Source organism: Chiloscyllium plagiosum, unplaced genomic scaffold (assembly GCF_037043375.1).
Source record: "Chiloscyllium plagiosum isolate Xiang-an unplaced genomic scaffold, Cpla_swu_hap1 HiC_scaffold_5, whole genome shotgun sequence".
NCBI classification, from domain to species: Eukaryota; Metazoa; Chordata; class Chondrichthyes; order Orectolobiformes; family Hemiscylliidae; genus Chiloscyllium; species Chiloscyllium plagiosum.
In genome coordinates, this window is record NW_028270143.1 from 51,465,592 (window position 1) to 51,537,680 (window position 72,089).

Below are 72,089 nucleotides of genomic sequence, written 5' to 3' on the forward strand. Positions count from 1 at the left end.
CATTGGATGAGAAATCTCTGATTGGCCAGTATTTATTGCCCTTTCCAGATGGTCTTGAGATGGTGGTGATGAACTGCCTCTTGAATTGCAGCAGTCCAATATACTTTAGGTAAACCCACAATGGCCTTCAGTTCACCACCACCTTCTCTAGGGCAACTAGGGACAGAAAATAAATGCTAGCTGTTCTAGCAACACCAACATCCCATGAGTGAATTAAAAAAAAGTACTCATACCTGTTGCTCAAGGTCAAGATCTGAGGCTCCTCCAATGCTAAATTCAGAATCTCTTGATCTGCCTCACTTACAGTCACATCCTCCTGTCCCTGATCTTCGGCCAAATTTGAAGTACTTACCTACAGGGTATGGCTGTCCTGAAATACAGCATCCAGGTAATTATCCCCCTCCCTGAAGTGCCACAGACTTCCAGCTCATCACTTCTGATCTCATATCCTTAAGCAACCAACACTTGTTACAGATGTGGTCACTCTGAACCACAATGAGGTCCACCAGCTCACACATCATGCAGGTACAACACATCACCTGGCCCTGCATATCTTAAGTAATTTTTTAGTTTTTATTGTATATTTACATTTCCTACCAGTCTTTAATTTTTTAATCTAAAATATTTCTCAAACTTATTTTAAATTCCTTTCGGATTAAAGGTAAGTATTGAAATTTGCAGCTACAGTGGCTTACAACTTTTCCTGTAATGTCACTTTTTCTCCCTCCACTGTTTCTGATCCCTAAGTGTCCTCCCTCATTGGTTCCGCTCTCTCTCTCTTTCCGGGCTTGCACTGCTAAGTGAGTAGGCCTGGAGCCTCAACCTCAATTTTTTACTTCCTGCTCAGTCCCTGCATCCACCCCAGCTGGCTCCTCTTTCCTCTGATGTCCCAAATTCACTAAAGACCCGATTTGGATATTAAAGAGAAAAAGTACTCAGCAATGATTAAAAAAGATGGACTGACCAACACCCCCCCCCCCCCCCCCCCCCACCCCCCCCACCCAACTCCATGTTTCATCAAACTCCAGTTACACTCTGCTGCAATGAAGTAGCATTCCAGTACAGGCAAGGCAGCCCTGAAGGAACCCTCTTTTCATAGCCCCTAACTCTGAAACTTCTGGAACTGGATAAAACCAGTTGTCTAATTAACTAGCTTCAGTGCTGTACAGTACCTGTAAATTCTTGTTTTAAAGCTGCACCCAATCAATAGTACAATCTTTAGTTAATTGCTAAATTGAAGGACAGACTAGACTTTAGATTGAAACTAGCCCTTAAATTAAATAATTCAACACGATATAAATGTATCAATAAAAACCTATTTCATTCTTTAAAACAGGAAGAGAAAATGCTCAAAATACTCAGCAGGTATGCCAACATCTGTGCATGAAAACAGATTTGCAGCATCCAAGGCATTTTGCTTTGGTATTCAGCACAAAAACAAATTTTAAAAAAATAATAATTTATTTATATATAATTCTAAAAAGACAGTAGTTTATTTCATGCATTTCTTATATCCACACAAGTTTTCCATCCCTTTGTTCCTGCATTATAAGCGCTTTAACAATCATTTATCCCTTATACAGTTTCTATTTTAAAATAGCATTTGTTTTAAACTGCATTTCACAAGCAAAAATTTTACATCTAAAATTTCTCCTCACATTCTGAAACCATGAATTGTTTCATTTTGTCTCGATTGAAGCCTGCAATCTTTTTTCCCTTTTAAAAATAACAGAAAAGTAAACTATGCAAGACTGTACAAATCACAAAGCAACAGGGACCCATTCAAGTCCAAAAAGCAGTTTGATTAGTTTTAGTTATCTGATACAGTGATCAAGGAAGGGCAAAGAAACCAAATATCCAGACAGAGAGCCATGAATAAATCATCATGAACAAAGACCTCATAATGTCTGGCATTCAAAAATGGACAAAAATCTACATTCACTCAAGCTATCCCCTCCACCTCACCCACCCCTTGATGCTTTCCATCAATGTTTTAGGCACCATGGTGATACAAATTGCACTTTGCTTCAATGCATTAAATTTTAACTTCACTTAGCATTGATTTCTCTTTGACAATTACTTAAGTCAAAGCATTACTGTTTACTCTGGAAAATTGTGAATAGCCCTATTCAAAATGCCAGATTTGATTATTGTCCTGTGAATTGCAAATTCTCATTTCAACATCCATCCGTCCTTCAGCTGTATAATAGGAAGTAATGCACTTGTTCGATTTTGGATGGAAAATCATTCCGTTCTGTAAATAAACAATGCAGTTATTACATATAATATACATACAAGTTTCACCATACCAACATTGTTCAGCTTTACCATGGGACATTAAGGCTGGAACTAAACACTTTTCCAGTTCTACCAACATCAATATGAAATTCTGCCAGTTAAGGAGAAGCACAAAGTAAAACTCCATTAGTGTACGTCAAAAATCTGAAGACAAGTAAGGTGTTAATATGTGATATGTATTAATATATCACGAAACATTGTCATTTTCTATGCAGGCCAGGCCACAGGTAGAATATGGATCTTAGAACAAATTCAGAAGAAAATGATGAGTTTAAATGATTGAGAGGTATCCTAATGGAGTTATTGAAAGTGATGCAAGTATTTAATAGGAGGAGAAACCTGTTCCTCTGGTGGGGCGATCCAAAACAGGAGGATTCAATCTTAAAATGAGAGCAACGGTATTCAGAAGGGAAATCAGAAAAACACTTTTTCCCCCACGCAAAGTAGTTAAATTAAGACTCATTACGTAAGGAGTCATTGTTTGATCAACTGAAATTTCCAAAACCACATTTGGGTAATTGAAGCCCCACTTTATAATTACTCTATGATGCTGATATTTTTCTGTAATTTCCCTACAGGCTTGTTCCTCTACAGCTTTTCCACTAGTTGTTGTTCTATAGACTAAACTGAACAAAGTGTTCAGTGAGAAAGGGTGAACCATCTTCCCTCTTTTCAGCCTCTTCAGTTGGTATAACAAAGTTTTTTGAGATTTAAAGAAAGAGCAAATTTATTACCGCCAAACCCCAAGAAAAATAAAAAGAAGAACAAGCATACACCTGCATGCAGTCACTCAGGCACGTACACACTCAAGTACAAATTTGAAAAGGAATAGGGATGAATACAAATGAATGTATAAAGAATATGTTTGGTTCAGAATCCTTTGAATGTCCTCAAGAATCAAGATTTCAATCTGAGACTTAAGGTTGGTTAGTTGGTTTTTTTAGATGCAGTCAGTATTAGTGAATTTTACTTTTTTTTTAAGAGGTCTTAGTTTTCTGATCTTCCTTTCAATCAGTGCTGTCAAACAGGCACTTTTCTTATTGGAGGAAGAGAGATCAGTTGTCCATTCCGAATCTCATTTCTCTTGATCTGTCAAAAAAGCTCGTCAAAATATTAGCTGTTTGTACATTCCACGCCTATGGAGGTAGGCGATAACAGATGTTTCAGCTCCAATATGCAAACATTCCCATATAGTGCAAATCAAATAGGAGATGTTGACCTTCTCATGCTCCCCATGGAGGGTGACTGACCAATTTAATTGTCCTCAGAGAAAATGTTAATTTCAGTTTAGCCTATATTTGGTCTAATCTGTGTGAGTTTCATAAAACTCAGCCAACATTTATGGGTCAGGCAATCGATGAAGCCTTTTAACTTCATCTTTCAGTTTTTTTTGTAAAAACTGTTTCCATCCATGCAAGTCCTGGTATTAAATGAGCAGACAGAATTCCGAAACCAATATTCTGTAATTTCTATTATCATAAATAATTCAACAGCCTTGTGAGTTGAATGCCTTACTCAGGTTCTTGTATATGTAGCTTAACTGCACTAAGGTTCTTGCTGGAGCTTAGGAAGCTGAAATAGCAATGGCTTGAGAAGATATGATTAATGTATTCAAAATAGGAGAGGGATTAGACTCTGATTATAATGGATAAGCGATTCAAACTAAGTAGAACAGGAAGGTACCTCAAAACAATGAAAAACAGCAAGCAATTCTTCTGATGAACTGACCAGTACTCCTTTCTCAACCAATAATAAAAAGCCATTGTTTCCAATACTATTTAAATATCTGCATACATAAGTCATTGCACTTCCACCAAGGTGAGGAGAGATATGTGGATAATGTACAAAATAAATGCAAGTTTGTCCTTTCCTGTTTCACCTCTACAGCCCCATATTTTTGCACAAGAATTTTGAAAGCTTACATTATGTTTGAATGCCATCCAAAAGTAGGACAAAGATTTTTTCAAAACATAGCCAAACATTCTTGGCCAACTTTCACAAATAGCCTTTCAGATTTGGTGGAATGCCTTAACAGAGAGATGCAGTTCTTCATTCATCTTCATCTTCATCTTGAAGCAAAGCATCTCAAATTTTAGGGAAAATGAATGAAACATAGACACAAAATTTTCATTGATCAAATAATCTGGCATTAGTTAAGCCATTTTTTCTGACTCACAAAGCACAATAAACTGATTCACTGAATCGCTTTGCAAGACAAACTAATTTGTGCCACATCTGTATGGTATTTTGCAGTGTGTTCATGTACGAAGTTGCCTTGCAACTCAGCTTCCAGGAATATTACATTATTCAAAGACCTCCTGGATGGAACTATATCTTGAAATTCATAAACTGACTGAAAGAAAAATACTTCATCCCATGATTTGTCTGTTTGTCTGGTGATTCCATCTGCAGTCAGCCTCCTCTTCAGATTCCCAAGATTCATGGATGCCAGTCATAAGTCATATCAATCCGTTTCACATGATATCATAAAATGGCTGAAGGTACTGGATCAATCAAAGCTCTACACCCTGCCAACATCCTGACTGGTATATTGAAAACAATTTCTTCTTCACAGCTAACCATGCACATTGCCAAAGTGTTCCCGCACAATTACAACACCAGTAACTATATGATATTATGAGAAATAGCCCAAATAGGTCCTGACCGCAAAAAAAGCAGGATAAACCAATTATAGCAATTACCATTCCATTACTCTACTCTCAATCAACAGCAAGGTGAGGAAGATATCATTACCAGTGTTACCATGTGGCACTTCCAACTGTGACCATGTGGAAAATTACACAGGTACTTCCCGTAATCAAAATGCAGGACAAGTCAAACCCGGTCAATTACTACCCATCTGAAGTGATGGAAGGTGTCCTAAACAGTGCTATCAAGCAGGATATTCCGAGCAATAACTTTCTAACTGACACTCAGTTTGGGTACCGCCAGGACCACTCAGCTCCTGACCTCATTACAACCTTGGTTCAATTCCAGAGATCATAGAATCATAGAATCCCAACTGTGTAGAAACAAGCCATTCGGCCCAACACGTCCACACCAACCTTGTGTTGAGAGTCATTGCCTTTGATATCAAGGCTACGTTTAACCAAGTGTAGCACCAAGGATTTCTAGCAAAGCTAGAATCAATGCATATCAGTGTGCAAACTCTCACTGGTTGGAGCCATTACTGGCTCAAAGGAAGGTGGTTGTCGTTGTTGGAGGTCAGTCATTTCAGCTACAGGACATCTCTGCAGAAGCACCTCAGGGTAGTGTCCTAGGCCCAACCATCTTCAGCTGCTTCATCAATGACCATCCCTCCGTCATAAGATCAGAAGTGGGGATGTTAGGTGATGACTGCACAATGTTCAGCACATTCATGACTCCTCATATACTGAAACAGTCAATGTCCAAATGCAAGTGCTGGATAATAACCAGGTTTGGTCTGACAAGTGAGAGTAACATTTGTGCTACACAAGTGACAGATAATGACTGACTATCTCCAACAACAGACAATCTAACCATTGCCCCTTTGCAATCAATAGTATCACCAATCACTCAATCCCCATAATTAACATCAAGCATACTACCATTGAGCAGAAACTCAATGGGACTAGCCAAATAAGTACTGGCTACAAAAACATATCAGATGCTAGGAATACTGCAGCAAGTAACTCATCTCCTCACTCCCGAAAGCCTGTATACAATCTATAAGGCACAAGTCAGGAGTGTGATGGAATACTTCCCATTTCCCTGGATAATTGCATTTCCAATAATACATAAGCCTGACACCATCAGGGGAAAGCAGTTTTCTTGAGTGACACCACATCCACAAACATTCAGGCCCTCCAACATTGATACTCAGTAGCATCAGAGTGGACTATCTACAAGAGGCACTGCAGAATTTCACCAACAGTCCTTGGAAAGCACCTTCCAAACCCACAGCCACTACCACATGGAAAGCCAAGGCTAACAGATACATGGGATCATCACCAGGTAGAAGATTCCATTTTCAGCCAGTAAGCATTCACATGTGAAAATATATCACCATTTCTTCAGTATCACTGGAATAAAACCCTGCAACCCCCTCCCTCATGGCTTTGTGGGTGTAACTACACCAAATGGACTTCAGAAATTTAAGAAGGCAGTTCATCACAACTCCAGAACAGCATGTCAATGCCACAATTGGTGAGCAGACATCTATCACCAGGCATGGAACCTCACTTAGCTGCACATGTGCACAGCTTAGAGGGAATGTTGATCACCACCTTTCAAAGGAACTGTAAATGCTGGCCCAACATCCTGCGGCTGAACATAGCTGCAGGAGCATCTCAGAGCAGTGTGTGGGTTCTAACCATCTTCATCAATGACTTGTCTTCCATTGTAAGGTTCGAAGCCGAAGTGTCTTTCAATAATTGCACAGAGTATTCAGTACTGTTTGCAATTTTTTCAATAATAAAGCAGTCTGCCAACTAGGAACAGGAACTAAGAAACATCCCAGGGCTTGTGAGATGTCACCAACCAGCCCAAGTGGCAAGCAATAACTATCTTTAAGAACAGAAGAGAGCTTAACCAGTACCATTAACATTTAATAGCTTTACTATCGTTAGATTCACCAACATCTGAGGGATTCCCATTGACCAGAACTTTAACTGGATCAGCCATGTTAAACAAGCAGGTTAGAGGCTGAGAAATCTGGGACAAGTAATTCCTTTTTAACTTTCCAAAACCTATCAACCATATTCAAAATGCAAGGCCAGGAGTGTATTAGAATACTCACCACTTGCCTGAACAATGGCAGCTTCAACAACACTATAGAAGCTGAATACCATTAAGGACGAAGCAACCCATTTAACTGGCATCCATCGACCACCTTAAATATTCATTTACCCCACTTGCGCACAGTGGCAGAAATATGTACCAACTAGAAGATCCACAACAGCAATAGCAAAATAGTTAAGCCTCCTCTGGAGTACCTTCCAAACCTGCAACCACCAACACCTAGAAGAACAAAGACTACAACTGTAGAGGAACACCACTGACTTAAAGCACCCAAGTCCCATAGGATCTTAAGTTGGAACAATATCACCATATCAAACTTCTGGACCTTTCTCCATAACAGCACTGTAAATACACCTAGACCTGGACTGCAGGAGTTCACAAAATTGCTTTACCACAAGCTACTCAGAAGCAAATAGGGATGGGACAATAAACGCTGGCCTTGTCAGCAAATCTCACAATTCATGAACAAATAAATAAAAAATTAGAAAATAATTATGCTGTCTCCTACATATGTGCACATGTGCAGAAATGTGCTCTCTTTCAATCAAACTGGCAGCGGGGACCATAAAGAACAAAAAATACAACCAATAAGAGTGACATATAGAGATACATAGATTAGAGAAATATTACAGAAAGGGGCACATGATTTTCCTCTCGACTTGTTTTGTTTTATAGTCATGTTTCAGTTACGTACCTGCTTAAATTCCCATGTAATAGACTCTGGTACAGGGGAGCCGTCTAATGGGCAGTATTTCATTCCAATGGAATTCTGTCCATCATTCACTTCTGCACACAGTTCAGTCACAGAATTAAATCGAATTTCCCCTTTAGATGTATATTCAAAATACTGTTTTTAAATAAGAAAATGTTATGTATCAAATGTGTTCTGAAAGTAATAAAATCAATTGCTTTAGTAAAATAACACTCACCAGAAATCCTTTATATAAATCAGTAGAATTATTAAAAATGTAATACTGAAATTGCAGTATCTGACCTAGGCTCTTAACATTTAGACTTAATTTTGGTTTACAGTGGTTAATGATATCTATCATTCTGCAGTGAACAGTATCACCATGTAAAACATACATGACTATTTCACAACGCTCAGTTAATCTCCATTAACTTTGTTGGAACGTGGCACATTTGAACAGCGATTTGAAGATCCCAGTCAAATTTCCAATGTGCACGTTCAAAAGGGAGCTTGACAAGATTCTGAAACACTTCCTTAAAGCAGCCAACTTCACACTTGAAAGATAGCTACTAAAGGATACTTTCCTGTCACATCAACCTAAAAATTAGTTTGAAGTTCTCCCTCTTTCATACTTGACATACTTGACAGATAGGATTAATTAATGATCTGAGGGAAGGTGCTCATAACTAACAGCAACCGCAATATGACTAAATTTTACATACATCATGGGGGGCCATTATGGAGGACATGAAAGCAGAGTAAATGGCAAATTAGATTAAAAGGAAAATCCAGTAATTTTAGGATATATATCAGAACACATCGTATTCCAGCAAATAAGAAATTCCAGCAGGGATTAGACAAGTTAATGTATAGTAATACTTCGATTCCAGTGGTTATTAATTTCATCGGTGGGTCTTTGGGAAGCTGTCAACTAGCTGACATTGCATGAGCTAATCTCACCAATAGAAATCTTACCCACTCAAACTTTAGTTGTTGTCAAACTAAAGAGTGATTTTCAGGTAATATTTTAGCTCAACATGATGGTAAAACAAACCATGTAAATAGCAATGTACAATCATTCAAGGTTATCAAAGAAAATGTTGCATTTTGTCTTTAGGATCAGTTGAAGAATTAATCCAACTTAATCAATTTGAAACTCCAGCTTATATCGAGTCCCAAATATAGTCTTTGATCTCATTGCCCCAAAATTGTAGAAAAGCACTGTAGAGTGCTTTCATGATTGAACATTGCTACTCTATTCAAAACTCTACACAGTAACAGTTAAATTCGATCAATATGCTCAATGGAATGCTTTCCCTGTAGGCAATCTAGCCAACCATAGGTGCAAAGGACATCTCAGCAAAAGTAATTGATATTGGTTCATGGTGCAAAGTAGCAAAGTACTTTTATTGATCATGCCTTTTAAAAACATGATTACAGCTCATCAATTTATCAATACTCCTTCATTTCTCCCAAAGTACTATCAAATCGCATTTTTACTGAAGTTGCATCACGTCCCCTATTACTGCCAGTATTATCTCAAATTAAAGCTGCAACATTTATTTTTATTTTACATCCTGTGTTTGCCTGTACTGTGGATCACCGTTATTTTAAAAGGCCACAAAACTAAACAATTTAAAACGTACGCGACATAGTTTGCTCTACCAAACGAAACTGAAAAAAAGTCCCAAAAAACTAGAGCACTCACCTGATTACCTCCCTGACCATGGCAACCAAACAAAGATAACTGTGCTCCAACAGGACTATGTTCTGGTGCATTGTAATCCAGACATTCAGAAGGAATTCCAACACTGCGAATCTGGAAAAAATAGTATTAAAAACAATCCAGTAAAAGAAACATTAGATCCATTTACAGATTTGATTGTAAGTGGATGGTAGCAATCCAATGATACAGCACAGTAAATATTAAAAGTTTTAAATCAGATGTCCTTTCAACAATATAAAACTAAAGCTGGTGCAGCATTGACATTTTACAATGATGCAATGCTTTGTAACAGAGGTGGAAGTTGGAGAACTTTGGGATGGTGAGGATATAGATTGAAAGTTCAATGTAGGAACCAAACAAGACACCATGTTGTAAACAGTTTGGTTCAGACTGAGAAGTTAAGGAGTTGCTCGAAATAAAGAATACTAAAGAGTGCAGGGAAAGAACAAGTAAGTAAGTCTGTCAGTGAAGTATGCGAGTGAGTGAGGTACGCGAGTGAGTATGTGCATCACTCAAATTGTTTCCAAGTTAAGTTTTATGCTCTTCGCCAAGTTCCTGATATTTTTAAAACTAAAACTCCTCCTTTTACAGCAAGACAGGTGAGTCAGCGCATCATGCTTGCATTAGATCGGTGAGTGAGCTGTACTCAGTCCCATTCCCAGCCTTTTTATGGATCACTTAAAACTTTTGTTACCAAGAAGTAGAAACTGCCCTTCAGCTGAGAAAGTTAATTTTCTCTTCAAATAATGCAGTAACTGTGTTTTTGGAGTGGGGTGGGGGGGATTGTGAGGGGACAGAGAGAGAATTGACACATCTGCTTACTGCTCCATGCCAATTAGGACGATCCTCAGGTACATGCAATTCGGGGTATACGTTCTTCAAATACCAGCTGAAATTGTTGCACTGTAAACGATCTCGGAGTAGCTTTCTTTCAGAAATATCTCCATACTTTTCCTGGAATAAACGAAACCCTTTATAGTGAGCCATTCATAATCTCAGCCTGATTGTTTACTTCTGCTTCACTCAGCATTCAAACACTCAGCGGTTACACCCAAGGATAAATGATGAAGGAGTCTGGAATGTTGGGTGATAAAGTTGTACTTAGTGGTATGTCTGCCAGATTAGAAAGCATTTTTAAATTTTGGTGGAGCAAAGAGAACTTTACAAGGTTGACTGGTCTGAAATAACCTCACAGTTTTCGAACCTGATCCAAATCATTCCCTCGTTACTGCCACTATGATTGTGACTATGTATGATTCTTTAACTTGTTCAACCAGTTCAAAGTATTAAGGGTGCAACGCTGTGGCTAGATGCAGATATTGTCCAAATTCATCCTCTAAGCATGAGGCTCCTCAGCCATCCTGCTGTACAACCCCACAATAAATCAAGAACTAATTCAGTGTCACATTCCTGGTTGCATAGCACATAGATTAGGTAAAGGTATAATTGCCATAGTCTTACCAGACCATAGGGCTGTTCTCTCATTCAGTCACAGCTGGTCACAGCTTACCCTGAGGGTCACAACACCTCAGACAAAGTGAGAGTTTGAGAAGTATAGTCCTTTATGGTAACCTTATCTGATGCAGGAATTGAACCCACACTATTGGCATCACCCTGCACAGCAAACCTGATGTCAACTGAGCTAAATGGATGAGTTATCAATTCAACAGCAGTTCAGTTGAATGGTGCCAATTTTAGAACAAAATTACTGAACATGGAAATATTACCAACCGCCAAAAAACACAAGTAATTCTAATCTGCCTTCAGCATCCTGTTCTTTACAGCGGCCATGAAGGATTGAACTGGAAAGAACTATCTCCTTCCATTAGTCTGTCAAACATGATTGTAATTTTCAAAGTCATGATTTCTGTAACTTAAGAAACCTTCATAAATACATCCTCATAAACTATGTAAGATCTGACATTCAACTTTACTATTTTAAAGCAAGGATAATTATATCTGCTTAAATATAATGGAACCTTCATTATTCACCTACGATTAACAGGTATAATGTATTGGAACAAAATCTCAACCTTACTTGGTGAATGAACAGACATTGTTTTTGTTATCTATATTCCACTTGCCTCTGTTCCTATGTCTGTGAAGGCAGATAAAGCAGATTCTATTGTAAGTTAAAGATGCAAAACACAAACCTCATCACCCAGTACCTTTTTCGCTGGAGGATTCCGGTAATAAAAGTGTACTTTGTATTCATCCATCCACACCTCAGCTGCTCGCACAGTGTTCTGGAGGAAATTTGGCCGTGCATAAGGTGCACGCTTTGGAAAAACGTGGCCTACATGTGAACAGGGATCAATTTCCAACGTGCCTCTACATTGCCATATCTTTTGAAGTAATTTCAAAACAAATTAACACAAGAGAGTCCACCACAAAATACTACTACAACAGCTTCGAATACAGTCATACAGTTATATAGCATAAAAGGAGACATTATCAGCACATCAAATCTCTTTATTAACACATAATTATACACCAACTTTAACATACAAAAGCATCCCAAGGCTTGCCACAGAGTTCTAATCAGAGAAAAGAAAACAATCAATGGGTGGTGGGGAAGAAGAAAAATATTGCAGGGTTAGGGAAGAAGGGTTCAGGAAGACCTGGTTAAATGAAGGTACAGCTACCAATTGAAACGTAATGCAGAGGCTGCAAACAAGACTGGGTCAAAAAAGAGAAAGTTTGACAAGGTGTGGATTCTGTAGGTTTGCCAACTCTGTGTGGACTTCAAATCACTCAACATCCTCAGAAATATGGCCCAAGACATAAATAAGAGCGACACCAGTAAATCAGTGATATTCTGATATCTAAAATATGTTTTCATGTATCGCTGAACAACATCAGAAGGAAGGGCCCAAAGATAGATATTTGGCAAATTCCAAGGGTAAAACAGCCACCTTCCCTTTTCGGTACTGGGAGGGGTGCAGTGACAGTGCCACTGGACTGGTAATGCAGAACCCCAAGTCAATGTTCTACTGACATGGGTTTGAATCCTACCATGCCAGCTGATGAGGTACGTATTCAATAAAAAGGGAAAATAAAAAGCTGGCCGAAGGGTGAGAAGGAAACCTGCCATCCTTACAGGTCTGGCCTACACGTAACTCCAAACTTCATAACAATGTGATTGATTCTTAACTGCCTTCTGGGCAATTAGGGATGAGTGATAAATGCTGGCCTAGCCAGCGACACACTTATTCCATAAAGGAATAATTTTTAAAAAAAGACAATTTATTCCAGGTGATTGTCTGCCTATGGTAAGACAGATAAGAATAGAACCATATCAAGGCAGTTCCACAACTTTGAAGGTGAAAGAGAGGCTTTGGAGAAGGACAGTGCAGCCAATTATTATGCAAATTGCAGACAGATGCAGATGGGTGAGGTAGTTATCACAATCACAGTCTTCAGGGAGGATTGTTTCTGTAATGTGGATAGTTGGAGACCTGATTGGAGTTGTGGAAAGTACATGCACAGATTTGGCATGTAACAACACGTTCAAGGAGAGGGAAGAGAGGTTGGAAATAAGTGTCAATTTGCAGGTACAGTACAGGGAAGAGTAGGTTTACTTTCAGCAAGATGGGAATAGAAGATTTGAGGGAGATGTGTCAGTCCCAGAGGAAGGGGAACCATAAAATAAAATGAACCAACCTGAGACAACGTAAGGGAAACTGAGTAGTTAAGAGATTTGGTTGTTATTTGAACAGAACAGGAATTGGGTCTAATGGAAAGTTGAAAAGGGTCTTGCAGAAAATGGAATGGAATCTAAAGAAAATGAAGTTCAGGGCTAAGGCAGCTAAGAATATTTGGGCAAGTTTGTCCTTAAGGGTAAGTGGAAGGCATTGAAGCAGCAGGAGAAGCTAACCAGATTATTTTCAGCTTTCTAATGAAAAAAGCCATAAGCTCCTCACACTCACTGCCAGTGGTGAGATGGAAGAGATTAAGTTGGATTGTAAACGCGAAGTTGAATTGTAAGAAAAACAGAAATTGACAGAGTTCTGCAAGCAAATTTAATAACAACATTCCAAAGGAATTGTGTACGTACTTAGATTAGATTCCCTACAGTATGGAAACAGGCCCTTCAGCCCAACAAGTCCACATTGACCCTCCGAAGTGCAATCCACCCAGACCCATTCCCCTACATTTACCCCTGAGTAATGCACCTAACACCATGGGCAATTTAGCATGGCCAATTCACCTAGCCTGTACATCTTTGGACTATGGGAGGAAGCCAGAGCACCCGGAGGAAACCCAGACAGACACAGGGAGAACGTGCAAACTCCACACAGACAGTCGCCCAAAGCAGGATTCAAACCTGAGTCCCTGGCGCTGTGAGGCAGCAGTGATAATCACTGAGCCACCGTGCCACGGAGACCTGAAAATTTTGGTCGTTGTCACATTATATACACATTGGTACCATGGTATTGATGAAGACATGGCAGACTTGGAAAATGAAAAAAATCGCAAGCGTGTAGGGAACAAATGGATAGCCATTACAAAAGAACCACCACAAGCCTGATGCTTGCAATCTGTGATAACACCAGTACAAGCTATGATTTTATTCCTGGATGAAGTTTGAACAGTATGTTTGGGAGACAGAAGATGAATACAAAAGAAGTTACCATAGCCAGAGGAGTAACAAGGTCACATGAGATGACAATCTTCAGGGGATGTTGACATATACATACATGTAAACTTTTACCCAGAAGGACAGAGTTAGGAGGACTGAGGGCAGTTAAATACAGCAGAAAGAGAACAAGAATGGAGGTGGGAGTCAAAATCAGCAGGGAAGGAAGTTGTTCAGTGCACAGGATGAGAAAGTGTTCCAGAAATAACAGTCAGCATGACAGTTTGAGTGTTAATACCCTTCTGCCACGTCTTCATCAATACCATAATACCAATGTGTATATAATGTGACAATGACCAAAATGTTCAGGTTTCCGCGCCATTAGAGATTGGATATACTATGGGAGATGAACAGAGGTATCCTGCAGAAGTCCAAAAGTTAAAAAATATCACACAACACCAGGTTATAACGATTTTTAACGTAGTGATTTTTAACTTTGTACATCCCAGTCCAACACCGGCATCTCCAGATTATGACTGCAGAAGTCCAGATGTGTGGACCATTGAGAATTGCTTGTGAAACTGTGAAGCACCCAGGACCATCTGACTGGAGTGCCACCTGGCAACTTGGGAGAGAGATCAGTGGTACTCATGTGGATAATTACCCAGGCAATGTTTGACAGATGAAAACTTGATTGAAAACCTGGATAACTCCACATTACCGCAATCAACACCACCCACACCCCACTACAAATCAACCATACCCTCCCCCAACTCAATAATCCTGCCCAGCCTAGCTGAGCCAAATCAGCAAATCCCCACAATCCAATCTCTCTGACAACCCAACTACCAAATTCACCCAACTGCTGACATGCATCAAAAGGCTGGCCCTTCCAATTCACCAGGTAGACTGCAACAGCTGGTATCATAAAAGGCTGGTGTCTCTTGCACGCCCTGTCACCCCACTCCAATCTTGGCAGATACTGCACTATGCATTTCTTTGATATCTAGGATCAGACAATCCCAAAATAAAGTGCCCAGTGGCAACAGGTTGGAAGAATCATCATTTGTTGTGGAAACATTGTGCATACCCAGAATAAGCTCATGGATGGGAAATGTTTTATTTGCAAGCCAATGTCCTTTTAAAGGGAGATGTGGAGGGCAGTAGTGGATAGAGGAGAGGGCTGGAAAGCAGGATTGGTAAGGTTATCCTCTAGCAGGATCACAGGTCAGGAAAAGCAAGGATGAGACAATTAAGGTTACAGCTCTCTAGGAGGCAGTGATAAATGGGTACGCAGGCTTTCTAACATGACAAAATAGAGGCTAGTGGATTATTAAAAAAGGAAATTATGCCAGAGATAGCAGCTTTACAATTAAAAAGACATTGAGTAGCAAAGAATGAGGTTAGATTACTAGAGTGGGGAGAAAGGGAAGGAGACAGGTGTCGAAAGCAGTAAAGGGACAAAAAGGAGAGGAAAGGAAAAAGGGGTTCAGGTCCAGAATGGCAACCAAAACATTCATAAATAGACTCACGGAAAGCAAGCTACATGGGCATCAAGGTTACTCGTTAATTTGAAATAGTAGCCATGGTGAATGGAGTGATCAGGATAGATAGAAAATTGCTGAGATTAGTCCCAGCAAACAAATAGGTTGCTTCTCATAATGAGGCAACAATAGCCATGTCAATTCATCTGACAGGAAATGCTGAGAAAAGCAACTGTGGAGCTGTGTTCTCAAATAAATACAATGGCACACACAACACTTACCCTGAAGGATAGCTCTAGATTCTCTCCTCCCCATACTTCCATCCCTGTGTCATAGGTGCCCAGGTATTCAAAATACTTCTTACTGACAGCAAACAGCCCCCCTGCCATTGTAGGTGATCTGATGAGAGATGCATTTTTTTCAATTGTGCATATTTAGCTTTGTTAAAAAAACTCAAGAAGAATACAGCAATTGAATTGATTATATTTGTTTTAATAGGATACAGAACTCAGGACCTACCTATAATTCAGCAAATAACTTTACTGTTTAGTTGTGATAGGAGACCAAGAATCTTTGATCCTGTGTGGAACTACTTATTATTAACTAATTCAGAAACTGGGCCATCAAAATTTGTTTCTGTTACATTGGACTGGGGAGAAAAGAATGAACAACTCAGCTAGCAGTTCTATTCCCACACTTTGTCATCATAGAGGGAAGAACAAAACTCGAGCTCAAATGTAATGAAAACAGAAAATGCTGGAAATATTCAGTATGTCAATCAATACTACTATCAGGGAAAGAAAGGGTTAACTGGTCATTGAACCAAAAAGGAGATAGTGAGGACTGCAGCTGCTGGCAATCCTGATGAAGGGTTTATGCTAGAAACGTCGACTCTTCTGCTCCTTGGATGCTGCTTGACCTGCTGTGCTTTTCCAGTTCCGCACGTTTTGACATTGAACCAAAAAGGTTAGTTTTACTTCTCTCTACACAGATGTCATCAAATCTGTGAGTACTCTGGTATTTTCTGTTTTGTTTCAGACTTATAATATTTTGTTTTCCTCAGACTCAGCTGTGATGCCATGGCTAATTAAGCCTGGTAACATTCCCATTCTCATCTCACCCAATAGCAGCAGGTTGAATAATGCCCAAATATCCAGAAAAAAAGGGACAATAATAAGTAACAGTACAGCAATAGGATACATACAGTTATTCTAAAACAATTTACAGCATAGATCTTGTACCCAAAAACAATTAGAAAAGGGATGCTTATTTCTTGCTTATGTTCACACAATGGCTCTCAATTATTAGTTGCCACTAACATACTTCACAAAATGCGTTACAGCTTCTGCACACTCTGTTCTTGCTGGAGTCTGATCACAAAAACATTTCATTTATGACCCAGTCCACGTGTAATATATCATACCTGTTATTTATTATCTTCAATTTAAACTAATTTTAATTATAGATCAACATGTTCTACATAAAAGTACCAAATGCGTGATATTCTGCTGCATTTTTAAGCAATTAGATTATTGTATTTCAAGTGTTTCAACCTCCTTTCTAAATGATTTTTTTTTAAAGAGTAGCTCTGCACTGAATATATTCTATTCCGATTGTGAGCAAAATATACTTACCTAATTGGGTCTACTCTTGATTTCCTTCGTTTTCTTTCACCATCGGGGACAACATGCCACTGAAATGTAAGACGCCAGTCAAATCCACCAATCATCGGCTCCCCTGTCTGCATGTAGAATGCAAAAGTGTTCCAATCGATAGTGTCAATAACTGGGCATACAACAGCAGTCTCATTCTCACTAATCCTAAAAATAAAAAGATTTCCATGAACAATACGCAAGGGAAAGTATAAATATCCTTGGGTGAGTTGCAGATGGATTTTTCTCAGTTCTGGCCTACTCTGCTGTGATGAGAGTAGCTGGGAATTGTACAGCGATGGGATTTGAGATATAGTATTGCATATTACAGTCAGTGCACCAGCGGTGAATGAAGTTATCTTTCACAACTCCCACAGCTGGCAGCATTGCTCGACAGCCAGCATTTTAAAGTGGTAAGGGTGAAGGGTCAAGAGCAAAGTATACCTGGGGGTGAAGACAACACAATGCTCTAAAGCAATTTGTGGAAATTAGATGAAGTGGGTCCTGGATAACAGGTACCAATGCTAAAAGCACATTATAGCAAAGATATACATAATTTTAGGCCCTTGTGGCACAGTAGTAACATCCCTACCTTTGAGTCAGGACTTCCGCGTTCAAGTCCCACCTGACCCATTGATTTGTAATAGCAACGCCTGAACAGTTTGATTAAAATAGCTGCACATAATCTTACCTCGCCAACAATGGCTCCAACCATCCAGGAACACACTCGCAATGACAATCCAGAAATGTAAGTACATCTCCAGTAGAAAAGGTTGCACCAATCAAACGGGCACGGACCAGCCCCTCCCTCTTATTGGTTCGAATGAGACGAACTCGCTGAAGGTTACTGATATACTGCTCCAGTTGAGACTTCAGATAAACTAAAATAATCAACATTTAAATGCAGTATCATATACATATTGATTGCTTTCAGGTCAATGTAGAGCAAAGTATCATACAACGTTGTAACAGTAAAACACATTTCTAAATACCTACATTTATTACTAGGGCACTGATGACCAAGAAATTGCTGTATTGTTACTCAAAATATTGGTAACTTTTGTTCATGTTGGGATATTAGCATTAAATTGTGCAGCTCTTGGTCATAATTACAAGCATTAAAATGTTAAGTAATTTTTACAGAGCTAAATAATTCACAGATATGTTTTCTCCAACGTTGGAAGTGAGGCAAGACCAGAATTTATTACCAATCACTAATTGCCAATAAGCAATATGTGATGAACTACTGCTGTCTGTGTCATGTGTATCCTATACTGTTGGTATATAGGGATTTCTAGGATTTTGATGCAATGACAATGAAGCAATGTCCAGATTTTTACCTATTGAGGAAGAGAACTTCAAGGCATGTTGTTCCAAAACACTGGCTTTCTCAGTGGTACATATCACAAGATTGGGAGGTGCTGTTGAAGAAGCATATGCCGCAATCTTTTAAATGGTACACAATGCAGTCATCGCCTAACGGGATAGTAGTTTCTCTGGTAAGGCTGGAATTTACTGCTTTAGGATAATTAGTTGGGATTCTCATTCTTGAATCACTACTGTCTATATGGTGTAGGGTTTTACCCCCACTGACAATGAAGGAATGGCAATCTCTTTCAAGTAAGGATGCTCTGTGGCTGAGAGGGAAATGCAATTGATGGAGTTTCCAGGCTTCTGCTGTTCAATGGCAGTGTTGTGATATAGGCAGTGGCAGCAAATCCTGATTGTGATAGGCCTAGAGCCAGGGGGCTCCTGTTTATCAGTGAAGGACAGTGGCAGTGGTAGCAGCAGTAGTGCCAGGGGCTCCTAGTTTCAGGGCAAATGAGAGCCCAGCATGGGCGCATGAACAGTGGCAACGCCGATGTTGGTGGGTCCAGCGCAGATGATGACGAAGTGCAAGTGTCACTGGTGAGCCAGCTCAGTGCTCATGTCGGATGTGGCTGAATGAAGAGGGACTCTCATTTGGCTATATCCTTTTATTCTTAAACTATTAAAAATGGCATCATTTTGTGGCAACAGTCAAAGCTTTTCAGTGCATTTTACTATATTATTCACTGTAAAATACAAATGACAATAAATCATTCAATTCAATTCAACTGTTCTTCTACCTGGTAAAGATCATGGGTTTGAAGATACTGTCAAAACAGTCTCGGTGAGTTGCTGCAGTACACCTTGTAGGTGGCATACATTGGTTGTACTGTGCATCAGTGGTGGGAAATGGTTGTTGAAGGTGGTGGACTGAATGCTGATCAAGTGGACTGCTGTATCTTGGGTAAGATCAAGCTTCTCGAATGTTGTTGGAGCTGCATTCATCCAGTCATGTGCAAAGTATTTCACCACACTCTTGACATGTGTCTTGTCGGTTGTAGACAGGACATTTTGACCTGGCTATGCAACCACAGTATTTATATAACAGGTCTAGTTCAGCTTCTGCTCAATGGTAACCCCCAGGATGTTGGTGGGGGATTCAGTGGTGGCAATGCCATTGAATGTCAAGCGGAGAAGTTTAGATTGCCTCTCATTTGAGATGGTCATTGATGAAGCAGCTGAAGATGTTGAGTGTAGGACACTAACTTAAGGAAATCCTGAAGTAATGTCATAATGCCAAGGTGACTGCTACAAATGATAATTATCTCCCGGCTAAGTATTACTCTGAACAGCCAAACATTTTCCTTGACTCCGGTGACTTTAATTTTTCCTGATGTTTCTTAAACGCTGCTTTGATATCAAAAGCACTCATTATCTTCCCACCTTTGAAATTTAGTTGTTTTGCCCATGTTTGTACTCAAACTGTCCAGGAGTCGAGTGGCCCAAGCTGAGTGACAGTGAGCAGGTTTTAGTTGAGAGCTGCTTGATAACACTATCAAATGACACCTTCCATCATTATGTTGATGACTTAGATCAAATTGACAGGACAGATATTTGCTGAATTGTATTTGTCCTAGGAAACTTTCCACATCATCAGCTCAATATCACTGTAGCTGCATTGGATGAGCTTGGCTGGGGGAGTGGCAAGAGGTTATTTTAATGGCACAAAAGGATACCATTTGGCCCATTAAGTTGAACAATCAAGTCAATCTCTCAGTTCCTCAACATGCTTCTATAGCCTTGTTAATATATTTTCCTCAAGTGTCTATCCAGTCACTTTGAAATCACTAGTAGTTTCTTCTTCCACCAAGCTTGTAGATGCCAAGTTCAAAGCCATTAACAATCAATGCACAAAAAAATTCTTCCTCCTCCTCCCTTCATTTCATTCTCAAAACCATAAACTTGTGTCCACTTTGCCTTATACTTTCAGCTACTGGGAACAGACTGTCTTTGGCTACTTAATATTATAATGCCTGTAAACACTGTTTACATTCAAGTGAAATTCAAGCTCCACAGAAGTTAATGAAAAGAACCATGTCTCAAGATTTCACATTTTTAAATATAAAAATACAAAATGAATGCAAAAGTAAGTAGTACTAACATCATAACTGGTCAAGATGAAATGTTGGCCTTTGTCACGAAGGGGTTGGAGTGCTAGAATTCAGAAGTCTTGCTACAATTGTACGTATGTACATCTGGTGTGCAGTTTTCTATTTATTCTCTATTTTAAGCACGATTCACTTGCAATACATGCAGTACATCGAAAGTTCTCTAACTGATCCCTGAGATGTCTGATAATAAGTGGCTAATAAATTGATTGCATATTCTCTGCAGTTTATGAGAGGCGATCTTTTTGGAACATTAAAGAGTCTGAAGGGACCAATAGGGCAGAGATTATTTCCACTGATAGTGGATTCTAAAGCAGGGGAGCAAAATGTCTTGGGATAAGAGGCCAATCATTTTGAGCCAAGGAGAAATTCCTTCACTGAAAAGATATTAATTTTTTGGAATTCTGAGGGTTGTAGATGCTCCACTGTTTAACACACTTAAAGTGGAGACTGACAGGCTTACTATCTCGGGAAATCAAAGGCCTATGTAGCTGTATTGGGAATGGGCAAGAAATTTGAGCCATAACTGTATTGAATGATACAGCAAGCTTGAACTGCCTGACCATTTTCTCCTATTTCTTGTAAGAGCTAAGAATATATAAATCCGATTTTCTTTTTACTTTCATCCCCCAAGAGTTCCCTTATCAAACAAAAGTTTGAAGGATTGTTCACTATTGTTGGTACTAACACCAAACTTTCCCATGGTTACCTTTTATAGCTCAGGACTCAGTTCAAACCCGAATTTCACCTGCAGTTGCTGCAATGATTTTGACAGTAACCAAGAGTCATATTTTTCTAATAACTCTATTTTCCTGGTCAACAGCTTTTGATAAATACCTAACTTCTGTTTTCTGAACTCAGGGCTTATATACAATAATTAGCTGCTTTCACATTTGACCTCAAAGACATTCTAACTTCTTCCAGGTGAACGGTCCATGACCGATTTTTCTCTCTCTCTCTGCCTGATTCCAAGAACAACCCTTTTGGTTTTGTGATCCATGTGCCTAACTTAAAACTCTAACGGGTTAATGGCCCTCTCCTCCAAACAACCATCTCAACATATGAATGACGAACAGGAACAGGCTGTTCGGCTCTTGGACAAAATCTTTATATGGGCCTGAGTAGCATCAGCCATGGGGAAAATCACTACTTCAACTTGGTGCATCTTCTAACTGAGTTTCAGATGTCAAGGTAAGATCATCAGTAGAGAGCAGTGAGTTTTCTGTTTAGGAGGATTATTGCTTGTTAACAATCTTACTAACTGCAGACATTGCCTCTTAGACGCGCTAAACCCACTTCCTAAATATTGTAATTCATGTGCAAGAACGCACAGATCATTTTAAACTACAGATATCTTTGATCTCACCATTTACAATATGTGCTGCTTTTCCAATCTTGCCATTCCTATTTTAGCACCATCTGTCCTTACCTGCTGCCACTCCTAAGTTGTCTGTCTTTTCTTGTATGCCTCAATTATTATTACCTAAATTGCTCACTTGCTTATCTGCCCAACCTTCTCCTTTAGATTAACCACATCTTCCCTTATCCTCACCATTTAAGTTAAAAGCCATCTCTATTACCCTTCTATATAACTCACCAGACCACAAGTCCGAACTCGATTCTGGTGAATACTGTCTGAAACCTTGCTTTTTATGTATAATAGCTAGACATCCAGGTTTGCTGGGACAGTTCCAGATTTTCACTAACTTGACAAGGAATGCTGAGATGGGACTGGAGGCAGATAGTCCCTGGACCTGATGAACCGTGGACCTACTGCATGATGTAGCAGGCACTGTGGACTAAATGGCTTAATCTCCTCCCTATTTATGACCTTATGTCTATCTGCCTCTGCACACTCTTTATAACTGTGACATTACATTTACATTGTACTGCCTCTCCCTATCCCTCCACAAGAGTATCTCCCCTCACATGTGGGTATTTTAAACTCCATGTGCCAATTGTCTGTCCATTCTCACACACAGTCCCAGAAACGGTGTTGCAAACAGACTGCCTCTAGGCCCAGCGTTTTGTTGGTTTCCTCAAGAAATGTGTTTAACAATGATTACCTCTTTCTCTCATATATTTCCCAAACAAAGATTATACATTTTCCATCTTTCAATCTGCTGCTGGAAACAAAAATTCCCTTAGACAATTTTTAAGTTTGTAATGAATTGTTTCACCACACTGCAAACTGCAACATTTGGTTCTTCCATATAGATTAGAATTAATCTATTTTCAGTTGTTTCTGTCGCTCACTTGCAAACTTGTCTCCATACACTCTTAATAAGGGAGATACCTCAATGAAGAGAGATCTCCAGATCCTTGCTATACCCAGAATATTAGAGGCTAATTTGAAGAGGCTAGAGTGAGCATTAATGCTCTGAGTGCTCTTTCCTTTTGTGGGAAATAGATACATCAGTGCTTCAGACCCATTCAGCATCTTTGGGATCTGTCTTCCTTAGTTTGAAGTTAACAAGTGTCAACTGAGAGAAATATGTCGAATCCCCGAGAGTCCCAAAAAGAGATCAGGCATATACTCCATCAAACTACACATGAAACACGATCTGAAAATATTGCAACGGCATAAATACGTTCAACATAATTACTTCCTTACTTCGATCACTATAGTCATCAACGAGAATGAGTTCTTTAAGGAGAACAGCAGGAGATGTTTCCAACACACTGTGAATTGTGCGGAGAAGTGTAGACCAGGCCTCATTATAAAACGCAATAACGACAGAAGTGGTAGGAAGATTCCTATAATTGAACTTCCTTGCCCTACACCTGAAATGAAGCAGAATTTCAATAGGATCAAGAATATCCCAAAACTTTAACACAAAATACCTTTAAAACAAAGCTCACAAGAGGAGGCTATGCATGCACTAATTTAGTTCTGATTTGCGCAGTCCAAATTAAAGAGTAACTGTACTGCAATACACCAGTTGCCAGAATTCTCAAAGTTTTCAAATGATAAATAATAAAAATAACACAGAATCAAAAAACACAGGAAATTCAATCATTAACCTCACGCTTAACAACTGTGCAATAAAATTGCCTTAATTTCACAGGTGAAGAAGGGAACAAGGAATTAAATAACGAGAGAACACGCGGCTACTGTAGCAAATTTGTCAACACACTGCAATACAAAACACAGTAAAAACAGGTTCGGGACATGCATTCCACTCTTAGTCTCAAATATATAATGAAGTGGTGACACTCAACCACAAGGAGGAGGATAAGTAAAGAAAACTAAAAGAGGTCATTACATCAGATGCCTTGGATTGCTCATACGTGCTTCCGGTCAAACCATTACCAAGCAACACCCCCAAATCAAAGTTGTTAACTTGCCTGCTTGCTGAGAGAATAGAGTGAGTGGCAAAAGGGAATGAGAAAGAAATATTTTTTTCAAACTTTACACAAAAAAAAGTATGCAGTTGAGGCTCATCACATTTATTTGCAAATACTATTTGACAATGTGCTTCTGAATCGTAAACTATTTAATAGTTACATTCCTTAATACTGATTTGAAGGCTCTAGATCAATGGCTATATTACATTCAATGTCTTTAGATTATTGAATTGTAACCTCGGATAAATCCACTTGTCACAGAAAAAGATGTTCTATCTACTCTCTAGGGCAGCCCGGTGGCACAGTGGTTAGCACAGCTGCCTCACAGCACCAGAATCCCAACTTTGGGCAACTTGTCTGTGTGGAGTTTGCACATTCTCACTGTGTCTGCGTGGGTCTCCTCCGGGTGCTCTGGTTTCCTCCCACAATCCAAAGATGTGCAGGTCAGGTGAATTGGCCATGCTAAATTGCCCATTGTGTTAGGTGCATTAGTCAGAGGGAAATGGGTCTGGGTGGGTTACTCTTCAGAGAGTCGGTGTGGACTGGTTGGGCCGAAGGGCCTGATTCCACACTGTAGGGGATCTAATCTAAAATTCAGTGATTCTTAAAATAAATTCTAGAACAAAAGTACGTTGCAAGATTTTTGACAAGATCACACATGATAGACTGGTCAGAAAATTAAGTGATATTAGAAGGATGAGTGGGATCTGATTGAACATTACATAATACCAAGAGGCCTGGATACAGTGGACATGGAGAGGTGTTTCCACTTACTGGAAAGGGTAGGACCTGAGGGCACCTCAGGGTGAAGGGTCAACCCTTTAGAACTGAGATGAGGAGGAATTACTTCAAACAGAGCGTGGTTAATTTGTGGAACTCACTCAGGCTCTGTAGCCCCAGTCATAGGGTCCTAACTAGCCCCACTTGCCTGTGTTTGGCCATGTCCCCCAAACCTTTCCTATTCATGTACCTGTCTAAACCTATGCCGTCTAGTTCTGGACTTCCCCGCCCCAGAGATAGAGAGGTAAGGGAATTAAGAGTTATCGGGAGAAAGCAATAGAATGGGAAATAAGAGACAAATCAGCCACAATTGAATGGTGGATCTGACTTGATGGGCCGACTGGCCTATGCTGTTCCGATACCTTATGATCTTAAATCTAAAGGAAAGTAGGCTGTTGAATCCAAAACACGCTCGAGTTGGAGAGGTTGAGCAAAGGGAGAGGCTGAATAGGCTGTGGCTGTGGCTGTATTCTCTGGATCATCAAAGGCTGAGGGATGACCTTATAGAGGTTTATAAAATCATGAAGGGTATGGATAGGATAAATAGACAAGGACTTCTCCCTGGGGTGGGGGAGTCCAGAACTAAATGGCATAGGTTTAGGGTGAGAGGGGAAAGATATAAAAGGGACATAAGGGGCAAGGTTTTCACACAGAAGGTGATATGTGTATGGAATGAGCTGCTAGAGGAAGTGGTGGAGGTTGGTGCAATGACAACATTATAAAGACATCTGGATGGTTACATGAATAAGAAGGGTTTAGGGGGATATGGGCCAAGTGCTGGCAAATGGAACTAGATTAGTTTAGGATATCTGGTCAGCATGGACAATATGGACTGAAATGTCTATTTCCGTGCTGTACATCTCTAGGACTCTAAGTGAACAGTAATGTTTAACCGATGCTCTTGCAAAAGAAGGCTCTTTCTGGTGGGGTTCCACAGGGCCTAGTACTTGGCACATGGCTTATCTCAAAATTCTAAACTTAAATGCAGGTAGCACACTTGATACGTTTGCAGATCAAGGAGGCTTTGCTCAACTATATAAAAGTGCTAAAACAAAAACAGAAATTGTTGTAGAAACTCAGCAGGTCTTGCAGCATCAGTGGAGAGAAAGCAAAGTTAACCTTCCTAGTCCAGCGACCCTTCTTCAGAACTGATGGTATCTAGGAAAAGGTGGTATATGCTAAAGATGGAGGGCAGATAAAAGAGGGAAGGAGAGAGTGAGAGAATTGGCAGAGAAGGAGAAGAGCGAATGACAGTTAGACAAAGGAGTGGATGACAGCACGTCAGGGAGAAAAAAAATCTAAAAGCTGATACTGGGGACCATAAGTAGTTGAAAATTAGGTTGGTTGCACTGAAAGCAACCCAAGTGATGACATGGCCAGTGTAGTGAGGGAGGGGGGAGGGTGTAAAGGACATTGATGTTTAGGTTCTAAAATCATTGAACTCAATATTGAGTTCTACTTCAATACACCATTGTGTTCCCTGGCCAGTATTTCTGCTCCAACAAGACTCTTCACTGGAAGAACAGCTGCTCATGTTCTGCTTGGGAACCTATAGCCTTTAAACCATTGAGTTCGACCATCAGTTCTGAAGAAGGGTCACTGGACTTGAAATGTTAACTCTGCCTTCTCTCCATAGATGATTCCAGACCTGCTGAGTTTCTTTAGCAATTTCTGTATTCACTTCAGATTTCCAGTATCCAAGTTCGTTGTTAGTGTAGCCAAAGGATAGCAAACAGCGCCGATCAGTTCACAACAGGAAGGTTCTGATTTCACAAGAAAGCGGAAAAAGGAAATTTATAAATTTGAGCCAAATTATTTAGCTAAGAGCAATGGTTTGTTGTTTCTAGAAGAGGTGGAAGGAAGATATAATAGAAGGGAATAAAATTAAGAGGAGCAATACAAAGTGGATAGGTAAACCGTATTTCCAAAGCAGGCATCAATTTTAAGTAATTGGTAGAAAGACAAATGGGGAGATAGGAGAAATATTTTCACTGAAAGTGAGGGGAGAATCTGAAACTTACTGTCCAAGTCAGAATGGTGGAGACAGATTCCCAAATTACACTTTTAAAATAAGCTTCTATACCACCTATATAGTTATATACCATAAGATAGAAAGCAGACTAAGCTTGGTAAACTCCTCAAACAAAAAGACAAGACAGGCAAACAGCCTCCCTCTGTGTCCTAACTTTGTTCCCCTACAACTGAACTCTTTTGCATCTCTTCGAACCAGATTAAAGTAGGAACTCTGAACAACAGAAGAAAGCCAGAGGTACATGTCTATTTTCTCATTATCCAAAACACAGTCACACAGGCACAGAAGGAAGTAAACTACAGTTCAAAGGATTGAGCCAATGTATAGAGGTGAAGTATTTTGCAACTCTGGTACTGATTTGCATACTTTGGTGCACAATACATTTTTAGAATCACAAAATCCCTACAGTGTGGAAGCCCATTGAATCCACACAGACCATCTGAACAGCATCCCACCCAGACCCATTTCCCTATCCTATCCCTGTGCCTGCATATCCCTGCACACAATGGGCAATTTAGCATTTACATTAAATGAACAAGACATTCCTTTATTAAATAAATCATATTCCATTAATGTTCAGCAAGTTAAATTATCCCCACAAATTAAGTGAAACACTTCAGTTTCCTGAACTGTTTCAAATAAATGACTTATGGAATTTAAAGCACTGCATTGGGCAAGATATCCAGAATCGGAAATGTTCTCACATTGCAAGGCTGAGAACTTTTGGCAGTTGTGGAAAAGCTTGAAGAGTTCTTGCTCAAGAGTGCCAAAGCAAGTCTCGCGTAAAATACACACCCAAAATTTCAGAACTTGCTTTACCCATTTATGGATTTGCTGTGTACTTCTAATACTTTTTTGTTTTATTTCAGAACTCTTGCAGTTGTACACTTACTTATTAGAGCTGCCATTTTCTGCTTGGTGTCTTGAAATCATGGCAGATATTCTTTTATAAATTCACTAACAAATTTGCAAGGCATTGTCCAGGAAGATAAAACCTCACTCTTGAAAAACACAAGTTACGTACGTTGTTGATGTGAATGAGAAACTTTTATAATAGGAAATGAGCTGTGACAAGCGTGTGTTTGGAGCTGGGATGAGGAAAATTAAAAGGCAGCTCATTGATGGTCAACTGTCATGAAGAATGGCAGTCAACAATACTGTAGCATCGCAGACGTAGGCATCTTAAAATTCTTTTCAGTGGAAAACAGCAAACATTTTTAAGTAGCAGAATCAAGTCCAGCAAATTTAAAACAAATTCCACAGTTCTTTTAGATAATTAAGCTTTTATACTTAGATAAAACTCACTCAGCCATCCGATCATCCTGGATGTGGCGATGCAGTGATATTGTATCACTTACATAAACATTGATAGCATATCTTTCAATACCTTCCTCCTCTTTCTTTTTTTCATCAGGACTCAGCTGCAAATGCACAGCCTTACCCAACTCCCCAGGACTATGTGGATCAATATCAGGTTTCTCATATACTGGGCGTGACAGATCTTCAAATTGTTCATCACTAGAATCGGTCCTGTACTTCCTCTCTTCACGACTGCTCTGCCCAGCAGAGTTTTGAACAGTGGAGATTGACAGTTCTAAGATGACATAAGTAATCCATAATAAAGTGATCAGAAGACAGCTCTTCCCCAGCCAAGCCCATTTGCATTTCAAAGTGATCTTCATGATGCTTCAATTTTGATGTTCTTGTGGAGACTGAACGACAGGACGTGGTTGGATTTTCTGTGAAAGGATAGTTCAGAAATTAGGTAGCAGGCTCTCAAAGGCCAGATTATGTCATTTGCTAAAACAATAAAGGCAAAATACTACAGATGCTGGGAGTGTAAAACATACAAGAGAATGCTGGAGAAACTCAACAGGTATGGCAGCACCCGTGAAGTAATGGAGTGAGGCCGAACAAACAAATAAACTATTACACAAGACTTCATTCTTGTCAAATCTAAAAATGCCATGCAGGAGGTCAATATGGTCATCAATAAATTCTTCCTAATTTTTATTCCTCTTTTGTACAATTAATTATTTTTATCCTTGTTATACTCATACATGCTTTCCCAATGGAAAAAAATTACTTCTGAGCCTTTTACAATGGTGTCTTCCAGCAAATGAAAGAGCTGCTGGTTTTCAGTTCAAATAAGAAACAATAAAATGTCAAGGATGATCAACTTACTGGACAACAAATATTGACCACTATCTTTCTACTTCCTACAAATGGATCTTGTATGCCTTCAAACCTGAAGCAGCAGTCTTGTGACCTTTTTTTGCCATATTTCTCGCTGAGATGAGAAGAATTTTCTTCACCCAGAGAGTAATGAGCCTGCGGAATTCACTCCCACAGAAAACAGTGTATGATTTCAAGGAGAAATTAGGTATAGTTTAGATTAGATTACTTACAGTGTGGAAACAGGCCCTTCGGCCCAACAAGTCCACACCGCCCCGCCGAAACGCAACCCACCCATACCCCTACATTTACCCCTTACCTAACACTACGGGCAATTTAGCATGGCCAATTCACCTGACCTGCACATTTTGGACTGTGGGAGGAAACCGGAGCACCCGGAGGAAACCCACGCAGACACGGGGAGAACGTGCAAACTCCACACAGTCGCCTGAGGCGGGAATTGAACCCGGGTCTCTGGCGCTGTGAGGCAGCAGTGCTAACCACTGTGCCACCGTGCCCTCACCGCTGTGAGGGTTAAGGTGATTAAAGAATCTGGAGGAAAAACAGAATGAGGTTATTGAGTTGGATGATCCGCCATCATCATAATGAAAGGCAGGGCAGACACCAAAGGCCAAATGGCCTACACTGCAAATCACTGAAGATGACCATACTGTGCACCACACTCTAACTGAACACAAATTCTATGTTAATTAACTAGATTTACAGATAAAAACTAATCTCTGATGTAATAATTGTTGTTAAGGCCTGTGCTTTCATTCCAGGTGTGCCTTGACATCCTTGACTGCAGCAAGTTGATTAACCAATTGTACCTATAAAATACCCAGCACTGTCTTTCTGCTTCACATCACCATTTCTTTTAAAACATCTTTGTCATTGCCTTTGTTCCCCTTCATCCATCAGTCTCCGGTCAGAAGCTTAAAAATTTCACTTCAATTATGGTGTCCTTGTGAGTTGGAATGACAGGACCTGGTTGAAGTTTCTGTGAAGGGACAGTTCAGAAATTAGTTAACAGGCTCTCAAAGGCCATATTATGCCTTTTTCTAAAAAAAAAACAAAATGCAACAGATACCGGTTGTAAGTTTGCTTGCTGAGCTGGTAGTTTTTTTCTCAATGTTTCATCTCCACGCTAGGTAACATAATCAGTGAGCCTCCAGTGAAGCATTGGTGTTCTGTCCATTTTTGCTATTTATGTGTCTTGGTATGATGTGGTGGAGTGATATCATTTCCGGTTCTGTTTCCGAGAGGCTGGTAAATGTGGTCCAAATCTATATGTTTGTTAATATTATACAAAATACCCTACAAGGACCATAACAAGCATTATATTGGACAGACGTGCATGAAACTAGCTACCAGGATACATGAGTACCAACTAGCCACCAAAAGACATGGTCAACTATCACTAGTATTCAGACACACAAATGAAGAGGGTCACCAGTTCGACTGAGACAATGTATCCATCCTGGGACAGCCTAGACAAAAAGACGCATAGGAACTCCATTAACAAACATATAGATTTGGACCCCATTTACCAACCTCTCAGAAACAGAACCAGAAATGATGACACCTAACACAACAAAGAAAGACACATAAATGGCAAATGGGACAGAACACCAATGCTTCACCAAAGGCTCACTGATGATGCTACCTCTGAGAACAAACCCACCGGCTCAGCAAGCAAACTTAGATTAGATTCCCTACAGTGTGGAAACAGGTCCAACCAGTCCACATCGACCCTCCGAAGAGTAATCCACCCAGACCCATTTCCCCTGACTAATACACCTAACACTATGGGCAATTTAGCATGGCCAATTCACCTGACCTGCACATCTTTGGACTGTGGGAGGAAACCAGAACACCAGGAGGAAACCCATGCAGACACGGGGAGAACATGCAAACTCGTTCCTGAGGCTGGAATCGAATCTGGGACCCTGGTGCTGTGAAGCAACAGTGCTAACCACTGAGCCACCATGCCGCCCCCTCATCGCTACACCCAAACAGACATCCTGATCGATAAATCTCCTCCAGAATTTGATCCAGATATTCAAGTACTGTACTAAGTTGTTCTTTTTTTCAAAAGTTGATTGCTCATTTGCTCTAACTAGGAGCTAAAACTGGCTAATTTTATGTTGTTATGACTCAGCAGTAAAGTGTAAGAAGAGCAACTCACAAAGCTATTAGTTCTTTTCACATCAGTACCACTTCTGGAAACAGTGCATTTGGTGCGAGAGGACAACAATGATAGTTTCTATCCAATACTCCATTAGTTACAATTCTAGCATCTTCAAACATGTAAAATTAGTTGTTGAACCTAAATAGCCACTTCAGTGCCAAAATTGACCTCAACTCTATCGTTTTGTTACAAAGTTGTTTTATTGACTTTAGTTCTCAGTTAAGTATTTACTGTGGAAAATCTTAAGGAAGCATTGTATTTATAAATTGTACATGTTCTCTTGATGAGCATTAAAACAAAGCAGTAATGACTTTCTGCAAAGGTGTCCACCATTTGAATAAAGACTACACAGCAACAGAGGCCACTTTTCTCTAGAGTCATTTAACAGGTGGAATCTGGGAAGCAGGGTACATGCAATCTGGAGACTTCTATGGAGAGATAATTTAGAAAACCACATGGCTTACAGCTCAAAGTTTCAACTTCTACTGGTATTTTAAATTTCCCTGTTGAGCTCAATAACCTGGTATCTCTACCTGATTATAAATAAAATGGCCATTCCAGATTTTTAAGTTGGGGTTAAATGTATTTCATAGCAAATTACATTTCTGCACTCAAGCTAAAATGGAGAGAGAAGGAATGGGATGGTTATCCTCATTTATTTCAGTGCTATTTTGATCACTTTGACAACAAAAAAATCAAAAAATATTTAGTTAATATCAATTGGTTTCATTGTGTGTCAAAAGCTACCTGTCACACGATCAAAATCCCACCCGAGAAGAAGTGACATCGTAAAATTCCCTGGAAGTTGCAGGGAGTAACAACAAGGAGGCCTGCAGGATGAAATAGATAACAGTCATCTCTCAGCAGGTTTTTCAAACTCGGGCTCTGTCTCATTTACAAGTTGGAACATATCACAAAGAGAAGGATTTTGTTTTTAGAAACAAGAGAGCTCCAAGTGCTATTTTATCTACACTGAAAAAAAGGACTGATTACAGTTTAAAAGTGTCTCGAGGAGAACAACCAGCTTTCACTGAACACAAGCCCACTAGAGCTTCCAGAACAGAAAATTGTGATTCTTTTCTCTCATGGACATGGAATTGTAAAAAATTATCTCCCATATTCGAGGTTCACTCCCATGCCAGTTTACATATATACCACAGACACAGGATGAGTTTTAATTGTTGATAATGTTATTCATTTTAGTGAGTGAACTTTTATCTTCAAATAATAAAACAAACTACCTGCTTGTTAATTTAAGAGATCTGGCTAACTAGCTTCTTCACAGTTTCACACATGGTCACTTACACATTAAATCGAAAAGAGAATTACTTTAAAAAATGTAAACTGCTTTATTGAACTCAGCAGCGAAAAGAGTAGAATTTATTCACTCCTCCGGATTCACTCATAACACTGCACATAGGATTATCATTCCATAACCAGCATAAGAAACATGGATCCACATCTTGCACTTGATGACAGGTTAATCACATCTGCTATATACATGACGGTATGAGTATATAATTTATATCAACAATTTAACATTAAGATAGTATTTACTATTCAAACTCAAATTATAAATACTGTAGAATGGAGATGTTGAGCATATCATTGTGTGCCCCCATCGCAGCTGATGGATGTTAAACTGTTAATATTGCTGCCTCTTTCAGGGACAGAAGTAGAATGGACCTTGGAGTTCACAAACCCCCGACTCAGGAGGACTGTTACTAACCAAGGCAAGTATGAAGTTGCAGAAAATAAAAATAATGCACCAACTTACAAAAGGCTCAGTCTACCTCGCTCAAGTCCTAAACTAGATAATATTTTCATCCTACTCCTGCTTTCGTGTCAACCTGATATCCTTGAATTCAGCTGAAACATTATTTTTCATCATGAAAACAGATTTATTTAACTTATCATCTCAACACTACTGAAGAAGCCAAGACCAGTGACTGTCAGAATCATTTTGCAGTCTTTCAGACACAGCCAATCATCCAGCAATGAGTTGGTCTGGATGTTTACATGCGTCCCCAGGAGTTGTCAACTTTTTCACTACAACCCATCTTTCCAAATTGCAATGTGATGAGTTTCTCTAACCCAATTAACAAATCACAAGTGCACTCTTTAAATGGCTATGCACAAGTTGAAAGTAAAACAATGCCAACAAGCAAAGTTGATCAACATTATTGATTACATTTTCACTATTCAACACTAATCCCTCTGACTGATGCAGTAACATGAACTTAAAAGCACAGTGGGACAGGGAGAGGTCCTGATGTCTTTTGACCAGCGAAGTCGCAAATATGGGCTACCTAGTAGGGACCTCTTCCATTATTTTCAGGTTAGGGATTATATACAGAGAAGGACCACACTTTTAGCTCAGCCCTACAAGTTCAACATGGAGAGAAGAGTGCCCTAGTACCCTCTCAGTCATAGAGAAGAGGCACCTTGAAAGATATGGAAAGACTCTATGGAGTCTGGAGTCGCAAATTAGGGGTAGAAATGTCATCTGAAACATGGGAGGACATATGGGGGAATGTGAAAAAGAGCTTGATAATCAATAAAGCGCAGGCTGTGGAATTGAAGATTCTCCAGAGCCCATATGATCCCGATGCAATTCAAAAAATTTAAGAAAGGAGCATCTCCAAGCTGCCCTAAATGTAAAATAAGCACAGGCACCCTGACACGTTGTCTGTGGTTGTGCCATAAGATCCATAGGTACTGAGTTGCCACAGTCTATGAGGTGGAGGAGATCCTGGGATGAAGTTAAGGCAGATCCGGTATCCCTTCTTTTGGGAGTACTGAATCTGCCTTCACTAGATGAACACGGGAAGAAATTATTCAACATTCTCACATATTGTGCAAGGAAGAACATTTTAATGAGTTGGACCTCAGAAACCACCCCCCCCCCCCCACCAAGCTCTCATGGGGTGGCATAGATTAGCGATGGTGCACGTTCCCCTGGATTTTCTTACGAATGTGTTGTACCAGAAAATGGAACTGTTCTAAAAGATGTGGTGACCCTTAAATTACATAGGCACTGACTTGTCAGCCATATTGACCAGGGCCTTTGTATAGCTGTGAAGGCCAGATATGGCAGTTTGGGAGCCTTGGGGGAGGAAGCTTGATTAAATACAGGTATAATAACTGATGCTCCTGTGGATGGGAGCCTCGGTAGGGGCGCATCGAATGATGTAATTTAATTAAATTGAAGTTGATTTTATCTAATCTGACCTAGTCTAAGTTAAATTAGGTTAGTCTAGTATAATTTAAGACAATTCAAACTAATTTGCTAAGTTCAATTATTTATTGAATTGTAATGTGGAAAGATTGTTCTGTACCTTTGTGACAGTTTTGGTTTGTTTTGTAGAATAGTAGGTAGTTCATTGTTAATGTTTTTGTAACATTAGATTGTTCTACCATCTTTTGTACTTATATAATTCTGTAAAAAATAAAAACCTTTTTCAATTAAAAAAAAAGCACGGTGGGTGAGGTGAGGGGATGTTAGTTAGGTGATAGAGACTTGCTTGGTCAAAATGTTGGATTAATTTAGGTGTTGGCTAAAAGGTTAAGTCTGGTTAAAGAGAGGGGGAGTCTGGGTTGAGGTTAATGTGAATGATTTAGGGATCAGTTCTATAAGTACTCCAGAGTTAAAAAATGATTTATTTGTTGACATTTCCTGAGTACTGATCCAGATGAGTAACTCAATTGCCTGTAGTATCCAGCTCCCAATCAGATTGCCACTCCAGATCCTTAGACATTTCACAGGTGCCTCACAAATAAATATCACTGAGTCAGTTGTATATTACTTTAGTTAGGCCACTTTTGGAGCATTGTGTGCAGTTCTGGTCCCCACGCTGTAGAAGTAGAGGCCTTGGAGAGGACGCAGAAGAGGCTTTCTGGGATGTTGCCTGGATTGAAGTGTACTCCTTTAAGGAGTGGTTGGATAAACTTGCAATTATTTTCACTAGTGTCAGAGGCTGAGGGGCACTACCATCTCCTCCCTCTCAGTTATGATTAGTTCAAGCATGTCACCATTCTCTTTGATTTCTCAGCTTACATTATTCTTCATGAATGCACAATGTACTCAGCAAAAACTTAATTTGCGTCTTCTGGTTCCACTCTCAGTTTCCCATGTAGGTCCCTAATCCATTTTAGTAGAAGGAACATGGAGACGCAGTATTCAACAAAGATTACTATCCTCAAGGCTGTGAAGGAGCAGAGACACCTTGGTGCATATTTGCAGATCAGGGTAATAAAGCACACAATATCCAAAGCATTATTAATTAGACATGAGACTAAAAGAGCAAGGTGATGAAGGAGCGTGGCTCCGAAAGCTAGTGTGCTTCCAATTAAACCTGTTGCACTATAACCTGGTGTTGTGTGATTTTTAATTTTGTACAATATAATAGTTAGACCTCAGCAGGAGTATTGTGTACAGTTCTGGCTGCCATACATCAGGAAGAATGCAAACCAATCAAGGAGATTTACAGGAGGGATTCTCAGGGTTTGGAAACCTCAGTTATAAGAATAGATTTTAACAGTTAGCGAAGTTTTTCTTCGAGGTAAGAAAGCTGAGGGGAATCTTGATACAAATTTTTGAACTTATGAATTTTCCGATCAGAGTAAATAGGGTGAAACTGCTCCCTCTTGCAAAAGGATGGAGAAGGCACAGTTTTATATTTTGCAAAATAAGCAAATATAAATTGAGAAAAAAAAACTTTAGTATAGCAGAAGGCAGGAGAATGGTACTATAACATAATGCTTTCTCCAAGACACAGGGTAGACCTGATAAGGTGAATGGCCTCTTTTGGCTAACCAGTCTGTGATCTACAAGAGTAAAAATCTGTGGTACTAGGCGAAAGTAAGGACTGCAGATGCTGGAGATCAGAGTCGAGATTATGGTGCTGGAAAAACACAGCAGGCCAGGCAGCATCTGAGGAGCAGGAAAAGTCGACATTTCGGGTAAAAGCCCTTCATCAGGATCTTGTGGTACTACAAGCTTACAGTGAAACACTCTGCGGTCTCAGGCTGACTTGCTGTAACAGGACCTAGCATTTTAAAACTATGACCAACTGAACTGTGCAGTTCACCAAATGGCAATAGTAATAACTACTGTGGGTTTCAGAAGTTGCATTGGTCATCAACTGTGTCTGTCAAGTAACGTGACTGAAATTTTAAAAAGCATGTACTTCTTTCTGAAGTGTGTCTGGACAATAACCCTGTCTGAAGATACAGTGAAATCTTCAACTTGTGCCAACTTTGAAAGAGATGGTAAAGTAGGTCAGAGGATAGCTTCTACATTTTTTTTTTACATACTCCCACACCCAGTCATGATATAACAGAGTAATAGAGATGTACAGCACGGAAACAGACCCCTGGGTTGTTTTGAACACAGTCAACCCATTTTCACCCACTCTCAAGTCTATTACCACATTACAGGGATTGCTTTCAACACAGACCACTCACTATCCTCGGCCCTCATTATCTGTGGGCCTTCCATCCATAATACCCCTGTTTACTTTGTATCTCTCTCTGGGCTACATCTCCACCTATCCACGCACTCCCTCCCTCCCTCCACTAACTTCGTCTTCAGCATAAATACCACATTTTTCTTCCCGAGTTACTAGCAGTTTCGATGAAGGGTCACTGGACCCGAAACGTGAACTCCTGGCGCGGCCTGAGCTGAAGGAGGGAACCCCACTCCCCTCCCGTTCGTTGCAAGCCAAGTTCGCCCTGAGGAAAGTTTCAGAGCGCGGGCGAAAGAGTGGCGGCGCTGGGGAATAGCGAGAGAATGAAATAAAGGGAAGCGTCCACACTCACCCTAAGCCGGACTGGCGGCCAATCTACATCCCGGCAAAATGAAAAGGCGACTGTCCGCTCAGCCGAGGCGCAACTGGTGACAGGGAGTGAGTGAGTGAGAGACGGGGGGAGTCGGGCACTGAACTGCTGCATTCCTGGCCGTCTCTCCACCAGGAAGTCCTGGTCTCTCTCTCTCTCATACACACAACGCATTATGGGTTACCCCAAGAGCAGGGAAAAGGTTCCTACCTCTGTCCACTGCTGCCACTGTGTTCTTCGGTTATGTACACTTCTTTACAAACTCACAACAACTCCTTCTTCAACAAAAAACAGAAATTGCTGGAAAAGTTCAGCAGGTCAGGCAGTATCTGTGGAGAGAAATCTGACTTAATGTTTCATGTCCAGTGACCCTCCCACCCAACTCTGTTGACTCTGATTTCTGGGAGAAAAGGGCTTATGCCCGAAACGTCGATTCTCCTGCTCCTCAGATGCTGCCTGACAGGCTGTGCTTTTCTAGCACCACACTCTCGGCTCTAATTCTGATTTCTCTCCACAGACACTGCCAGACCTGCTGAGATTTTCCAGCAATTTCTGTTGTTGTTTCTGATTTCCAGCATCAGCAGTTCTTTCATTTTTTTATAAATAACTTTATCTTCGCTCCCCCATTTCTTTCATCACTTTTTTCCCCCAGGAAGAAGGGTAAATAAAGTTACTGTCCATCCCTGAATTCTCCCACAAACCTTGTAGTGACAATGTGAGGTTGGTGAAATAATTCCCTAGGGACCAGTATCCCATCACCAAGTCACCCTTTATGTACACATACTGGCCTTGCTTCCTCAGAGTCGAGAATGTGGAGCTGGAACAAAATCAGTGCACAGACCGTCGCAAAGGTCGGGATGTTAGGTGTCTTCAAGGCAGAGATTGATAAATTCTTGATCTTGCAAGGAATTAAGGGCTACGGGGAGAGTGCAGCTAAGTGGAATTGAAGCACCCTTCAGCCATGATTAAACGGTGGAGTGGACTTGATGGGCTGAATGGCCTTGCTTCCACTCCTATGCCTTATGGTCTTATGGTAAAGCACACCCAGACAGGCAGTATCCGAGAAACAGGAAAATCAATGTTTTGAGTATAAGGTCTTCATGAGGAAGCCTCAGAGCCAGCTCTCAGCAAACAGTGCCTCTGATACTCCAGTTTATACTTATTTTTCCAAATCAACCTGTTCAGAGATTTTACTACGCACTTCTAGAGCAGTGGGACCTGAACTTGGGCCTAGTAGAAAGTGAGGACTGCAGATGCTGGAGTACCAGAGTTGAAAAATGTGGTGCTGGAAAAACACAGCAGGCCAGGCAGCATCCGAGGAGCAGGAGAATCAACGTTTCGGACATAAGCCCTTCTTCAGGAATGAGGCTGGTGTGCCAAACGGGCTGAGATAAAAGGTATGGGGGAGGGAATTTAGGGGACGGGCACTGGGAATGCGATAGGTGGAAGGAGGTGAGGGGAGGGTGATAGGCCGGAGAGGGGGTGGGGGCGGAGAGGTCGGGAAGAAGATTGCAGGTCAAGAGGGCAGTGCTGAATCGAAGGGTTGGGACTGAGATAAGGTGGGGGGAGGGGAAATGAGGAAGCTGGAGAAATCTACATTCATCCCGTGTGGTTGGAGTATTCCTAGGCGGAAGATGAGGCGCTCTTCCTCCAGGCATCGTGTGGCCAGGGTCTGGCGATGGAGGAGGCCAAGGACCTGCATGTCATTGGCGGAGTGGAAGGGGGTGCTAAAGTGTTCAGCCACGGGGTGGTTGGGTTGGTTGGTGCGGGTGTCCCAGAGGTGTTCCCTGAAACGTTCTGCATGTAGAGGAGACCACATCGGGTGCAGCGGATACAGTAAATGATGTGTGTGGAGGTGCAGGTGAATTTGCGACGGATATAGAAGGATCCATTGGGGCCTTGGAGGGACGTGAGGGGGGAGATGTGGGCACAAGTTTTGCACTTCTTGTGGTTGCAGGGGAAGGTGCCGGGAGTGGAGGTTGGGTTGGTGGGGGGTGTGGACCTCACGAGGGAGTCGCGGAGGGAGTGGTCTTTCCTGAATGCTGATAGGGGTGGAGAGGGAAATAAACCCCTGGTGGTGGGGTCTGTCTGGAGGTGGCAGAAATGACGGAGGATGATATGATGTATCCGGAGGTTGGTGGGGTGGAAGGTGAGGACCAGTGGGGTTCTGTCCTGGTAGCGATTGGAGGGGCGGGGTTCAAGGGCGGAGGTGCAGGAAGTGGAGGAGATGCAGTGGAGAGTATCATCGACCACGTCGGAGGGGAAATTGCGGTCTTTGAAGAAGGAGGCCATTTGAGTTGTTTGATAGTGGAATTGGTCCTCCTGGGAGCAGAGGCAGCGGAGGCGAAGGAATTGGGAATATGGGATGGCAGTTTTACAGGGGACAGGGTAGGAGGAGGTGTAATCAAGGTAGCTGTGGGAGTCGGTCGGTTTGTAGTAAATGTCTGTGTTGAGTCTGTCGCTCGAGATAGAAATGGAGAGGTCTAGGAAGGGGAGGGAGGAGTCTGAGACGGTCCAGGTAAATTTGAGGTCAGGGTGGAACGTGTTAGTAAAGCGGCACCTTCCCCTGCAACCGCAAGAAGTACAAAACTTGTGCCCACATCTCCCCCCTCACGTCCCTCCAAGGCCCCAATGGATCCTTCTATATCCGTCGCAAATTCACCTGCACCTCCACACACATCATTTACTGTATCCGCTGCACCCGATGTGGTCTCCTCTACATTGGAGAGACAGGCCACCTACTTGCAGAACGTTTCAGGGAACACCTCTGGGACACCCGCACCAACCAACCCAACCACCCCGTGGCTGAACACTTTAGCTCCCCCTCCCACTCCGCCAATGACATGCAGGTCCTTGGCCTCCTCCATCGCCAGACCCTGGCCACACGATGCCTGGAGGAAGAGCGCCTCATCTTCCGCCTAGGAACACTCCAACCACACGGGATGAATGTAGATTTCTCCAGCTTCCTCATTTCCCCTCCCCCCACCTTATCTCAGTCCCAACCCTTCGATTCAGCACTGCCCTCTTGACCTGCAATCTTCTTCCCGACCTCTCCGCCCCCACCCCCTCTCCGGCCTATCACCCTCACCTCCTTCCACCTATCGTATTCCCAGTGCCCGTCCCCTAAATTCCCTCCTCCCTACCTTTTATCTTAGCCTGCTTGGCACACCAGCCTCATTCCTGAAGAAGGGCTCATGCTCGAAACATCGATTCTCCTGCTCTTCGGATGCTGCCTGGCCTGCTGTGTTTTTCCAGCATCACATTTCTGAACTTGGGCCTCTCAATCCAGAGGTAAGAACATGACCACTTTGGCACAAGAGATCCCCACTCCAGTTCACTTTTTTCTTTTTTTTGTCTTATTAACCAGTACAAATTACAAACGAACAGTTAAACATAGAGTCATGGAGTCATAGAGATATAGAACACGGAAACGGACCCTTCGGTCCAACCCGACCATGCCGACCAGATATCCCAACCCACTCTAGTCCCACCTGCCAGCACTTGGCCGATATCCCTCCAAACCCTTCCTATTCATATACCCATCCAGATATCTTTTAAATGTTCAATGGTACCAGCCTCCACCACTTCCTCTGGCAGCTCATTCCATAAACCCTTTGCGTGAAAAGGTTGCCCCTTAAGTCCCTTTTATATCTTTCCCCTCTCACCCTAACCTATGCCCTCTTGTTCTGAACTCCCCCACTCTAGGGAAAAGACTTTGTCTGTCCATGCCCGTCATGATTTTATAAACCTCTATAAGGTCACCCCTCAGCCTCTGACGCTCCAGGGAAAACAGCCCCAGCCTATTTAACCTCTCCCTATAGTTCAAATCCTCCAACCCTGCCAACAACCTTGTAAATCAATAACAGCTCTTTACAAGAGACAGCAATTTACAGGGAAAAGCCAGACCCCAAAACCCCACTGTACAATCAGTTCACAGGGAAGCGAGAACGAACCTCGAATCCCACCTTACATTAATCAAGAAGGAAACAGTAAATGCAATCACATACAGACAGTCTGATAAACCGAACAATAAAACAGTGCATATATCATAGACACCCCTAGTAACCCAGCAAAATACCCGTCCCTCCCACCTTCCAGCCACTCAAAGGCAACCCGCCCCTACCCCTCTTCTGGCTCCCAGTCCAGTTCATTTTTTTTTACAAAGTGCACGAATCTTTATTCAAATTCCACCACCAGGAAGATAGGAAAACACCCGGGTGGCCAGTGACAAACACTGCCCTTAATCTCCTGTTTATTTTCTTTTGTTTTTCTTTTTTATTTTTTCTTTTTCTTTTTTGAAAGACACAAAGTGCACGAATCTTTATTCAAATCCCACTCCAGTTCATTTTTTTTTCTTCTTTTTTTCTTTTTTTTTGTTCGTCCCTCGGAGAGGGGCAGCCCCGCCGGCGCGCTGCAGGAGAGTCCCTCCCCTCCAAGGGCCGGTGCCTCTTCCCCAGAGAGACCGGGGGGGGATTTATTTTTTTATTTTTTTTTTTTTTTTCTTATTTTCCTTACCCACTCCAGTTCATATCTGTTAGCCAGGGCTTCCTAACTGGACCAGATTAACAGTCCCAATCAGGAAGCTCATACTCTATGAGGTCTACCTGGCTGACCTCATTACCATAAGACCATAAGACATAGGAGCGGAAGTAAGGCCATTCGGCCCATCGAGTCCACTCTGCCATTCAATCATGGCTGATGAGCATTTCAACTCCACTTACCCGCATTCTCCCCGCAATCACTACAGTAGGGAATACTGAATATTAACTAGGATATATGACTCGCTGATATTGTTCATTGGAAATGGATTGCTTTCTCACAACGTTGCTGTTGCTTTCTTAAGAGAAAGTGAGGACTGCACATGCTGGCGAGCAGAATCGAGAGTGTAGTGCTGGAAAAGCACAGCAAGTCAAGCAGCATCCGAGGAGCAGGAGAATCAACTTTTCGGGCATAAACCCATCATTAGTTGCTTTCTTTAAGCCATCAGGTTCGTTGGGAGAAACCTGAATGTTAAGCTTGAGCAGTTACTGAAGTGCATCTGCTAGTTACTGCATTTGAGTAATCAGATTTTCAAAAGGGATCCCCAAAGAAAAATAGACAATTATACTGGTGAATACAACATACTGGTCTGACTCATGTTACATTTCAAAATGTAGGTATGACCAGCACATTCATTTCCAGGTATTACTGGTCTTCCAGGGCACCCTGAGAGAATGCTCCCTCAGTGCACAAACTGCACAGTGCAGTTGATATAATTCATTTGGATTTCAGCAAACTCTTTGACAAGGTCCACGTGGGAGATTGATAAAGCAGGTAAAGGCCCATGGGATTCAGGGTAACTTGATACGATTGACCCAAAATTGGCTTAGGGTCAGGAGACAGGTGGTGGTACAAGGCTGTTTGTGTGACTGGAGACTGGTGCCATTGGTGTACCAGAGGGATCAGTGCTGGATCCCATATTGTTTGTGATATAAATGATATAGATAAGTGTCTGTGTGTGTGTGTGTCTGTCTGCCTGTGGTGAGGGGAGGGGCGATGGTGATAAGTAAATTTATGGATGACATGAATATTGGTCATGTGGTTATTAGTGAGGACAGAGGTCTTTGTTCACAGAAAAATGTAGGCTGATTGGTTGGAAAGGCAGATCAGTGACATAAGAAATGTAATCCCCCCTGAAAAATATAAGGTGATGCACTTTGGATGAAGCAGCAAGACAAAGAAGAGAGTACACAATGAATGGCAATACACTAGGAAGCTCAGAGGAACAGAGGGATCTTGGGATATTTGTCCCTGCAGATCCCTGAAGGCAGCAGTATGGATTAATAAAGTAGTTAACAATGCATATTGGATGCTTGTCTTTATCAGTCATGGCCTAAGTTATAAAGGCAGGGAGATTTTATTGGAGTTGTACAAAACTTTGGTTGGAACACAGCTGGGCTACTGTGTGCAGTCATGGTCACACACTATAGGAAGGATATGAATGCACTGGAAGGAATCCAGAGGAGATTCACCAGGATGTTGCCTGGGTTGGAGCATTTTCATTGAGGCAAAGATGGGTAGACTCTAGTTGTTTTCTTAAGAGCAGAGAAATTTGAGGTGGGATCTGATTGAAATGTATAATATTATGAGGAACATGGATTGGTGACTAGAAAACAGCTGTCCCCCTTAATTAAAGGTTCAATAACTACAATCTGTTATTTTAAAGTGAAAGGCAGGAGGGTTAGAGGAGATCAGACTAAAACCTTTTTCACCCAAAGAGTAGTGGAGATCTGGAATGCACTGCCTGGGAGAGCAGTGGAGGTGGAAAACCTCACAACCTTTAAAAAGTATGTGTATGAGCCCTTGAAATATTGCAACATTCAAGGCTGTGGGCTAAGTGCTGTAAAGTGGAATTAGTGTAGATAGGACGGTGAGACTTGGTGGGCCGAAGTGCCTCTTATAAGCTGTATGGCTCTATGATTTTCTTTGCAGCATCTCAATGCAGCACTTCCACTGTTTTGTATAATTTACTGCTTGAACAAGTGAAGAGGTCATAAACTGGTACTTTTTCTTTTTTTTCAAAATTGATTCCCTGTCAAGTCCCAAGGAAACCACACACTGTGGATGCAAACCACTCAAGACATTCACCCTCACTTTCCTCTCACTTGCCACGCATTTTCTGTCCACCTTACCTTGAGATCTTTCTTCACACTATCCACAAATACAACACTATGTTGCATGGTAAAGTGGACACAAACGTTACTAACTGTGGGACAAAGCTGATATGGACTGTGCAAACTCTCAGATAAAGTGTCAGAACTAAGATGTATGTTCTTCCTTAAGCGCAGAATAAATGGGAAAGCTGAAATCTGTAATATTTCAACCATTTTAAAGAAATGGTCAGGTACCAGGATATATACTGAACAATGAATTGAAAAGACTTTTAAACTTCTATTAGTTTGTAAACCAATTTGAATATTTTAGTTATTCTAAATCATAAATAATTTTGTTTCTATTATTTTCTTGTCTCTCAACATCCCTGACCCATATGTTTATCAGAGAGCAATTTAGACAGAATGCTGCACCCCTGCTTTACCACTCTGTAGCATAGCTCTGAAACTGGCACAAAATATTACTGTTTCTTCTTCTTCTTCCCATTGAGAAAGATCCAGAGATGGGCTGCGCAGCTAACATTGTAAAATTGCACCACATATAAATAAAACAATGATTCTGTCATTATTTGACAGGCATGATCCTGGAAGCCTTTATTCAAATAATTATAGGTTGTAAACCACTCTTTCTTCATAGCTCATTATAATACCAGGTAATTATGTTTGCTATGTGAGCAGATTGGTGAAACATTTCTATTAAAGTAAATCATACAACTTGGAGTCTGGCAATTTTCTGTTTAAAAAAAACTGGAGGAACTATCCCCCATCAGAATTGTGGGTAACATACGTGGCGAAAGCAGAGTTGTATGAGCTGCAATGTTCAAAATGGATTGTACATGCCTTCTTAATCTGTACACTGTGGGTCTGACATGATGCCTGAGGAACTTTTGTTTCCCAAGATAGTAAGATATCAGACCTTTGAAAGACTAAAATAGAATACCGTTAATTACTGTCAAACATCATGAAACAATCATTCACATTAACATGAGTAAATTCACAGACGGAAATAAATAAATCTAATGAATGCTGCACCGTGATAACTGCATGTTGTCTGTAAGTTACTAATACTTAGACATTAACACTTCTCACACTGTGGTATGACAGTTGACTCCAAAAGTTTGTACCATTAAGAATAAACCAAGTGTATAAATCACAGATGAATCACAGACTGCTGATTTTTGTTTTGTTTTAACTAGGGAGACTGGAAGGTTTTCTTTCTATGTCAGCTTCATAAACAGTTGATTCTATTTCTCATAGTAAATTGTTTAATGTTTTGTACAGAAATGATCAAGGATTCTTGACAACTGAAATAAATACATCAGCTATCAGCTGCTTTTAGTTGAAGTTAAACTTATTTAAGTATAGATGTGTTGAGTTATCCCATTAAATCATGTTATAGAAAAGAAGATGCCTGCACTTACCAGCAGCTCTTAATCAACCTGTTACTCTGTTTAATGATGATAAATGGTTGCTTGGGATTATCTTGTCCAGAATCTTCAGTATTGTGACATTATAAAGTTCTAATTCATTCAAAGAATGAAGATAAGAATTACCTAAAAAGCACTGTGCTGTCTATTTTGTCACAGCAGCAGATATAATGAAGAAGGTCTTAATCCCTGACTGACCAAGAATAAATAACTTTGACATCAGTGTCAAATCACATTTAGTTCTCAGGAATTATGAAATGGAGTAAGCCATTCACCCATTATTTAGTGGAATTATGGCAGATGTGTCACCTAATTCCATAAACTTGTTTTTATCCCTTTTTTTTAAACCCCAAGTCCATTATCACCTTTGAACAACAAAAGAATGTCAATATTAGTTTTAAAATTCACACTTTATCAAACATAAATTGTAATTTGCAGGGAGAATGTCCAAACCTCCATCCACCTTTTTGTGCAGAACGGCTTACTAATTTCATCCCTAAAAGTTCTGGCTCCAGTTCTTAGATTCACCTCCTACTTCTAGACACATCTATCCAATCTGTTCTCTAAACATTTTCAATTGAATCACATCTTGAACCTTCCAAATACCAGGAAACACAAGTAATTCTAGGTTGTATAATCTCTTATTGTCATTTAACCCCTGGAGTTAGTTTACAGAAGTGTAACCGTCTGTAAACCATCCCTTGGCTCTAGTTAATCTGCACATTACTGGAACCCACAGATAGACAAACAAGGTTCGTAAAAGCTTTGATGAAGAGTCATCTATAATTGAACTGTTAGCTTGCTCTCTCTCCATGGACGCTGCCTGACCAGCTGTGATTTCCAAGACTTTTTGTTTTCAGTAAGGTTCATGAAAGGTATAAAATTCCTTCCAACGGTTTAAGTCATTTTTTTCCCCATTTCAGTCCATTGTTTTAAAAATGGACAGAACTAAAAGTACTCACTCTTTGCAAGGAGCTAATGATCTCTACTATAGTCAGCACTTGGCATGACTCAAATCTGCAGGATGATTTTTAGGTCAACATATACACCAACATGGAATCACTCCACAGAGAATATCTAGGCAGAGATGCATTTGTGTGATCATGAAGGGAACTTTTGTTGAAAAAAGATGATAATGAACAGCTGCTTTTCAACACAAGTGCCAAGAGTAGATAAATATTTCATCACAGTTCCTAACACCACGGATTCCAAGTTTTCCCTTCCATCCTTAACTGTCACAACTAATTGTTGCAATAAAATTGCCAAAGACCACAAATTTGTCCTCAGGCAAGTCATTCTCGATGAGTTAACGGAGATCTGTGGAGAACATACATTGCCGGTGGAGTAGTCTTTAGGACAAAAGCTTAAACACTGAGGAGATTTGCATGGTGCTGGTGTTGGAAGGGAGACACAGGACAATCATGTGTTCAGCGTGGCCATAATAGGCTTGAGAATTTAATGACGATAGTTTTTTTTACCATGCAGCTGATACTGAAGAAGGTTTGATCCCCTTGAGATCAATCTGACAGGAGGATGTAGGCAGTATTGTGTTTTGTCAGCTGCCTTGCTCGAAAATTGGATGCTATTTTGATGTCAGGTCTGGCTAGCTCATGGCCTCGTGAGCTAAATTTCAATGAGAATGATCTGTGTCATCAGAGTCGAGCAATGTTCTCATGTTTCAATGAATGAGTTTCTGAATTTTTCTTCTTTTCACACTTTCTTGCGGTGAGGTCAGGAACTTGTGTTTTCTTCTCTGCCACAATTTCACTGCATGAGAGTTGCTGCTGGCCGTGGCAAGCCCAGCTGGGTGATGGGCGGATCAGTAGTTGTTGAGATCCCCCTCTTGCATTCCAATTCAGGAGCAGACAGATATGTCCTTCAAAAAGACTGTGTGATCATGAGGGTGTTACTGAATGATGACATCATCTCTAGGTCACAACAAAATGATCAATATTTCGAGATGCATACAGAATTGGGATTACATCTCTCAGCATCATCTTATTTTTACTCCCATGTGGCTGTTAGGCTGGACTATTTTCCTCCTTCCCTCAAAAAGGAGCTTTAAGGTGGAGTAACTGACTGACTCCACTCTTTAAGCCTGGAGCTCATCTGTCATGGCCCAATGAATTAGGACAGAGAACTCAAAGACAGAGGCTTGAATTCAGAAATTGCTCTCCTATGTGGGTTATCAGGCAAGAAGGAACCCTTCTTCTTTTTTTGATTTTTTCCATAGCTACAAATCAATAACGGTAATCTATAGAATATATATATTTTTGGATCAGAAGCTGATGGTCCTTTTGCACTGCTTGGAATACTCCTGCCGTGGTCATTATCTTTATAAGCAAAGAAATCCTCCCAGATGTTTCACCCTCACTATGGTTTGCCTGTCAGCTGACACAGTGTGCCAAGGTATGGTGTTTGGAGCTAGAAGTGAGAGTTGGGCATAGATGAGGCCCAGTACTTCCAATCCATCCTATGATGCTGTCTTAAGGAACACCTCCAACACCCATCAATGCTGTAGTATTAGATACTTCCAATGAGGTCATCAGATTCTGCAGCAAGAAGAACTGAGACTGGTTTGATGAAAATTACAAAGAAGTCCAAAATCTGTAAGCAATAAAATGAAAGTTGATCAGGCTCAGCTGGGAATCAGGAGGAGAAAATAATCTACCTGTAAACATGCTGCATCCTTCAACATAAAACGAGGAATATCTAAAATGACTGAAGGATTTCACTGGCAGAAAAACAACTCAACTGTTGATACTGGTGACAGAAGAAGCTTCTGTGAAAGATTAATATCTGCCTATGAGCCAGCTTATCAAACAAAAAGGTCCCAGTGGAATGTAGATGGCAAGGAAGTAGACACAATTGAGGAGTTAAGTCCTGGATCACAGGTCAGAGTATTTTAAAACGTACCTCATTGCTAAGTACAAAATGCATCATACCACCGTTAACTGCATCCAACAGCATCTACTTGAAGGAGAACCCAACTCTGAAGGAAATTGTGACCATAATCCAGCAGGTGAAGGGCATGGTTTCTCCGAGCTTGATGGAATTCAACCTAACGCTTGAAAAATGGTGACCCTACCTGACATACAAAGGTCCATGCGACTTTTGTGGCATGCTGGGAACAGGGCTGGATCCACATGATCTTTGGAATCCCATTATTGTCAGCTTGTTCAAAAACAAATGAGAAAGGTCAAACTGTTCCAAATACCACAGGATCAGCATTTCCTCTCATTTTCTTTCTGGCTGCGTGTGCATCTAAGGACTGGAATCTGAAGTCAGTGCCAGGATCTGTGTGCAGCCACTGAATGCTCTGCACAGAAGCTTTGGATGCTGTGTGTACATATACAGCTGCATAGTGTAGAGGGAACATTGTGTGGATTCACCCACCATTGTATTGCTGTGGAGACCCCAGATAAAGTGCTCTGAACATGTTTTTATCCACCGTTGGGGATTAAAAACTTCCCAGAAATCCAGTGCAGTTTCAGAATAAGCACTTTAGAAGCGTTCACCATGGTACTCAACATTAGAAGCAGGGCCGACTTTGGAAAATCTTTGAAAAACCGAGATACCCTCCCAGGTTCCTGGTCTTCATGAAAATTATGCTGGATAAATCAAGCACAACAACAACTTACCAAATCCCATCTCAATATCTGATGAAATGAAGCAGGAATACGACCCGACCTTATTCATCTTCCTTCAGCTTGATGCAGCAGTAAGCAATACAAGATCTTTAGGAAGTTGTTTACATACATTTCTATATGGATGGAGATATTTTCAAGTTTACACAAAGACCACAGGAATACTCATCATGGCTGCTTTCAGACCAACTCATATACTATCTCAGCCTTTCAGGATTTTGAAGCTCAGAAACACCTATGACTTGCATGTTTCCTCTGGGTTACTTTGACACTGGGTTTCTCATGCATCTATACAGGCTGCACCTCATGGCTGTTATCTTGCTTTCTCAGTACTTACTCTGTTTGTGCTGACTTGGAGGCTGTCAGTCTCTGTGGCATTCATTGCTTTGTAGTACAGAGAGAGAAGCAGGACGTTGGCCATGTTTCAGAGCATAAACAGTCATGTGGAGGGGTGGCCCTGTCGACATGACATAGCAGGGAGCAGAAGGTCACTAAGTATCTTTTGGCATCATTTTGCATTATATTTGACCCTGCAGGCCACACTATCTGTATCCAGGCTGGTGTAACCTTCTTTGGAAGTCTGAAGGAAACAGTAAAACCCCTCTCAACCACTTCAAATTCATGCATTTCCAGGTGTCCATCTATGAAAAGGGGTTCCAGCTTCCCTTTCTGGGCCACCTACTCAGTGATGACAATCCAACAGCACACTGTGAGAGGCATTCCCTTGGTTGCAGTGCCTGAATTTTTGTCGAATGGGGGTTTAACTAGGGCTCCAATGACATGAACGTCAAAAGTCCCAACAGTGATGAGTACTTCCACCATTCCTGTCAGATGATGGCATGAGCTGAGGGCTGTCCAGGCCCATTGCCTAATTAGTGAGCTGAAGGAAAGATGATTTGCATGAGAAAAGTCAACCCAGGCCATGGTGGACTGCCCACCATGAATCTCAGTGAATTATCACTTTGCCAAAATATGGGAAAATTCAACTTGTTTTAGTTTTAAAATCTTGATGTCCATTCAGTAAACCTAGATAATCACTGATAACATAACCATTATTATTATTCCAACTTCCTTGTTCACTCAACAACACAAAACTTTCATTTACTAGGCCATGAGAATATGAACATATAAAATTAAAACACTACATGTGTTTACTTGTTCTTTACTCATAATATTTTATGAGTTAACCCACCAAATTATCTCTATACTGTTTCCAAACATCTTTTCCCAAATTCAAATAGTATTGTTACCTAATTGTATGTTCAATTTATTTCTCTCAAAATAAAAAATACTTCCTTGGTACTCAGAATTTCATACCTGCCGAAATTGATTTTCATTCAATTTTTCTTTACAATTGAATGTTCTATCCATCTCTGTTAAATGCAAATAAATTCCCTTTCCCTTTAAGCACATGGAATAGCAATTCCTATCAATTTCACTTATCAATTTAAATTCCTGAAACAATTATGGCCAGGTTTGACATTTTAAATATCAACTTATCAATTTATGGATCAGCCAACTACAACTACTTTACAGTCTGGGGACACTATTATCCCCTCTCACAACCATAGAATGACTCCATGGCTGACATGATTGAATAACTTTTATGTTACTCAAACTTGGATGATTAACTTAGACTGATTCTTTATTTTTGCTTTGCAGTCTACAGTCTAACATACCGAACCACATGATTACATCTTAATGAGATTTTCCAGACAGGTTTTAGTAGTGATAGTTTATTGCTGAATTAACAATTAGGTATTGTTTCTTTAGTATTTCATCACTTAAGCAATACTAAGCATAGACAAGAAGTCAAAGCTTTGTGCATTCATTAGGATTAGGATTCAAGAAACAGACTGGAGAAAAAAAATACCAAATTGTAAAGCACAAGAGAAGGGTACTAATTGATTGGACAAGTGTTAGCATTGACATGCAGCAGGAAGAATTAACTGTCAATCTTAATTCACAGATTAGCAGGTCAACTCATAATCCATTACTCATTGATGTAGAAGACAAAATGTCTATCTGACTCGGTGGCTATTAGTGATGATAAACATTCATGGGTTTACCACAAATGAGCAGCGAGGAGCAACTAGCTTTACTTCTCCAAATTTTTGAGTCACATTGTCCTTCTAGTGTAATCTAATGCAGGCTGGCACCATTTAGGACCAAAATTAGTGGATGTGGTGTTATGGACCAGACCAGGCCCCCTTAAAATATATTAAGAGGGTAACCCAGAGGGTGACATGGTGGCTCAGTGCTGCCTCACAGTGCCAGGGACCTAGGTTTGACTCCAGCCTCAGGCGACTGTCTCTGTGGAGTTTGCATATTCTCCCTGTGTCTGCGTGGGTTTGCTCCAGTTTCCTCCCACAATCCAAAGATGTGCAGGAATTAGCCATGCTAAATTGCCCATACTGTTCAGCAATGTCTAGGTTAGAAGCATTAGTCAGGGGTAAATATAGGTTGATAGGGTAGAAGAATGGGTCTGGATTGGTTACTTTTCAGAGGGTCAGTGTGGACTTATTGGGTCAAAGGGCCTGTTTCCACACTGTAGGGATTCTAATTCGTAACCTTTTCATATTTTAAAAACAGATGTGAAGTGTGTGCTCCAGATGTGATGCAACTGGTCAAACTACCCAGCGTTAAGTAAAACACAATTTACTTAAATATTATAGCTAAAATACAAACAAAAGAAAGTAGAACTTAGAATAAGTTAACTATTTGAAAACTTAACCAAATAGTAGATACCTTACTTATTACTAATTAATTGTTCCAATATAGTAACATCCCACAAATACACCCCTTAGCCAAAAGGTAAATTCACACGTAGATTCTTACATGCAGTTCTCCAAACCAGGAAGAATCAACATCAAGAGAGATTTCAGAGAAAGTAACTGCTCGGAATCATTCACTGAAGCTCCAACTCTTTTGAGATCCCAAAGAGTTTCTGACTGCCTCAGCTAAAAAAAAAACTAGGAAGCTTGGTTTGTGACAGCTGGCCACTCCATTTCAACCTGCTTCCATTGTTCCAACTTTAAAAAAAAACTAGAGGCCTCCTAAGTTGTTTACTTAAGCCATCTTCAGTAGTCAGTTTGCACTTCTGCCTTTACAACCCCTCTTTAAAAAAACTCAAGACAAAGTAACATTTTTAAAATGACAGCACCATCACAGTAGACCCTTTCATGACTTAGGTGAAAGTGAGTACTGCAGACACTGGAGATTAGAATCAAGAATGTGGTGCTGGAAAAGCACAGCAGGTCAGGCAGCATCCGAGGAACAGGAAAATCAACATTTCGGGCAAAAGCCCTCCTTTCATGATTTATTATATATGGATGATGATTGATCAGGGTAGCCATTATCACCCAGTGTAGTTTTGAGATGCCCTGTCCCAACATCATGTTTGCATCACGAGCAGATGTCTAAGGCCCTATTCACAAGCTTTCCAGTGAAATTGATCTTGTAGTGCATGGAACTGTAGGAAGCCCAATGTTATATTGACAAGTGGCTAAGGCTTTTTGGTAGATAATACTGTGGATAATAATCCAATGGCAGATTCCTCAATAAAATGGAGGAGAGGGAGCTTGTGTAATTGTTCTGTTCCAATGGTAAATTAGAACACAACATGGTGTTTATTAAAGCTGCCTGAAGAAATTCATTAATCCAGCAGCAGATTCAAATATTGGAAACATATAATCCATGTGTCTGAAGTATACAAGGGTGACCATTCCATCATAGACATACTCCTCATGTAAACTAACAAAGATATTAGCAAAAGCTGGCCGTAGAGGGGATCCCATGGCAATGCCTTCCAAGTCAGCATATACGGTGAACCCAACTGCACAAGTTGCTAAGTTTATGAAGATGATGAAACATCGATGCAAACACCAGTGGTAAATCTAGACTGCTATAAAATAGTGACAAAGGAGCAAATGTTAAAAGCTTCCCTGAATGGTACATTGGTAAATAAGCTTATAATGTTGAAAGAATACATCAATATGCTATTGTTTTCAATATTTAATCTTGAATAATTTTCTCAAATATGAAGGAGTTCTTCACAGTGGATGTGGAAAACTAATTTAAAACTGCTTGAAATAGCTCACTCAACTCCTTGAGCAACTCATGTTGCGTATGGCCAGTCATAGATAAAATGGCACATATTACGGCAGCCCTTTTGGATTACTCATGGCTTTACTGAAATGAATCGTAACACATCTGTCACCAGGCACCCTTACACAAGTCCAACAAGCACTGCTGCAATTTGCACTCGAACATGGCTGTGCAGTCATGTGTCCTGACAGGTCAAACAGATATAAAGTCAGAAGCATTCATTTAGAACAGCATGGCTTTTGCTGATAAAGTCTTGTTCGTTTCTGTGGGCTGCATACCATTCTGTGCTTGAAAGCCTCAGAATTCTATATCCAACATTAGATGTGATTCTGCTTTTAGACAACATTTATCCAATAATACAGGCTACATTGAGAAATACGTTGGAAACTAATTTATGATTTTCAGTCAAGTTTGCAATGTTACGCACTTGCACATGCTCGAACCTGCAAATACTATTAATACACATAACTTTGTTTTATATTGGGAAATAGAATTTGTCCATACATTGCACCTTTTTCATTGAACTGTAAAGGAGTCATGGAGCCAACCAATATCTATTGCATTCATATAGCAGCACCCTGACCATGGTGACTCAGTGGTTAGCACCGCTGCCTCACAGCGTCGGGGACCCAGGTTCAATTCCACCCTTGGGTGACTGTCTGTATGGAGTTTGCATGTTCTCCCCGTGTCTGCGTGGGTTCCCACCGGGTACTCGAGTTTCCTCCCACAGTCCAAAAATGTGCAAGTTAGGTTGATTGGCCACAGGAAATTGTCCATAATGTCCAGGATGTGCAGATTTTGTGGATTAGCCACGAGAAATGCAAGATTACAGGGATACGGTTGGGGTCTGGGTCTGGAGATACTCTTTGAAGGGTCAGTGTAGATTTGATAGGCTAAAAGGCCTCTTACCACACTGTAGGAGTTCTATGAATCAAAGCCAATGCCTGGGCTGAAAACTAAAATTGTTCCAGCTACATCTCCTGTTTATGAAACTCAGTTCTAACATATAATTGTAAAACAAAATCCTAATCTTACAGTGAGGGGACACACTAGAGGGAAAAAGTGACTTGACCTCATCCTCACCAATCTACCAATCACAGATGCATCTGTCTATGGCAAACTTGGTCGGTGTGACCACGACACAGACTTTGTGGAGATAAACATTGTATCATCACATTGAGGATGCTCTCCATCATGTTGTGGGGCACAACCACCGTGACAAACAGAATAGATTTTTAACTAATCAATTCAAAACTGTCATCCATGATATAACCTGGCCTTTTTAAAAGTTATTCATGGGACATGGGCGTTGCTGGCAGGCCAGCATTGTTTTTGTCCATCCCCAATTACTGTTCCAACTAGCTACTCTTAATCATCAGAAAAGTGATGTAAAGTGCCTTTGCGGGTGCTATCAAAGAGCTCTTACAGAGCAATAAACTGCTCATTGAGCTCTACTTGGGGTCCACAGGTAGCCACTTAAATTCTGATTCCCCTTGGCATCAAGACAATATTTGAGCATTTCGGGAGCATTTCGGGACGGTCTAAACTAGTTTGGCAGGGGGATGGGAACCGGAGCTACGGATCATAGGATGAGGTTGCTGGTAAACACAGGCAAACAAAGCGTGCAGAGAGTCTGTGAGGAAGGATAGACAGTTGATAGGCCAAAGTTGTAGTCAGTGTGTGAGGCTGAAGTGTATCTGTTTTAACACAATAAAGTGATGAACTTTGAGCATAAATCAGTACTTAGACCGATGATGTTGTGGCCATTACAGAGACTTAGATATCACAGGGGCAGGATGTTCCAGATTTTAGATGTTTCAAAAGGAATAGGAAGGGAGGTAAAAGAGGTGTGGGAGTGGCATTGCTAATCAGGGATAGTATCATAGCTGCAGAAAGAGAGGTCGTTGAGGAGGGGTTGTCTACAGAGTCAGTATGAGTGGAAGTCAGAAACAGGAAAGGAGCAGTCACTTTATTGGGAGTTTGCTATAGACCCCCAATAGCAACAGAGACATAGAGGAGCAGATTGGGTGGCAGATTTTGAAAAGGTGCAGAAGTAACAGGGTTGTTGTCATGGTTGACTTCAACTTCCCTAATATTGATTGGAACCAACTTAATTCAAATAGTTTGGAAGGAGCAGATTTTGTCATGTGGTCTAAGAAGGATTCCTGACTCAATATGTAGTTAGGCTGACTAGAGGGGAGGCCATATTAGATTTGGTGCTTGGCAACAAACCAGGCCAGGTGTCAGATCTCTCGGTGGGAGAGCATTTTGGTGATAGTGATCGTAACTCCCTGACATTTACTATAGTCATGGAGAGGGATGGGAGCAGATGGTATGGGAAAGTATTTAATTGGGGGAGGGGGAAATTACAATGCCATTAGGCAGGAACTGTGGAGAATAAATTGGAAACAGATGTTCTCAGGGAAATGTATGACAGAAATGTGGAGGTTGTTCAGAGAGCACTTGCTGTGAGTGCTGGATAGATTTGTCCCATTGAGGCAAGGATGGGATGGTAGGGTGAGGGAACCTTGGATGACAAGAGATGTGGAACACCTAGTCAAGGAGAAGAAGGAAGCTTACTTAAAGTTGAGGAAGCAAAACTCAGACAGGACTCTAGAGGGTTACACTGTAGCTAGGAAGGAACTGAAGAATGGACTTGGGTGAGCTAGAAGGGGGCATGAAAATGCCTTGGTGGGTAGGATTAAGGAAAACCCCAAGGCATTCTACATTTATGTGACGAACAAGAGGATGGCCAGAGTGAGGGTAAGGCCAACCAGGAATAATGGAGGGAACTTGTGCCTGGAGTCAGAGGAGGTAGGGAAGGTCCTGAATGAATACTTTGCTTCAGTATTTGCCAGTGAGAGGGACCTTGCCATTTATGAGGACATTGTAAAACAGACTGATATGGTTGATGTGAAGAAGGAGGATGTCCTGGAAATTTTGAAAAACATCAAGATAGGTAAGTCCCCTGGGCCAGATGGAAATACCCAAGGTTACTAGTGAGAGAAGAGATTGCTGTGCCTTTGGCAATGATCTTTGTGTCGTCACTGTCCACTGAAGTAGTACCAGATGATTGGAGAGTGGCAAATGTTATTCCTTTGCTCAAGAATGGGAATAGGGATAATCCTGGGAATTACAGACCAGTCAGTGGTGGGCAAATTATTGGAGAGGATTCTGAGAAATAGGATTTATGATTATTTAGAAAGGCATGTTTTGTTAGAGATAGTCAGCATGGCCTTGTGAAGGGCAGGTTATGCCTCGCAAGTCTAATTGAATTATTTGAGAATGTGACAAAATACATTGATGAAAGTAGAGCAGTGAATGTGGTGTATCTGGATTTCAGCAAGGCAATTGATAAGGTTCCCCATTGATAGGTTCATTCAGAAAGTAAGGAGACATGGAATACATGGAAATTTGACTGTCTGAATACAGAATTGGCTGGCCCAAGAAGACAGAGGATGGTAGGAGATGGAAAGTATTCAGCCTGGAGCTCGGTGACCAGTGGTGTTCCACATGGTTCTGTCTGGGACCTCTGCTTTTTGTGATTTTTATAAGTGACTTGTATGAGGAAGTGGAAGGGTGGGTTAGTAAGTTTGCTGATGACACAAAAGTTGGTGGAGGTGTGTATACTGTGGAGGGCTATTATAGGTTGAAATGGGACATTGATAGGTTATAGAGCTGGGTTGAGAAGTGGCAGATGGAGTTCAACCTAGAAAAGTATGAAGTGATTCATGTTGGAAGGCCAAATTTGAATGCAGATTACTGGGTTAAAGGCAGTGTGGAGAAACAGAGGGATCTTGGTCCACATCCATAGATCCCTCAAAGTTGCCATCCAAGCTGATAAGATTGTTAAGAAGGCCTGTGTATAGAACATAGAATAGTATAGCGCAGTACAGGCCCTTTGGCCCTCGATGTTGCGTTGACCTGTGGAACCAATCTGAAGCCCATCTAACCTAGACTATTCCATTCTTGTCCATATCCCTATCCAATGACCATTTAAATGCCCTTAAATTGAGCAAGTCTACTACTGTTGCAGGCAGTGTATTCCACACGCCTACTACACTCTGAGAAAAGAAACTACCTCTGGCATCTGTCCAATATCTATCACCCCTCAACTTAAAGCTATGTTTCCTCATGCTAGCCATTGCCATCCGAGGAAAAGATCTCTCACTGTCCACCCTATCTATCCCTCTGATTATCTTACATGTCTCAATTAAGTCTCCTCTCAACCTTCTCCTCTCTAATGGAAACAGCCTCAAGTCCCTCAGCCTTTCCTCATAAAAGCTTCCCTCCATACCAGGCAACATCGTAAATGTCCCCTGAAACCTTTCCAAAGCTTCCACATCCTTCCTATAATGCGGTGACCAGAACTGAATGCAATACTCTAAGTGCAGCTGCACCAGAGTTTTGTACAGCTGCAGCATGACCTCATGGTTCCAAAGCTCAGTCCCTCTACCAATAAAAGCTAACACACTCTATGCTTTCTTACCAACCCTATCAACCTGGGTGGAAACTTTCAAGGATCTATATACCTGGACACCAAGATCCCTCTGCTCATCTACACTACCAAGAATCTTACCATTCGCCCAGTATTCTACTTTCTTGTTACTCCCTCCAAAGTGAATCACCTCACATTCTCCACATTAAACTCCATTTGCCACCTCTCAGCCAGCTCTGCAGCTTATCTATGTCTCTCTGTAACCTACATCATCTTTTGTCACTATCCACAACTTTACTGACCTTCGTGTCATCCACAAATTTACGAACCCACTTTTTTAAGCCCTCGTCCTGGTAATTTATAAAATGACAAACAACAGTGGACCCAAAACAGATCCTTGCATTGCACCAATACTAACTGAACTCCAGGATGAGTATTTCCCATCAACACCACCCTCTGTCTTCTTTCAGCTAGCCAATTTATGATCCAAACTGCTAAATCACCCTCAACCTCATGCCTCCATATTTTGTGCAATAGCATACCTTGGGGTATCTTAGCAAACACCATACTGAAATCTATACACACCGCATCAACTGCTTTACTCTCATCCAGCTATTTGGTTACCTTCTCAAAGAACTCAATAAGGTTTGTGAAGCCTTCACAAAACCATGTTGACTATCCATAATCAAATTACTCCTTTCTAGATAATTATAAATCCTATCTCTTATAACACTTTCCAACACTTTACCCATAATTGAAGTAAGGTTCATTAGTCGATAATTACCAGGGTTGTCTCTACTCCCCTTCTTGAACAAGAGAACAACATTTGCTATCCTCCAGTCTTCTGGCACTATTCCTGTAGACAATGACAACATAAAGATCAAAGCCAAAGGTTTGACAATCTGCTCCCTGGCTTTCCAGAGAATCCGAGGATAAATCCCATCTGGCCCAGGGGACTTATCTATTTTCACACTTTCCAGAATTGCTAATCCCTCCTCCTTGTGAACCTCAATCCCGTCCAGTCTAGTAGCCTGTATCTCAGTATTCTCCTCGTTAACATTGTCTTTTTCTAGTGTGAATACTGACGTAAAGTATTCATTTAGCACTTCCACCATCTCCTCTGACTCCACACACAGCTTCCCACTACTAAACTTGATTGGCCATAATCTTATTTTAGTCATTCTTTTATTCCTGATATACCAACAGAAAGCCTGAGGGTTTTCCTTGATTCTTTCCACCAACGACTTCTCATGTCCCCTCTGGCTCTTCTTTAGCTCTCTCTTTAGGTCCTTCCTGGCTAACTTGTCTCAATTGCCCTAACTAAGCCTTCACCTCTCATCCTAACATAAGCCTTCTTCTTCCTCTTGACAAGAGATTCAACTTCTTTAGCTTTTGGTGGGCGGCACGGTGGCACAGTGGTTAGCCCTGCTGCCTCACAGTGCCAGAGACCCGGGTTCAATTCCCACCTCAGGCGACTGACTGTGTGGAGTTTGCACGTTCTCCCCGTGTCTGCGTAGGTTTCCTCCGGGTGCTCTGGTTTCCTCCCACAGTCACAAAGATGTGCAGGTCAGGTGAATTGGCCATGCTAAATTGCCCGTAGTGTTAGGTAAGGGGTAAATGTAGGGGTATGGGTGGGTTGCGCTTCGGCGGGGCGGTGTGGACTTGTTGGGCCAAAGGGCCTGTTTCCACACTGTAAGTAATCTAATCTAATCTAAACCATGGCTCCCTCACTCAACCACTTCCTCCCTGCCTGACAGGTACACACTTATCAAGGATCTGCAGTGAGTGTTCCTTGAATAAGCTCCACACTTTAATTGCGCCCATCCCCTGTAGTTTCCTTCCTCAACCTATGCACCCTCAATCTTGACTAATTGCATCATAATAAAAAGCTGCCTTTCCTCTAGCTATAACTCTTGCCCTGCCGTATATCCTATCCCTTTCCATCACTAAAGTAAACATAACCAAATTGTATTCACTATCACCAAAGTGCTCACCTACCTCCAAATCTAACACCTGGCCTGGTTTATTGCCCAGTACCAAATCCAATGTGGCCTCACCCCTTGTTGGCCTGTCTACATCCTACATCAGGAAACCCTCCTGCACACATTGGACAAAAACTGACCTCTCTAAAGTACTTGAACGATCGTATTCCCAGTCAATATTTAAAAAGTTAAAGTCCACTATAACACCTACCCTGTCACTCTCACTCCTATCGAGGATCATCTTTGCTATCCTTTCCTCTACATCTCTGGAACTATGCAGAGGCCTACAGAAAACTCCCAACAGGGTGGTCCCTCCTTTCCTGTTTCTAACCTCAGTAGAGGAGTCTTCAAACATCCTTTCTGCAATTGTAATACTGTCTTTGACTAACAATACCACACACTCCCCCCTTTACCATTTTTTCTGTTCTTACTGAAACATCTAAATCCCAGACCCTACAATAATGATTCCTGTCCCTGCTCTAGCCATGTCTCGGAAATGACCACAACATCAAAATCTCAGGTACCAACCTATGTTGCAAGTTCACCCACCTTATTCCGGATGCTCTTGGCGTTGATGTAGACACACTTCAAACCAACTTCTTGCTTGCCGGAGCCTTCTTGCATTCTTGAAACCTTAGTTCTGACCTCACTACTCTCAACCTCCTGTGTACCCGAACTATAAATTAGGTTCCCATCCTTCTGCTGAATTAGTTTAAACTAATCCGAAGAGCATTAACAAACCTCCCCCCCCAGGATTTTGGTACCCCTCTGAAGACTGTCCTGTTTGTAGAGGTCCCACCTACTCCAGAATAAGCCCCAATTATCCAGGAATCCAAAACCCTCTCTCTTGCACCATCCTTGTATCCAACTCCTCTCTCTTCCTATTCTCACCTTACTAGCATGTGGCATGGGCAACAAACCAGAGACAACAACTCTGTTTGTTCTAGCTCTAAGCTTCCATCCTAGCTCCCTGAATTTCTGTCTTAAATTCCAATCCCTTTTCCTACCTATGTTGTTCATGTTTATGTGGACCACGACTTGGGGCTGCTCCTCCTCCCCCTCAAGGATCCCGAAAACATGATCAGAGACATTGCGAATCCTGGCACCTGGGAGGCATCACACCAACCGTGAGTCTCTCTCATTCCCACAGAACCTCCTATTTGTCCCCCTAACTATGGAGTCCCCAATGACTAATGCTCTGCTCATCTCCCCCCTTCCCTTCTGAGCACCAGTGACAGACTCTGTGCCAGAGACCTGTACCCCATGGCTTACCCCTGGTAAAGCGTCCCGCCCCAACAGTATCCAAAATGGTGTACTTGTTATTGGAGGAATGGCCACTACAGGATTCCCTACACTGTCTGCCAGTTCCCCTTCCGACCCCTGACGGTAACTCATCTACCTTCTTCTTGCACCTGAAGTGTGACCTCTTCCCTGTAACTCCTCTCAATAACCCCCTCCACCTCCCGAATGATCTGAAGTTCATCCAGCTCCAGCTCCCTAATGCGGTTTTCGAGGAGCTGGAGTTGGGTGCACTTCCCTCAGATAAAGTCAAAAGGGACACTAGTGGTGACTCTTACCTCCCACATTGTGCAGGAGGAACATTCAACTGTCCTAACCTCCATTCTCATTATTCTAAATACCCAACGAGACTACTGAAAAATGAAGAAACAATAAAGAAATTAGTCACCTTACCAATCTGGCACACAGATCCTTTTTTTAGTTTAGAGGAGGAGGACGGGTAGTATTTCAGGTAAAGCAACCACCCAAATATAAAGCCTCATTTACCGAGCAGTCCCATGTCCGCACCTGCTCAATGTGCGCTCCACCTATACACGAGGTAACCTTTTATCTATTTTAAATTTACCTTCCCATCAGATCTCTGGTCCTCGCTGTCGCTCCTCCCACTCCAAATGCCGCCGAACAAAATGAAGGCTTTCATTAGCTGAGAATTGATAGACCTGATCGCCTCACTACAGGATGATGTGGAAGCTTTAGAGAGGATGCAGAGGAGATTTACCAGGTTGATGACTGGACTGGATGGCATGTCCTATGAAGAAACGTTCAGGGAGCTAGAGCTTATCTCATTGATGCAAAAAAGGATTAGAGGTGACTTGATAGAGGTGTACAAGATTATGAGAGGCGTGGATCGAGTGGATAGCCAGAGACTTTTTCCCAGCGTGGAAATGGCTATCGCAAGGGGGCATAATTTTATGGTGATTGGAAGAAGGTGTCAGGTAGATGTCAGAGGTCGGTTCTTTACACAGAGAGTGGTAAGTGCATGGAATGCACTGCTCGGGGTGGTAGTAGAGTCAGATCCATTAGGAACATTTAAGCAACTCTTGGATAGGCGCATGGAAGATAGTAAAATGAAGGCTTTGTTGGTTGGTTTGATCTTAGAGTATGATAAAAGATCAACAAAACATCAAGGGCCAAAAGGCCTGTACTGTGCTGTGCTGTTCTATGTTCGGATTGTGGCACCGTGAAGCCTGCACAAAATTGATTTCAAAAGGAATCAGGAGGGAAGTTCTCTACTATTTGGAGTAATACCCAACAAAAAGGAAAATGGTGTAGGTGCCAGACATCAATCATCTCAGTCCCTGAACAGCTCTGCAGGGAGTTCCCCTGAGTAGTGTGCTCAGCCTAACCAACTTCAGCTGCCTCAGCAATGACATCCATTCCCCCCTCATCATCAGATTAGAAGTGGGGATATTCACTGATACTTGCACTGTGTTCAGTATCATTTGTGATTGCTCACATACTGAATTAGCCTGAATCTACATGTAGAAATATCTGAACAATATTCATGCTTAAACTAAAGTAACATTTGTAGTACCCAAGTGCCATGAAATAGCTGTCTCCAACAAGAGAGAATTGAACCATCACCCCATAAGATTCAACAGTATTATCATTGCTGAATCTCACGCTATCAATATCCTGGGAATTACCATTGACGAGAAAAAGAAGTGGACCATCCATATAAATACAGGAGGCACAGAACCAGCTCTCAGCTGGCAGGTGGAGTTAAATCTGGATAGTTGTGAGGTATTGCATTTTGGTACAACAAACAGGTCAGGCTTATACAATTAATGATAGGGCTTTGGGTAGTGTTGTAGAACAGAGAGACCTAGAGGTACAGGTACATGGTTCTTTGAAGTTTGCATCACATATAGAATGGGTGGTTGAAAAGGCATTTGGCATACTTGTCTTCATTGCTCAATCCTTTGAGTAGAGGATTTGGGAAACTATGTTGAGGTTGTACAGGACATTGGTGAGGCCTCTTCTGGAATGCTGAGTCCATTTCAGGTTGCCCAGTTATAGGAGGGATATTATCAAACTGGAGAGGGTACAGAAGAGATTTACTAGGATGTTACCAGGTATTGAAAGTTTGAGTTATGAAGAAAGGCTAGATAGGCAGGGAATGTTTTCACTGGCGTATAAGAGATTGAGAGGGGACCTAATAGAAGTTTATAAAATATTCAGAGGCATAGATAGAGTTAATGGTGTTGTACTTTCCCTCAGATGGGGGATTTCCAGACTGGAGGACACAATTTTAAAGTGAGATGAGAGAGATTTAAAAATAACATGAGGGGCAAAGCTTTTACACAGAAAGTGGTTTGCATGTGGAATGAACTTTCAAAGGAAGTAGTGGATGTGGGTACAATTACATTTAAAAACATATGGATAGGTACATGAACAGGAAAGGTTTGAAGGGAGATTGGCCAGAAGAAGGCAGCTGGGGCTAGTTTAGTTTGGGATTATCTTCAGCATGGACTGGTTGTACCAAAGGATTTGTCTCCGTGCTGTTTGACTCTGTGAGTCTATATCTGCGGATTCTGAAGAAACTCAGCATTTGTGGAAAGATAAACATACTTAACACTTCGAGTCCAACGATCCTTTGTCAGACTGAATGGGGCTGGGAAATGGTGATATATAAGCTGATGACAAGGGAGAAAGGAGTGAGTCAAATCGATGGAGAAAGTGCTCAGAGAGTGTGAAGGAAATAAAGGAGAAGCAAACAAAGGCATTGCTGATGATAAGCTGAAGAAGAGTGGTAAATACTGAATGGGTGCTAGCAGGAAGTGTGAACAATTGAAAATGGGTTAGCTCAGGACAGCCCATTCAGAACAGGACCTGGAGGGACTAATGACACGAGCTGGGCTGTCAACAAGATGTTTAACAAGCAAGAATCACTTTCAAATGGCAACTCACTACTGCCATGTGAGAATCTTTCCACACTATTTATGAAAAACGAAAATGTTAACATGAGATGTTGAGATGGCCTTTCCATACTTGTCGCCCGAATCTGCAACACAACAGGACATAATCCATATTACTCAGACCCCTATAAGATCTGCCAAGGAGTTTGTGGAATGATACAGATTGGTTGAGTGAGTGGGCAAAAAGCTGGCAGCTGGAGTAAAACGTGGAAAAATGAGAAGTTATTCAGTTTGGCAGGAAGGATGTAAAGCAGAGTATTAGTTAAAGGGAGAATGGCTGTGAAAATCAGAGGTACAGAAGTATTTAGGTGTCCTCATAAGTGAGTCACCAAATATTAGTATGCAGGGACAGCATAAATGCTAATTGAATGGTATTATTTGTTATGAGAGGAAAGCTTCAATCGTATAAGGCAATGGTGAGAAAAAAATCAAATATTGTGCAAAGTTCTGGTCTCCTTATTCAGGAAAGGATGTAAATGCATAAGGCAGTTTTGAGGACATTGACGAGATTCACACTTGGATGAGTGGGTTGCCTTATGACCATAGGTTGGACTTGTTGGACTTGTTTCCACCAGAATTTAGAGAATGTGGGTAGGGCTTGATAGAAATCCTGAAAGATACTGAATGGGCTGAGGTTGACGTAGTAAAAATCTTTTCTCTTGTGGGCGAGTTCAGAACAAAGGAAAACTGGTTTAAAATTAGGGGCCCCCCTTTCAGGACAGAGATATTTTTGCACAGTGGCTATGCAACCTCAGAAGGCAGAGGATAGATTTATGTTCAGCGTAGTAATCAAAGATTATCAGACGCAGTTGGGAATGTGGAATTTGAATCACAAACAGATCAGCCATAACCTTAACCAATGGCCTCTGTGCGTTCTTCTTTAACAAAAGCTCTGACCTCCTTCTGAGGACCCCTTGTCCAACCTCCACCTTCCTCTTCCACTTGGTCACCCCCTGCCAGCTTTTTACCCACCGTCGACCTCTTTATTGCTGACTGCCAATGCAACATCAGCCACCTCAATTTCTCCATACCCCTCATCCACTCCAACCTCATCCCCTCTGAATGTGCAGCCTCCACTCTTTCCGCACCAACCCTGGCTCACCATCAAACCCGCTGACAAAGGTGGGGTGATGGTAGTCGGAGAACAGACCTCTATGTTGCAGAGGCCGAATGCCAACTCTCCGACACCACATCCTAGCTCCCCCTTGCCCACACTCCACTGTGACCCATCAGGCCAAAATCATTCGCATTGTCAATGCTCTCATTGCCTTGAGTGATCTCCTCTCCACTGCCCGGTTCTACCTGCTCCCCAAGATCCACAAGTCCAACTACCCTGGCTGACCCATCATCTCGGCATGCTCCTGATCTACCGAACTCATCTCACCCTATCTTGACTCCATCCTCTCCCCCTTGGTCCAAGCACTTCCCACCCACATCCACTACACCAACCACACCCTCCACCTTTTCAGTAACTTCCAGTTCCTTGGCCCCTAGTGCTTTATCTTCACTCTGGACTTGCAGTCCTTATACATGTCCATACCCCACAAGGACAGCCTCCAGGCCCTCCGCTTCTTCCTCTCCAATAAACCCATCCAGTCGCCCTCCACCAATACCCTCCCTCGCCTCACTGAACTGGTCCTCACCCTCAATAACCTTTCCTTTAAGTCCTCCCATTTCCTCCAAATCCAGGAGGTGGCCATGGGCACCTGGATTGGCCCCAGCTATGCCTGCCTCTTTGTCAGCTATGTCGAACAGTCCCTCTTCAGTACCTACACAGTCACTTTGCCCCAACTCTTCTGCCATTACATCAATGACTGCCATGGCGCAGCGTCCTGCACCCAAGCTGAACTGGAGCAGTTCATCGACTTCACCCACAACTTCCACGCTGCCCGCACTCCCCCCACCCCCCCCACCCCAAATTCACTTAGTCCATCTCAGACACCTCCCTCCACTTTCTTTACCTCTCCATTTCCATCTCCGGTGACAGTCTCCAGACAGATGTTTACTACAAACCCACAGACGCCCCATAACTACCTGGACTACACCTCCTCCCACCCAGTATCCTGCAAGAATTCCATCCCATTTTCCCAATTCCTCCGCCTCCGCTGCATCTGCTCAGATGAGGAGGCATTCCACTCCCAAGCATACCAGATGTCCATCTGCTTTGAACAATGTGCTTTTCCTCCTCTTGTCACCCAGACAGCCGTCTACTGCACCACCTCCATTCCCCATTCCACTCCTCTAAATCCCACCCCAAACACAATAAAGACAGACTCCCCCTTGTCCTCACCTAACACATCCCCCCATCTCTGCACTCAGTGCATCATCCTTAAATACTTCTGCCAACTCCATCTAGACCTCACCACCAAGAGCATCTTCCTGTCCCCACCCCTCTCTGCCTTCCATGGGGACCATTTCCTTCGATAGTCCTTGGTTTGTGCCGCTCTACCCGCCAAGCCACAACCCCCCCAACCCCGTGGTCCCCATGGGGCTTTCCCCTACACCTGGTAAAGATGCAAAACCTGCCAGTACACCACCTGCCAGTACACCCAGGGCCCTAACCAGTCCATCCAGGTGATACAGAGGTTCACCTGCCTCTCTTCCAACCTAGTTTACTGTATCCGGTGCTCCCAATGTGGTCTTTTCTATATCGGGGAGACCAAATGTAAACTTAGGAAATGGTTTGCTGAGCATCTCAGCCAGGCCAACAGGTGCCAACCGGCCCTCCCAATCACCACCCATTTCAATTCCCCTTCCTACCTTTCCGACATGACCATCCTTGGCCTCCTCCATTGCCACAATGAACCAAACCATAAATTGGAGGAACTACACCTCATATTCCTCCAGGGCAGCCTACAGCCTGGAGGACTCAACAATGAGCTCTCCAATTTCAAATAACCTCCCTTACCATCCCCTGACTCCCATCCTAGCCCCTCTCCCTCCCTGCCATGCCTCCCAGCCACCTACCGATTCATTTCTCCCATTGACCAACCAGGTTGTACCCTCTACCTGTCTTCACCTATTCACACTTCATCACCCTGTCCCCATCACCCCCTTTATCTGCAGCTCCCCATACACCCAGCCCCAGTCCTGAAGAAGGGTTACACCTGAAATGTTGATTTCTCAACCTCCTGATACTGCATGGCTTGCTGTGTTCTTCCAGCCTCCTGCTTGTTTACCTTGATCTGAATGAATGCTCAAGGAGCTGAATGGTCTATTTCAGCTCCCATTGCATATGTTCATATGCCTCTAAATCAGCGATTATGTGTTCAAACATCGTTCAAGCATATCATCGTGTAATTTAGCTTGCCAAACAATTCCTTGCACTTTGTAGATTAAATACTTTTCAGAGCGTATTACATAGTGGCCCCACCTTCCAATAATCAAAGACCATGCAGCACAATTTAAACAGCAGATACTTTCAACTGATAAACGCCTGATGTTTACAATGCTTCTCAAAAAGTGACAATATTTCCACATATCTAATAACACCAATCAGACACTGAATCTTTTTCAATAGTTTTCCCACTTAGTTCCCACGACTTGTTTGTATCCACATCCTGCTGTTTATTAATGGCCTTTTTGAATCTTTAAAGACAGATTCAGAAAATGAGTTGTATTTTAATTATGGGAACAGTACGTTAGGTTAATTCAACCAAACCTTTATCCTCACAGTGAAAATTAAGAAACTGGAAATTCTAGGACACTACGGCCTGAAACAAAACCACACCCATAAAAACAATGTTGCTTCATTGTTACTACATGCTGACGTGTCCCTCAAGTATACACAACAGTTTTGAACCACTCCTCAAGAAAACAGCAGTGTATCAGGGCAGCAGAGATTCATACTCATAGAGATGTACAGCATGGAAACAGACCCTTCGGTCCAACCTGTCCATGCCAGCCAGATACTGCCCTTGAGACAACTGGAGGAGAATAGTTAATTCAGCGAGATACAATGCAATTTGATTTATTCTCCAGGTTTGGGCACATGAAAGAATTGTCATCATGGTAAATGTTATGATCTAAAAAAAGATGTACAACTATAAAGTTTTAAAGAAAAATATTTTTAATCTATTTTCCACATTGGCTTGGCAAATAAATATTAATTTGAATGTCTTTTTATTTCTGCCTTTTTTAAAATAATGCTAGTTTTTCTACATCATAGTGGACAAACACAGTCCAGTTTGCCAAAGATTTCTATCCAACTCACAATGAGCTATGCAGTTGGCAGGCCCGATACAAAGTTTAAAACATGCAAGGTACCTTAATGGAAAATATGACTTCTCTGAGATTTCCCGTGTCCCTCCTCTCAGCTTTTGTGACAATAATTTTAAAAGTGGGTGCTGAGACTGGGTCGATGTTTCTGGGACCAGGTTAGCAACTGGGACGAGGTAACAGGAACTTGGGATAGAACAGTCTGATAAATAGCCATCACCAAGTAGAAAGTGATAAGAGAGAGTAAAGGAGAGAGAAGGGGGAGAGAGGTAGAGCAAGAGAGAGAGCAAAAGAGGGAAGAGACAAAGGGAGGGAATGAGAGAGGAGTTGAGACAGAGGGGGAGGGGAATAGAGAGTGAGGTAAAGAGAGAGGAGGAGAGAGAAAGGGAGCAAGGGAGAGGAGATATGAAGGAAGGGGTGAGAAGAAGATGAGGGAGAGAGATGGAGGTGAGAGACGGAGGTAAAAAAGGGATGTTGAGGGGTGAAGAAGTGTGAGGGAGGGAGAGAGAAGGGTTTGGAGGGAGGAGGGAGGCATGATGAGAGAGTGGGGCAACAAAGGGATGGGAGCGATAGAGGGAGGGAAGAGGAAGATCAAAGGAAGGGGAGATTGTTGGAGGAGGGGCAGGAGAAAGGAAGGAGAGGGAGAGAGATGGAGGTGCTAAAGGGGGTAGAGGGAGAGCACAGGGGAAGGAGAAGACAGGATGGGAGAAAGGTTCAAAAAGAGGGTTAAACAGAATGCAAAGGAGGGAAATGGACGAGACAGGAAGGGAAAGATGCGAGAGTAGAGGAAACAGAAACTGGAAGGGAGGGTTAGAGGGACGAGAGTGTGTTATGAGGAGAGAGAAAAGCAAGGAAGGGAGGGACAGGGAAAAAAAAGGTGGAAGAGGGAGGATGTGGGTGAAGAAGGGGATGAAAAGAAAGAAATGGGACAAGACAGGGAGAGAAGTTCAGGAAAGGAAGGGTTGGGGAAAAGGGAAATTAGAGAGTTGGGAGGAAGAGACAGTGAGGGAGGGGAGAGAAAGGTGGAAACAACAGAGACTAGGATAGGAGAGGGAAATCAAATCACTTTTATCTCTCCCACCAGCTCCCCCCAACTCCAGTCAAAGCTTCAGAGCTGCACTGGTCAAGAAGGAAAATTGAAAAGTGGCCCTGAACATGAAAATAGACATGAAAATACTAGACATGCCTCAGCCGACTGAGCTAACATTGCAGTAAATTGAATGGAAGTCTCAAGTAATTGATTGACTCCCAGGTGCCAGATGGAAAGATTTGTGAAAAATAAAGAAGCCAGCCAAAAGTCATGGTTCACACGCCTCTACCCAAATAACACAACTCAATAGTAGAGAATAAGTTGAAATTCCTTCCAGATATCATAATCTAATGTTACATATTCAGATAAAAATATCTCATTTCAATATGGAGTCAGGAAGGTGGCACAAAAGAGATAGTTTCAGATACCCAGTGCTTGGTTTCTCATTTGCTGCTATGCTCTGTAATATCTCAACCATTTATCTTGAATTACCATTTTTCACTATTATCATTCCCTCAGAGACACATTCCAATGAACCCCATTGTGAGACTTGAGCTTCTCACGTTCCTCAGGACTATATGCACAGCCCATAATAAGCCCACTGACCATTAATACCTAAACCTTAACAACTGACTGTTGTGAGGACAGCTCCAGCGGCCCCACCAGAGAACAGGAATTCAGGCAGCATCCGAAGACAGGCAAAATCGACGTTTCGGGCAAAAGCCCTTCAAGGGCTTTTGCCCGAAACATCGATTTTGCCTGTCTTCGGATGCTGCCTGAATTGCTGTGCTCTTCCAGCACCACTGATCCAGAATCTGGTTTCCAGCATCTGCAGTCATTGTTTTTACCACCAGAGAACAGACCAGCCCTCAGACTAACGTCTCCACTATACCCCAACTGTCATATCTGTATATCTCAAATCTTGTCAACCAGCCACATGTCCAGTCATGGCTGTTCAATGGTCCAAACTGTATTAAACTGCTTGTATCACCCTGCGTGCAGAAAAGCAATACATGCCGCAGGAACTGACAACCTATAAGTTAGGAATGAAGACCCTATGTATTGAAAAGCAGGGTGGGCCAGAGAGGCTGGCTGCCCCCAAATGATTGCAAAGGGAGTGAGCAGTAAGAAATGAAATTAAGAGCCATAAGATGCATCTTGTGTAGACGCATTAGGTGCTTGTCTGGTTCTGCACACAAGTCAACCTGGCAAAAGCATGCAAGTTATCAGTGTCACTGAGTTCGAAAGTCATGTACTAAAGGGATGAAGCGGTGTGTAAGTGGTCTGCGAGAAGCCATGATGATGTGATAAAGCTGGTGGTTTGGTGATTCCCACTTGCATAAATGAAACATGGAACAGGATAACGATCCTGGAGCTTGCAGGGACATTTGGTGAAGACAGAATTACGTGAAGACCTGAAGAAGCAAGCGGTAAGCTTTCATCGCCCCAGAACTGCTCTGACATTTATATTTGCAATTAGTACCACCTAGATTTCTGGGGAAGAAGAAGAGAATTGGTAGCTACATGGCAATGAAACAAGATTAGCTAACAATAAAATGTCAATCAGAGAAATAAGGTCGTTCCCCATATAAGTGAAATTCAGAAGTCACTGTGTAATGTCTAAGGGAAAATTTGAGAACTCTGTACATGAAATCAAGAATCTGAATTTTGTATTTATGCCATATTTTGCCAACTTTCTCACCATTTCTCACACTGCTCAAGGGAGTGGCAAACTCTACCTGCAGTAACTTGTTAAACTATTTCCCAAATAATAGGTAGACAGATGCAAATTGTCTAATTCAGTCAAATCATTACTAAACAGCAAGTTGCTAAATTGGCAGATTATCAGTTGCAGCTATCATACTGGGCGGCATGGTGGCACAGTGGTTAGCACTGCTGCCTCACAGCTCCAGAGACCCGGGTTCAATTCCCACCTCAGGCAACTGACTGTGTGGAGTTTGCACATTCTCCCCGTGTCTGTGTGGGTTTCCTCCGGGTGCTCCGGTTTCCTCCCACAGTCCAAAGATGTGCAGGTCAGGTGAATTGGCCATGCTAAATTGCCCGTAGTGTTAGGTAAGGGGTAAATGTAGGGGTATTGGTGGGTTAGGCTTCGGCGGGTCGGTGTGGACTTGTTGGGCCGAAGGGCCTGTTTCCACACTGTAATGTAATCTAAATTATAGTATTTCATTTCCCACGGATTTCACCATTAAAACCAGCAGCAATCTTTATTGCTCTAAGCAAAACATTTCCCCAGTTGCTGTTTTTGGTGTGTTGGGAATTTTCAGATGACTGTCCAATCAATTGCATCAAGGGGTCAGATCTTAGCAAGATGCTGATCTTGTGACAGTGGGTGACTGCCAAGTTGGAGCTGAAGATTTTTATGTTATGAACGATAAAGGGGAAGATTCAGCCACAAACAGGATGCTGCTCATTAGGAAAACTTGCTTTGTTAATCGTTTCAACTAAACATTCATTTCCTTTTGCAACAGATTTCACAGAGAGAAATTGAAACTTGAATCTGGTCACTGCTCACCCCACATTGTTAGAGTATGTGGAAGAGTAAGGTGGAGTATTGGAAGAAAACAGAGGACCTATAATGAGATGAGTTTGATTTTTATTCTAAGTAAAATCTAACTGAGTCCAACCAGGCTTGAGCCTGTCCCCTTTCTGTTTTAACAGAGGAAGGAGATACGGACAACCAAACTGCACCCAGGAGGTCGGCCTCTCATTTAAATATTGTAATAAGCTGTGTGCCTCACGTTTTGCTGAATTATCATTAATAATTCTTAACAATTTGTTAAGAAAATCATAGTCTGATCAAATCAAGATTTTATGAAAGGGAAGTTGCATTTGACAAATTTCTTAGACCTCAATGTCAATCCTACTAATCAAGAAAGAGGAGACACCAAATGAAATGGGCTTCATTTCTCATTCCCACCAGGACAGGGAGCAGTGATGGGTGAATGCTAAATATAACACTGCCAGCTGGTGTGCCAGTTCCCCAGCTCCATCCTGCCTCCAGATCAATCTTGTAGAGATGGGGTAGAGGAGAGGCTTGCTGTACCCACCTGGATGTGATGGGTAGTGAAACAGGATCATAACAGCCAATTAAACAGTACAGTTCCACTTTACCTAAAACTATCTTTATTCATAAAGTTTCTAAAACTACATTTCAAATTGAGTACAATATTAAAGAATTTGCAATTCGCAATGCATTACTCCCATCTACACTCACAAATCGACTGTCTAGCCACTGGAAATCTGCCCAATATTCTGTTTTGCTGTTTGTTTGTCAATCTATTCCAGCACTCCCAATGGCAC

The 72,089-nt window shown here is 41.7% G+C and overlaps 1 protein-coding gene across 5 annotated transcripts; it reads right to left on the bottom strand.

Moving 5' to 3' along the window:
* Positions 1-1,442: 1,442 nt before the first annotated feature.
* galnt4 (polypeptide N-acetylgalactosaminyltransferase 4) lies at positions 1,443-37,371 on the bottom strand. 5 transcript variants are annotated; one of them, XM_043689962.2, is made up of 12 exons: positions 37,035-37,167; positions 29,922-30,023; positions 28,154-28,587; positions 23,303-23,472; positions 17,904-18,093; positions 17,195-17,380; positions 15,842-15,959; positions 11,666-11,842; positions 10,320-10,451; positions 9,480-9,590; positions 7,775-7,927; positions 1,443-2,254 (listed from the first exon to the last, which is right to left on the bottom strand). In XM_043689962.2, exons 3-12 carry the CDS (start codon positions 28,528-28,530, stop codon positions 2,126-2,128), a joined length of 1,743 nt encoding a protein of 580 aa, XP_043545897.1. In that variant the 5' UTR covers positions 28,531-28,587; positions 29,922-30,023; positions 37,035-37,167; the 3' UTR covers positions 1,443-2,125. The 5 variants fall into 5 exon arrangements, with proteins under 5 accessions (XP_043545897.1, XP_043545895.1, XP_043545899.1 ...); XM_043689960.2 differs by having other exon boundaries at positions 29,854-30,023; XM_043689964.2 differs by lacking the exons at positions 29,922-30,023; positions 37,035-37,167 and adding an exon at positions 37,263-37,371.
* Between the last annotated feature and the right edge of the window lie 34,718 nt (positions 37,372-72,089).

Bases quoted from the DNA above. Each gene is read 5' to 3' on its own strand.
- galnt4 (XM_043689964.2), bottom strand. From the start codon at position 28,530: ATGAAGATCACTTTGAAATGCAAATGGGCTTGGCTGGGGAAGAGCTGT. The intron at 23,473-28,153 runs GTGAGTTTTATC...GCTTCATTTCAG, and splicing joins CAGGATGATCGGATGGCTGA to GTGTAGGGCAAGGAAGTTCA. The intron at 9,591-10,319 runs GTAAGCAGATGT...TATTTTTTCCAG, and splicing joins GTCCTAATTGGCATGGAGCA to ATTCGCAGTGTTGGAATTCC.